Source organism: Physcomitrium patens, chromosome 7 (genome assembly GCF_059467195.1).
Source record: "Physcomitrium patens ecotype Gransden chromosome 7, ASM5946719v1, whole genome shotgun sequence".
NCBI classification, from domain to species: Eukaryota; Viridiplantae; Streptophyta; class Bryopsida; order Funariales; family Funariaceae; genus Physcomitrium; species Physcomitrium patens.
The window spans coordinates 5779751-5850444 of NC_143416.1; the positions used below are offsets into that span (position 1 = coordinate 5779751).

Consider the following 70694-nt stretch of genomic DNA (forward strand, 5'->3'; position numbering starts at 1 on the left):
AAGATCTTAAAATAATTTGTTCATGTGGTCCATAAAAGGAATTGGACTATGGGTGAGGCCAAAAAATAAAACCAATCACTCAAAATGTCTAGAGTGCATACAAAATGCCATCTTTTCTACATTCTCTTTTGTAATAGGTATCTGCCAATAGAGACTCTGAAGATCTAATTTATTAAAGATGGTTGCACCTTTAAGTTAGTCAAGAAGATCATCCATGCATGAAAGTGGATATGTATTCTTAATATTCTACTTATTGATGCCTCAATAGTCAATGCAAAGGTAAAGTCCATCATCTTTTTGGTTGCAATGAGTATAAGTGCTTTCCATGGTAATGTATTTTTTTGAATGAGGCTTTTTTCTTAGAGTTCATTTAATATCTTTTGCGGCTCTTTAAGTTCTTTTGGTATTAGGTAATAAATTGGTCGACTTGTTGTTTGGCTCTAGATAATAGTTCTAGTTGAAAGGAGGTATTTTGATCAAGAAGCATGTCACTAGATAGGTTGGTTGAGAAAACATCTCGATAATTCGATATGATCCTTGTAAGGCATCAAATTCTATTGGCATTGATTACTATACCATAGTATTAGATAGCAGCATAGAACTTTGTCTTATAGATCATACTCCATGATTTTTGAAATCTACACCATCAATTTCGATTACAAACCTTTCGAAGGAGCTTGAAGCTAGCTCTTCGACCCCAAAATTTTGATCTCCAAATGCCTCTTTTTTTATCCTCTCCACCGTTTTAACTTCATGTGGTCCCCTTTTTCTCCTGTCCTAGACTCCAAATTGGAACAACCAACGATGCATCTCTGGAATTCATGTTTCTAAGAGGATCTTTTCACAGAACGGCATAGAGAATGGAACAGCTTGAAATATAACCAAAGCCTTCATATTTGGGACCTCATTGGGTTGCCCAACCAAATCAGATCTCATATTAGATAAGAGGCCCATACCAGGACCTGAATTAGATATCCCCATAATTGGGTCAAATTGACCCTTTACATCAAACTCACCTAAATATTGAATTGGTCCTTTCTCCTTTTTCTAACTCTTGATAAGAACAGCTCGGACTCGTTCCACCTAATTTATTGTTGAATCTTTAGGACCTTGATATATCTCCTCAATTTTTCCTTGGCTTTGGATTTGCTGATCCCGTTTATTGAAATTAGATGGAGCATTACATTGCTGATACGTATGCCTCGTCTACTTACAGTTCCTAAATACTGGCATGTAATCATTGCTAGTTTTGGCATTGGAACATTCACTGTCATAATGACCAACCTGGTCTGCAACAAAAACGATGAAGTAATCTTCCTACATCCCATCATGCATATTGGGTGTCTCCACCAGTATATACCTACTAGGCTTGTTCCATGTAGGGTTGAAAAATGATCCTGATTGTTCCGTTGGTACTGAGGGTACTTGATTCGATGATGCCGATGGAATGACATTAATTGACCTTGAATATTCGCACTCGAATTAGCCACTGTTTCTAAAATCTAAGATGACTAAATATTAATAATATCTTTTTCATTTATATTTTTACTATATAGTCGTGTTACAACATGACATCTACCCTCTCTGAACCTATGCATCCTCTGGTATGCACCAAATAACCTAGTTGTTGTTTGATTCATAATATGTTCTCAAAATCTTCATCCAAATCCTCTTCATCATTATTGCTATCCATATACAATTCATCACTCTGTTGAGAAATATCTATATCTTCACCAAGGTCTTCTACATTTATTTTTGTATATCTTTATTTAAATATTTTTACTCGCTTCCTTGTAATTGGTATTTTTAATCTTGTTCCATCTAACTCCCGCAATAAGTAAGTTGCATTATCATGAATAATTGTTATCACATATGGACCAAACCATCGTTTAGAAAACTTTCTTAAAGCACTATGTTGATTCTCCAAGCTACTATCATAGACCAAAATCCAATCACCTTCTTCAATTGCTTTAGGCCTCAATCGATGCTGCTTATCAAATCGTGCCTTATTTTATAACCTCGTTCTTTTTAACCTTTCTAATGTTATTTGCACATCTTCTGATCTTTCCTCTAATTGTTGAATTCTAATAGTTAAAAGTTCTTCTCTTGTTAATCCATCTTCCCATGGTAGTACACTCTAAGTAGGTACTTTTTTTTCAATTGGCATAATTGGTTTTTGACTTGTCATAAGCTCAATAGGCATATATCCCATTATCGAGCTATAAGTTGTTTGATCAACCTATAATGCAAATGACAAAAGTCACAGCCATTCTCTAACCTTCTGATTACAAGCTTTAACTAATGCTTTCACAATCAATGGGTGACCACGTTCACTTTTTGCATTTCCTTCAGGATTATAAGCAGTAGTCAATGATAGTTTAATTCCACATCTTTTAAAGAATTCACGAGCTTCTTTTGCATTTTATTCTCCATGATTTGCAATGATTTTTCTTACACATCTATAGCGGCAAATACCATCTTCAAGCAAAAATCTACAAATTCCTTCCGTAGATTTTGTTCTCAATGCTCTTTCTTCTACTTGATTTGATAAATCTTCACGAGATAAGACCAAATATCTCATTTGCCATAACCCAATTGGCATAATAATCAAATCAACAACCCATTTAAAATGAATAGCTAGAGGATATATAGGATGAAGACCATCTCGATGTCATATATTAGAATACGCTTGACAAATTTTACATGACTCTACAAATAAGAGCACATCTTGATACATATTCTTCCACCAATATGGTTCCTTAAGTTTAGCAAAAATAGCCCAAATTCCTCTATGTCCTGCCCATAAACTATCATGAAATCCTTTTAATAATTTTTTTTCTCTTCCTTATTGCCTATCACTCTTTGTGGCATTCCAATTCCTTTCTTTGGTCTCTTCCATAAGAATCTTTCTTGAAGTAAAAATCCATATGTTTTTTTTCTTATTTCTTTAAATTTTTTTGTAGACCAATTTTCTTGTTTAATGAAGGTATTCAAGTAGTGACTAATATCTAATAATTTTCTTTCATAAAATTCTTCAAAAAATAGCTTGTCTTCTTTCTTAAGATTTGATACTGAATAGAATTTTGATCCAACATCATCAATGTCTTCAACCATTTCGTCTTCTCTTTCATATCTTGCTCAAGATAGTATATCTGCTACTAAATTATCTTTTCCAATAACATGCTTAAATTTCGGATTTAATGACTTAATATAAGCAATCCATCTTAACATTCTAATATTCGACGTTGAACAATTAGTAGTCATCCCAAGTAATAGAAAGCAATCTGTTTCAATTACTACTACTACACCAATCAAATAATCCCTTTTAGCTTTCATAGCCAAAGCAACTCCCAAAAGTTCTATTTTGACTTACAAATATACACGTTGACGAGTACTTAAAACTTTAGGTCCAAATCGAACTGCAAATCTATTTCCACTTGAATCATCTTGACCCACAATCCATCCAATAGCAATAGGTAGAGTATCCACAGTAAGAATTACTTGTCTATTACAGTCATAATCAATTTTTCTTAAAATTGGAGGTATCACCAATAGCACCTTTAGCTTCTGCATTGTTTCAGTATGTTTTCTTTTCAATTTAAATCGATAATTCTTACGCAATAATTCATACAATGGATTTGCTACATGAGCATAATGAGGAATCTATATATAATAAAATACACAAGCTCCTAAAAATCTACATACTTCCGTTAAAGAATCACATGAATCCTTCATCGTTCCTATTACATCAACTTTGCTTGGATCTAGCTTTCTTCCATAAAATCCACGCAAATATCCAACAATAAGACCTTCCTATACTCCAAATATAGATTTTGCTCCTAAATGTGTAAGACGAACCTCTTCAAATTGAGTTAAAATCTTTTCACAATCTTGTATATGATCAACAACATATTTGTGACACCCCTTCTCATCTAAAGTTTCATCTTTTTTTCTTTTTTTACATCCTTTGATAGGAACATCATCTAAAAAAGACATAGTTTTTTCAATAATGAAGTCTCTTAATACCTTATTCATCCCATTCATCATATGTGCAATTGAATTAGTAGCACCCTGAGGGAGAGTACACATTTTAAGTAATCCAAGTGGCATTCTTATTGTTATAAGATCTCTACTCCCATGCGCAAGTTGAAATTGATCATAAACCGAATATAAATAACTCATTGAATAAATTATCCTTTCTACAAACACTTCTGCAAACTCATCTACTAGATGTCCTATACCTGTATTTTTTATAGTTATTGCATTCATTGGCTGCATATCTTCAATAAAATATAATGATCCATTTTTCTTAGGCATTATAAACCAACGACTAGAATATGGAACAAAAGAAGGTTCCAAAACTTTCATTCGTATCTTTTCTTTCAATAATTCCACCAATTTAGATAAATGTGCCCTCGACATGAAAATTGGCCTTAAGTTCCAAAGCACATGAGGTACTGTAAAGATAATCATAGGAACAACAATATTAGGATCTTTACATCCTATTTCACGAGATCCAAAGGCAAATGATTTACCTTATTTTGCAAGCATTTTTTTTAAAATATTCAATTTTTGTTGGAAATAAAGAACCATCACATCCAATCTTCAATTCTTCAAAAGTCTCCTTTGTAAATTAATATCTAATCTTCTTTGGATCTCTTAAACTGTCTTCTTTTGATACTTCTTTCATTTTTTCCTTAAAATCTTCTGGTAAAGGTCTGTCAACACGTTTTACATTTTTATCTACTGTTTTATATTTTGTCTCTAAAATAACTTTTGGTGCTTGAAAAGATTCAAATATAGTATAAACCTCCTTCAAATGAATTTTCACAATCTTATCATTATCCGCTAATCCAATAGATACAATTAATTCCAAAGAATCCTCCAATCCATTTTTTTCATAAATACCTAAAATCCTCTCATCATCTTCTAATGTCCCTAACTTGAGTAATTTTCTTTCAATACTATATAATCTTTTTCTTTCTTTTCTTTTAAAATCATCAACTTTCTTATACATAATATTTCCATTTTCAAAAATATCAATAAAACTTGCATTAAAGGCACCTACATCTCGTGAGAGTACCTCATCTTTTGTACCTCCATAATCCCACTTTATAGTGGTATTTCTCCAAAATCCTTAAATCCTTCAACAACCCTTGGCAATGGTTTCTCCTTCAACCTATCTCGATTTCGTTCATAATTAGGAGGTACTGTTAGAAATTGTACAGCTTTTCTTTCATCTTCACTATGTACCCTTGCATAAGTAGAACCATCGTCAAGTACTTTTGTTTCCATCCGTGTTGCCATAATATAAGGTTGTCCTAAAAACAATGGATAAGATGTTGTATCTTGAACAAAGAAATGTTGTTCTGTCGCAACATCTCATATCCAAATTTTGACATCTAGACAAGCTCCTTATAATTTGCCTCATGTATTATTATCTGTTCATATTGCCCATCCATGTTCCATATCAATTGGTCATTTTTTCTTCTTATAAAGATCCTTAGACATAAGATTTATTTCAGAACCATGGTTGATTAAAGCAACAATTGATTCTTCTATATCTCCTACTTTCACCAATGCTTCAGTAGTTATCCTTGTCCAATACTTTCAAGTATAATGGCTTGAAGCTTCCATTTTCTTATTACTATAATTTTCAAAACATACTCATTGATTATACCCATTCTTTTCATTTGTTAATTTTTTGTAACCATTATCAACCTTTTCTTTATCTTTATATAATTTTGCATCAATAGCATGACTCATTTCAGCTTTGTCCATTAATTGCTTCTTTTGCTTAATATTGCCAATGATAAAATTATGAAACTCCTTCTTTGCAATTTCCAAAATCTCTTTCAATGTGAATTCCACCTTAACATTTAATATACGTTCTTCCAACACCTCTTTTAAATTTGTTGCCGCTTCAATATCAGAAAGTAGCTTATAAGCAATTGATTTATCCTTATCTTTTATTTCCTTTGTTTTTTCTTCCAATACTGCTAAAGTATCCTTAATAGGCAATTCTTGTGAAGCCGCCTCATGAGTCTTGTCTCCTCAAGTTTGCCTCTTAGAAGAATTTCCTTCTGTTGTATCATCAAAATTTTCTCGTCTCTTTTCTTACATCAAAGCTTCATGTTGGCTCTTAACAATATATGCATGAACTGAAAGAGACTCAATAGGATCTTTCCAACCTATTGCACCTCGTATTATAGCTGTAGTCCTCAATAATACTTTTCTAGGTATTTTTCTTTTTTGCATTGTAGAAATGGTAGAAGCCCAAAATTCACTAGTTTCTATACTTCCACCAAAGTCATCATCTACTCTAGCACCATAACTTGCATTGTCTCGTGTTGCTATTCCATATTCTATTAAATAATCTTGAATCAATGCTCTCATATATCCTTTGTCAAAATTGGTTTGAAAGAGATCCTCTATATCCTTTAATGCAATCTTTCCATCTTTTCAGTAAATAATTCCTTGTTGCACCATATTATTAAATTTATTGCAATCCTTCCTAGTATGTGAAACGTCATCATACTAGATACTTTTTTGTACATACCCTTGTTTTGAAACATTCTTCAAATTGTTTGTAGAAGTATTTTCTTCAAATCTTGCTAATTTGATTTGAAGATCTTGCATTCCACGTATAATTTCTTCAATCTCCATCTCTCCTTTCTTTAATAAAGATGTTGAAGGTTGAACAGAAGGCATTGTTGGTCATATTGTAGGTATTGGAATTTTAGGTACTTGTATTGCTTTTGGAATATTACTCCTATCCTTCCTCTTTTCTCTTTTTGCAAGCAAATCCACTGCATTTTCAATATTTTTCTACTTTGTTGTCAATCCTTCATCTTCTTTTTTGTCTTCAAGAAGCAACTCCAATTTCCCTCGTAATTCTCCATGAGCAGCTTGAAGAAATAATTCAACCTTCTTCGGCTCTAATGTCAATTTTTCTATCTTTGATAATTGAGAATATTGCCTTTCAAATTCCCTTAGTAGCTCTATTTCTTGTAAATTCTTACTAGGCCGCTCAATCTATTCTAAAAATAGTTTCTTAGTAAGACAATCAATATCATCCAAGAAATATTCATCTTTTGATGCATGTGAAAAAATCTCCCAAGAATTTTCATAATGCTCCATAATTGATGTAATATGCTCTTTTATTTCTGGTATCGTGGCAAGTCCAAATAATTCAACCATCTTCTTTTCAGAAATCCGATTTAATTCTATTTTCCAAATATAACATCTTAAATACTTTGAAATATCCCTTCCATCAAATTGATCAATTTTATTGACCACTACTTGCAATGCTTTGGTTGCTAAAGCTTCTTTGCGATCATTGCTTTGCTGTTACTATATCGATAATGATAAGGCTTGAAACATACTAGCAATGGATGGATCCATGTACATACCTTGTCCTTTAGAAGAAACTCCACCAGAAGCTCCACTTGAAGCTCCATCCAAAGCTCTTTTAAAATTTTTATTCTCGTTCTCCATAAAATAAAAATAAAAATAAACGAATTCCAATACCTCCCACCTCAAGCTTTCACATCAGATTCACCACTTGTGTCGTATTACGTGCTATCTTACTTGAGAATGCACTAGACATCTGGCTGCGGAAGATAAATTGATAATTTATAAATATTCAAGTAGTTTAGTGGTATTCAACCATCTAAATATAAACTATTTCGAATTTCAATGTAAAAACTTAATCCCAATACAAAGTGCTTAGAAATACTATTTCTAATAACTTCAAGATATTATAAGTACAAATCCTTTTGTTATTTGTTAGTTTTATTTTTTTATTTTATTTTTTATTTTTTCTTATTTTTTATTTTTTTATTTTTAAACCCTAATCCTAGACAGCAAGCTTCGACAAGCTATAATTCTCAATCTAATCGTCCAATTGTTGTAAAACTTCTACCACTTGTATCTTTGCAAGTCTTCTAAATGCTCAAGAAGTTTCAATCCAATCTAACTTATAGATTGCGAGAAAACGCCATAAATCCACACTAATGTCCCTTGACCGCCGCTTAGAAAGTTGATGACTAACCTTGACTTACAATTTCTCCTTCTCCTATTGTTAATTCTCATTCAAACCTTGTGTGTAGCTCCGCCTTTAAGTCCTCGACTTACCACGTCAAAATTCACCTTATTCCAGCTGATAGATCTCTAGATATTATAGAAATCTTAAACAACTTCAATATGCCAACTTCTTAAACCTATTTATACTAATGATTAAATATCCTCTATTCGCACCATTAGATTAATATAAATTTTTGCATGCGCTTGGCATACTCAACCATCTATACATCTATAAAATTTCAACCGAAGATACTTTTTCAATTTTATAAAACAAACAATAGTACTAGCCTTAACTTTATTGCAAAAAATATCCAATTTATCAATATAAATACTGACTTTAAGCAACAATTGCAAAGTCCTTCCAAACCCTATGAAACCAAGTCCTATACCTTTCAAAGGAGCTTAAAACTAGCTCTCCGACTCCAAAATTCCGATCTCCAAATGCCCTCTTCTTTTTCCTCTCTTTTCCTTTAACTTCGTGAGATCCCCTATTCTTTTGCCTTGGACTCGGAATTGGAACAGCTTGAAATGGAATCTAAGCCTCTGTAATCAGGACCTCATTAGATTGCCTAACCGAGTCAGGTCTCATACTGGATAAGAGACCTGTAATAAGACCTAGATTGGACGTCCCCGTAATTGGGTTAAATTGGTCCTTTGCATCAGGCTCACTCAAATATTGAATTGGTCATTTTCTCTTTTGTCGACTCCTGATAAAAATGGCTTGGACATATTCCATCCAATTTATTGGAGTACCTTGAGGACCTCAATTTATCTCCTCAATTTTTCCTTAGCTTTGGATATGTTGATCCCGGTTATTGAAATTGAACGGAGTATTATATTGCTGATAAGTATGCCCCAACTGTTTGCAATTTCTACGCATTGGCATGTAATTGTCAGTGGCTCTGAGATTGGAACATTCATTAGAATAATGATCAAATTGTCTGCAACAGAAACAACGAAGTGGTCTTCTTGCACCCCCATGAGGCATGTTGGATGTCTCCACCGGTATATACCTACTAGGCTTGTTCCATGTAGGGTTAGAAAATGTTCTTGGTTGTCCCGTTGGTATGGAGGGTACTTGATTCGATGACATCGGTAGAGCATACTATTGATGTCATATACGGTGGTATAGCTTGCAATGGGGTGACATTAACTAGCTCCTTAATATTGGCATTGGAATTGGCCACTGTTCCTAACATCCAAGATGACTAAATATTAATAAAATCTTTTTCATTTATATTTTCATCACATAGTCATATTACAACACGACAACGAGAGCTCCAAACTTATTTGTGAAGAAGAAAGATGGATCATTGCGAATGTGTGTTGATTATCGAGGATTCAACAAGATCACCATCAAGAATAGGTACCCTCTACCTTTGATATTTGGACTTCTCGATCAATTGAATCAAGCTAAGTTCTACACAAAAATAGATCTACAAAGAGCATATAATCTAGTACGTATTAAAGAAGGAGATGAATGGAAGACTATATTTGAAATTAAGTATGGATATTTTGAATACAATGTCATGCCTTTTGGACTTACAAATACATCGGCAGCTTTTCAACATCTAATAAATGATATTTTTTGAGAATTTTTGGACAATTTTGTTGTCTGTTATTTAGACAACGTCTTGATCTATTCTAAGAACACAGATGAATATGAACTTCATATTCGTCATGTCTTACAAAAACTAAGAGATGCATGAATCTATGCCAAAATAAAAAAGTATCTATTCCACACTACTCAAGTCGACTTCTTAGGATATATCATTTCAAATGTTGGACCTGTGATGGATCCTAAGAAAGTTTAAACTATTATAGATTGAAAGATTCTAAAAATGGTAAAAAATATCTAATATTTTTTAGGCTTTGCCAGATATTATTAGATCTTTATTAAAGACTTTTCTTGATTTATAGCCCCACTTACACGTTTGACTTACAAAGACAAAATTGAGTAGAGCAGAGAAGTTGAAGCATCTTTTGAAGCTTTGAAGTTAGCTTTATTTTTGCACCAATCTTGTATCACGTCAACTTTTTAAGGCATTTTTTATAGAAATAATACAGTACCTAAAGCAAAGCTACCATATCACAAATGGAAATAGATGATAAACTTCATCCAATAGCTTTTCATTCTAAAAAATTTTCAATAGCCAAGATTAACTATGAAATCCACAACAAAGAGTTTTTTGCAATTGTGGATTTATTTCAAGAATGGCGTCATTATTTAGGACGCACTTCCAATCCAATCACCATATATACAGACCACAAGAATCTTGAGTACTTCATGTCAACACATATTTTGAATCATTATCAAGCTCATAGGAACATGTTTTTATCAAGATTTGATTTCAAGATCACATATGGATTCGGAAACCAATAAGGTTTGTCAGATGCCCTTTCTAGACGTTTTGATCTTGTACCAAAAGAAGGAGATGCATCTTTTGATCAACAAAGAATGATTCTCTTGAAGCCACAGTATTTCCATCTTCAAGTAATGAAATCAACATTAACTGTTGATTCGACCCTTGTAAAACAAATCCAATCAAGTATATCTTCTGATCTTCTTATTCACAATATTAAGAATTCTTCTTCTAAGTCCCAAGTTACTTCTAAGTTTGAATTCAAAAATAATCTACTCTATTTTGAAGGTTGATTATATGTTCCAAAAAGAAAAACACGATAGTTTGTTCTTCAAGTACGTCATGACTTTCTAGCAACGTGACATTTTGAATACAACAAAACTTTAGAGCTTATATCTAGAGATTTTTGGTGGCCACAAATGTAGATGGATTTGAAAGACTTTGTTCAATCATGCAACATTTGTTCAAGATCAAAAACTCTTCATCATCGACCTTATAGACTTCTTCAACCATTACTTATTTTAGAACAACCATGGTCTTTTGTTTCTATAGATTTTATCACGGATCTTTCAATCTCACGTTCTTATGATTCTATATTCGTGATAGTAGATTGTTTTACCAAGATGGCATATTTTCTACTATGTACAAAATCTATTATAGATAAAGAAATAACTAAACTCTTTCTTGACAACATCTATCGCTATCATGGATTATCCAAGGATATTATATCCAAAAAGGGAACTTAGTTTGTATCAAGATTTTAGCAGATTCTTTTCAAGATTCTAGAAGTGGATATAAAACTATCTTCAGCATTCCATCTTCAAGTTGATGGATAAACTGAGCATGTTAAACAAGTTTTGCAACAATATTTAAGATGTACCATCAATTATCAATAAGATGATTGGACAACTCTTTTGCTATTGGTAGAGTTTGCTTATAATAATACAATACATTCTTCTACAAAATATACACCTTTTTTTGCCAATTATGGTTGTCATCCATGACTTGATACTTTTGACTTTTCAAAAGCTGATAATCCTATGGCAAAAGATTTGGCAAATCATTTGTTTTAGCTACATACAACAATGAAGGTGCAATTAAAAGAAGCTGAAGAACAACAAAAGATCAATGCGGATGCGTATCAAAAAGAACAACCACCATTCCATATCGGTGAAAAGGTATGATTACTTTGTCACAATATCAAGACTATTCATCCTTGTTACAAGTTGGACTATCATAGGCTTAAATTATTTTCTATTTCTCTACAAATCAATCCAATTGCATATTATTTATACCTACCAGAGTCAATGAAATACATCCAATATTCTATGTGTCTCTTCTTGAACCATACAAGATAGTGGACATACCAAGAAAAAGACAAGTGCCACCTCTTCCTATAGAAGTGGACAACAGTGAAGAATTTGAAGTAGAAAAAGTCTTAGACTCAAGGCGGCACCAAAATAAGTTAGAATATCTTATTTATTGACACAGATACAATATGAGTGAATGAACATAGGACCTAGCAAAGAATCTTGTAAATGCAGTAAAGAAAGTGGAGGATTTTCATTGACAACATCCATCAAAATCAAGATGAAGACCTTCCTTATAAAAGAAACAAGATCTAGGTAAGATAACATTCTACTTTCAATCCTTGTTTTAAGCTTCTTTGTATTTGTGATGTGGAAGAAATGAACAACCAACAATCAATTGATTCAACTCAAGAGCCTTCATTTGCTGACCTATTGGATGAGACATTGCAATTGTCACAACTTTTAAGATGATGCAATTGAGATGAAGATCCTCAAGAATGGCATGTTCTCCCTCGAATAGATGGCGAGATATAATGCATTTGGTATCACGACCTTAGAAGAAACTTCTGATATTTGGTAATTTTATTAGAGGTAGGAACAACTCCTAATGGTGTTCTAAATGTTTTATTTGAAGGAAGTTATGAAGGCCTCAACAATGACCAAATAAGAAGGTGGTCTTTCTTCTTAGTATGGGATACTATCAATGGTTGAGAGGTCCTATCAACCATCTTCAAAGAAAACAAAGATTTGAATATGTGGTGGATACAATTTGTCACATTATAGATTTTTTTCAACATATGATGAATGCTCTTCATGGAACTTGTCCTCAAAAGAGGGAAATAATGTCACAGACATTCACATGTAAGCCAATAATTATCTATATAAATAAGTAGAAGTAGATAGAAGTAAGTAAAAATAAGTTAATTCTATAATATCTTCTAAAAAGCTTTTTAGAAGCTTCATAGACGTTTCTTTGACTTTATAGGTGTCTATTGTTGACTTTTAGGTTAAAAACTTGGTCAACAAATTAACCATGTGTTGTATATGTTGGTAGCTTGAAGAACAAGCTAACTATATGACAAGCATATAAAAAAACTTATCTTATAAGTCAAGGCATGTGTCCTACAAAGTCAACACATATTGGAAGTCCTATAAAATATTGCCACGTAGCCTCTAGTTAGATAGTATATATAGAAACAAGAGTGAAGCCCTCTTCACTTTTTTCAACTCCTTTTTTGCTTCTAGTCTAGTTTCAAGAGTCTCAAGTTTTTTTGTCTTTTGGCAATAAGCCATTTTAGTTTCTTTTTAATATATGTACTTCCTTATTTCTATTTTGTCACTTTTTCTTTGATACGGATTTCATTGATTTATCCATCATCTTTTAGTTCATGACTTTGATATACAGTACAAGAGAGACCTTCAAAACAAAATATTTTTAAATTCAAACATATATTAATTGTTGTTGAACTAATAAGCTTCTATTTGTTTTAACTAAAGTTTGTTAATTATTTAAGTTATAAGTCACTGCTCACTAAATTAATAATTACCTTTCATATTATGAATGATTCTACAACTTTAATGTTTTGCACATAATTTCAAACTTTAATACATAGTATCAATTTTTATAAGTAAAAATAAACACTATAACTATAGAAGGTGCTTACAAAGGATGAAGAAGAAGCAAAGATTAAATAATAGAAGAATGAGAAGAAAAAAGAATACAATGGTAGAGACTTAACTATGTAGTGGATTTCAATATGAATGTTGAGACAAACAAGCATCTAAATAGAATAGAAGTTGCTACAATTGAGAACAAAGTTGACATTTAAGAGTTTGGCAAATTGCTACATGAATTTCTGAAGAATCAAAGAAAAAAAGACAATGGTAGGGACCTAATAAGTGATCTAATTTACTCACCTCCATCCAAAACAAAGTTTATTAAATATTGGTGACAAACGATTTGTGAAGATGTTAATCAAGTATTTAGTGGAGTAATAACTTAGGTTAGTAAAAATGTCACTTTGAGATTAAATCAAGAGTAGTTATTGCACGAATTGCAATAATTATATTTGATTCATCAGATGAAGAGTAAGATAGATGAAGACCAAGATGGATAAAGATCCAATTAAAGTAGAGCTTAGGATTAGGATTGCACTTAGGATTTTGAAGGGGGATTTTAAGGACTTTCAATCTTCTTTTCTTTCAAACTCTTTTATGTATTGTTAGTATTGTTTATATTGTTATTATTATTAGAGGGTTGTAAAAGTATGTAGGAAGTTAGAGGTAGGAATGTAAGAGCCAAAAAGGGCTTAGGAGGCCAATTTAGGACTAGTGTATACCACTTATATTAATAGATATTTAGAATTGCAATCCTTAGTGTTAAAGGAGGCAATACCCTATATTGTCAAATTTTGTATTATATAGGTAATTTTAAGTTAAATTAATAGATTGGTTTTGTAGATTAAGTGATTGTATATCCAAATTAGTGTCAGATCTAAGTAAAAAGATTAGATCTAGTTGTAGATCTAGATTTTAGAGGTTCAAGATGATGGATAGATATTAAGGCCAACGACAATGTCTATGACAATAACTCAATTTTTTGAAGGTTTGAAAGGCTGGTGGCTCTTACCATCCTTCACAAAAATATAAAAACCTCATGTTCAAGACAAATGTAAAAAACTTGGATAACAATGGCTACAATAGAAGGCAAATTCTTTGGTCCCTTAATCTTACTACAATTGGGAGCATATGAGATGTTGAAAAGAAAGGGTTGTTGAAAAGAAAAGCCTTGAGAAGGATGAAGACATGGAGGCTTTGCTAGTCAACGAGAGGATAATGTACATGCTTTTTTTACCATTGGGATGAGCACATAATTTCAGCCTACTTATGAACAGTCAGTAATTAAATTAATCAAGATTTTAAGAGTTGCACTAGTATTATTTCAGCAACTTCATTTTGTAGGACTTTGTAGGACTTTGTGTTTGTGCATGAAAAGCAATTCTAGATTCACAATGGTTTTGGTTATTATGAAGCAATTCAATCATGCTTGATCACCTAAACGTCTGTAATTGAAATTGGAGTTATAGGGTTGTGATGGCAATCAAGAGGAAAACGACGGATTTGTGCAAACAGCCACTCAAAATAAGAAAACAGTATAACGCAAGGTAATGGTGTAATTGATAGTTGAAATGGGAGGAAGTTTTATAATGTGCAACAATTCGAATGGCATGCCTAGATATTCTAGGCCTTTTATAGCTAACTGCTTCTTCAGAATTGTGATGTTTTACCCAGCTGATTCGTCAGCTTATGATGAATCACGTCCCAGTAGCACATTTTATGCAGCAAGTTGAGTAATTTAGCTCAAGTGGCGAATCCGCACAAGAGACTACTGCAAAAGCTGAATGTAGATTATGGTTTCACAGGAACACATATTTAGATGTACAAAACCCGTACACAAGAGTTAGAACATAGTTCTTTCAATGGGAGCTGAAAAGCACCACCTGTAACGTCAAACCTATTTCCAACACAAATCTCAAGGCAAGGGGAGACTATCTTCACTGAAAGGTACTGGGGAATTGAACACATGGAGCGGCGAAAAAAGAACTTCCAGACGAAGGTTTATGTGATAGTTGAGACACTTTGGCAAAGCTCGTCAGGATATGAAAAAATATAAGCGAGACTTCTCAATTACCATCAAATAGCTGCTGTATATGTATCATATAACTGTTAGATTGTGCGTTAACACACAGAAGCCTCAGTAGTTTTAGGTTCTACCATACATCCAACATGCTGATTCAAGAACTTAGCTTGAAAGAGGGCAACGTGAGCTTCTCATTGTAAACTTTGAGGGAAAGGGTCTTTACAATGAACGCACCTTCTCTAGTGGCAATCAGCTTTGATTTCTTCATCTTTCTTAGGTTGCTACCTAATTACCACTACACCAGAGAGAAATTCTAAAAGATTATGACTTTTAAGTCTCTTCTCCCCTTTAGCAGATACAGCTTTAAAAAATAAGAATGCTCCATTCACTTCTCCTTCTTTGCACAATTATTTTATCTCAAGACTGCGACTTATTCTTCCTCATCATTTCAACAAAGTCAAAGAAAGCTGCACACAAATGATAGAACAAAGTCAGAATGAAGTGAAATCCTGAAGAGCATCAACACACAGCCTGCAGTGCACTTGTCGAAAGTTCCATGAAATCAAGTACGTATTTTACATCACTTAAGATCAAACAAGAGACACTGGGTTTGTCATCAAACATCAGCATAAAGTAAATCTAATTCTTCATGTAGAAAGTTCGAAGTAAACGTATATGGTAGTGAAAACACAAATAATAAAACCTACAGGTATAATGTTCAGCAATAAAATGTTGCCGCAATGAATATCCATTTATAAATGAATCATAAATACAGTAATGAGTTAGGTGTACCTTGGTCAGAATCATGAGGGCCAGGGGAAGCCTCAGGATGATACTGAATGCTCATCGCTTTCATAGCAGGGAATACAAGGCCAGCACAAGTCCCATCATTCAGGTTAATATGTGTGACTTCCACACCCTCAGGAAGTGTGTCGGGATCTACAGCATAATTGTGATTCTGCGCACAAACGAAGTCGTTAAATAATGATCGAGTTAACTTCTAAACAATTAAACGAAAGCATGGATTCAATCGATAGACAAATATTGTGCTTATGTATATCACGGCATGTGTCCTAAGTTTCAGCATTTGAACCTGAACTCTGAAGGCTCACAAAAGTTTACCCCTCAACTAGACCATCCAAATCCGTGTCATTCTGCACAGAACTTTATGTCATGTAATCTAGCACAAAGTCAGCATGTATTTGCAGAAGTCAAAAGATGAACTTGAATCATGACTATGACCTGGGCACTGATTTCCACGCGGCCGGTGGGCAAGTGGCGAACTGGATGATTTCCACCGTGATGACCAAATTTCATCTTGAATGTCGTACCTCCAAGTGCCTGGCCTAGTAACTGGTGACCCATGCAAATTCCAAAGACTGGGACTTTGCCTACCAAGTCCTGCACACTTTTGACAGCATAGGGAACAGCGGAAGGGTCACCGGGTCCATTGCTAAAAAGGATTCCATCCGGATTGAGATCCAACACTTTTGAGGCTGGATATGTGGATGGGACAACAGTTATTTTGCACCCATACGAAGTTAGCCTCCTCAGAATATTTTGCTTTACTCCAAAATCGTATGCCACCACCTGAACCAGATTCACAAGTATCAAGAGAGGAAAACTAGTTGGCGGATAATGCTTGATGAATCTGAAGATGTAGCCATATACCCAGAAAGCATGACAAGAGAGGAAATATATGGTGACTCATTGTGTCAAAACACAATTGGCATGACACTTCCAAGAACTTACATGGAACTTCGTATCGTCTGCATCCGGAACATTTGGACTAAACTCCCACTCGCTATCGGTTTTATCTTTCCATTCGTAAGGTTCGGTGCAGCTTGCATCAGAAATTAAGTCCTTTCCTATAACAACCCCACAAACGATGTAAAAAATAAGACACAACACTGATGAATACAAATCTCATTGGAACGAGATAGCATCCCACCAATGAACCATAGTTGGGGATCGCCGAATAGGTAAGTATGTTGAAACGTTTGACAAACCTCCAAGTACTTGCAGATTGCTCTTCCAAAGCCCATTCCACTCGTCAAACAAAGCCTCATAAAGTCGACACTTCTAAACCAAAACATACACCAAAAAAAATCTAGAGACTCAGAACAACCATGCTGAACACCAAAAACGTCTCAATGTCGATCAGATTTAAATTGAACGGTCACTGATGCTACCAAGCACAATGATTTCAAGAGCATACAATGTTATTAAGTCTCCATGAGGTTCAAAGGACAGCATATTTACCCTTGAAAACGATTTAACCATGCTTTGACTTGCAAGAAGTGAACAAGATGTATCAGTCTGCAGTTTCCAAAGTATGATTCCTTACCTACTATCTTCCAGGTTTTAGCCATCTCCATTAGTTCGTCGTCAGTCTTGGATTTGTCTGTAGTGAGCACACCTATCAAACTACCCTCCTCCCGCAAACGCCTAGTGATGGCCCGAGTGTCAATATCAGCTACAATCACCTCCGCAGGAATAACCACCTTAGGATAGAATACGGGTAGCACTGCTATGCAGTGTATGCATACGATGTATACGATGTATATGGGTAAACATATATTGAGTTTATATATCAATTCCATCTACGGAAGCGGCAAACAAGACAAATTCAAGGTCGACAGAGAAAGAGATGATCGTGCCTAACTGCAACTAGAAATCACCACACTGCAGTTGTTACACTTGAAGCAAGCCAGAAGATCACTATGGCCTCAGGGAACTTACAGATTCCCATAACATTTCTTTTCCTAAGGTATTCAGGAAGCTCTTCTGAAGACCGCCAATTTGATACTCTGAAGTCCAGGTAGTTTCATCATGAGAAGAGTAATCCATAACGAAATTAGAAATCGAGCCAATAACAACACCCTTAGATGAGAAGCAAATGAAGGATGAAGAGCCAACTGTTATAATTACTAGCTTTAGGTTCCTTATCCGAGCTGCTAAAATATGCCTCCTACTTACATCGGATGCATACTAACGTAAACACACTTTCGACAATTTTATCAAATACTTAACCTCGTCATACATAGTACTCTCCACTGTGATCAACAGATTATAAGAGTGCCTTTCATGTTCTACTTTAATCAGCTTAATAAGCTCGTCACCCCAAAAGAGTATTCAATCATTCTTATTAAATGCTAGTTAATTGCACGAATAGCTGACATGTGATCTTATTCTTATTATTTTATATTACTAATTTTAGAGTTGTAAGGTATATCATTTGTGAAGCACACAGCTTTAAAATATAGAGATAAGACTTGCTGGACCTAAAGCACACGAGCACCAAATACTTCAAACCGAAAGCATAAAGAGAAAAGATACGGACATGTTACTAAGGCTGCGAATGATCAATCCGCCCGTGAAGCACTGGCCAGACTCCTCATCATCTGTAAACGAAAAGTTGAGTAAGTCTTAAGAATAGACGTGACTTGCACAGCTAATTCCATCACACGATTCGACAAAACAATTTCTTGTCAAGACTACAAAAGCTGGGACAAGCTGACGCCACATCAGTAAAGCGCACAAAAATTGAGCACAAATACGACGTTCATTAAAAAGGCTTCAAAATTGGTACCAAGATTGATCCCAGTGTTGCCGATATGGGGTTGAGTCATGAGTACGAATTGGCCAGAGTAACTTGGGTCCGTCAAAATTTCCTGGTAACTGACGGAAGCAGAAGATACAAGAATTAGACTTCTCAAACACTGTCATTCTCCACTCATTCATACTTTTGAGACAACGCTGGCTTTAGATCAAACATTATTTTTTACAACGGGAACTATGAGTGGAATTACCCGGTCAAAGAAGTGTTGAAAACCACTTCACCAACTTGGGTACCAGTAGCTCCAAAGGACTTCCCACGCCAAATTGACCCATCCTCTAGCACTAGCCGACAGTCGGACGTCTTCCAGGGTCGAGCAGCTGCCAAACAAAAACAGAATTCACGCCCTTCAGATATTCGTGTCATATTTACTTGAGTTCCCGGATCAGTAATACATGAATCCAAGACCAGGCTCAAACCCAGTTTTTTTCATCAGACTATGAGATGATTCATCATTGCATTATAATCTTCGTTATAAGATCGGGAATTTCGGAATTAGAGTTCAAAAATTATAAAACCCAGCGGCCAGTCTACGGTAGTACCCGATTGATTCGGTCAATTCACTTCAGAACTGTAATAGAAGAACTTCTCCTAATGAATCTAATGCTGTGCAAAATAATCATTGAATCCTGCATCTTTGCCCTTACCAAAATTAGAGTTACCGATACCCTTGATATCACCATTCACAAACCACTCAATCCCCTTAAACCCTAAACCCTAAAATTTCAAGTCTTCAAAATCATCGGAAATAAACCCCAAGTGCAAGGCTAAAACCATAGTGAAAGCATTAATCATTCAATCTAAGAGACCGAAAACTATTCCTGAGCGAAATGAGATGCGAGAGTGGTTCAATACCAGTCGCCGCCGTCCCGTCCACTGCGGTGGCAGCATCACACCTGACAAGCACGGAGCTCGCTCGGGTACCCGCCTTCACACTCGCAGGGGCCACTGCCGCCACTTGCAACCGGCCTCGAAAACCAGACGAGGAGGAAGACAGATGAAAAGACTTCAAATGAGCTGCAGCAATCCCTCCGCCGCTGCGTTGGCATAGCAACCCAGTCGTAGGCTGCGCCTGGGGTTGCACACCCACTTGCATACCCAGAGCCATGGCAAATGCAAAACTTCGTCAAATCTCCCCCGCAACCCTGCTCTGCGAAATCCCTCCCCAAATTCCCGAAACCCACAACCCTCAACAACTCAAAATGCAAACAAACCAGCATCCAAAGCGACTAGTGACTTGTGGGGAGCGTGCGGTGCGTGTCAGGGTGGGTGATGAATGAGCAGAAATCAGGGCTACCACGACCTCACACAGAGGAGATGCAGGAAAACAACAATGTGGGGAGATTCCTACCGGCAATTCGAATTCCTCAGTGCGAAATTTCTGGCTTGCTTGCTTGCTCGCTGATCTCAATGATTCTTCGGGTTTGTCTGCGCCGCATCCCTCGCCTGGCCGTTCTCCTTCCTCCTCCTCCACTAGGAGCACGAAGTTCCCCAAGCAGAGCTCCCGCCACATTTAGCGGCGCTTGAGGCTGGCGTCCGTTAAATTAGTAGAGGGTTCTTTTTAGGGTTTTAGACACCGACTGGGGAGTCTTGCAATGAGGAAGCCATGGACCGATGAAAGCATGATATGGGTTCTTTTTACCGGATGGTCTTTTGTTTTGTCAACCAATTTTATGGATGTGTTGGAAATACAGTTTGATGGTAATCATCTTCATTCTATGATTGTTTTTCCCCTTAATCCATCTTTTAACCAAAATGTCTGCATTTGGGATTGAAGCTTGTGGACAATGTTTTGTTTTGGAAAATAAGATAGAAGATGGCTTAGACTATAGTGTACATCCATGCAGTTGGCCACAAAAAAGATCAAATATTTAAAATGTAAAATATAATTTCATGTAATGGCCATGCAAGGCAGCACTGTTTTTCACAATCTCCATTAGGAGCTTCTAAGCTCAAAGATGGTTTTTGAGCTCTTGTTTGTCCCATTGGTTTATCCCCTAAGATATTTTATATAAGAGATGTTGTGTGTTTTTTTACTACTTCCTTGTTTTTATGTGTCCATGTGAAAAAAAAAATTAATTTTATCAATAGATAAAACACTGTTATTGGGTGTTATGCTTCTTCAAATGACTATTGCAATACTTTAAAATCATCAAGTATTGCTAAAAGTTCTATAACATAAATCTTGCAATTAGTTTTATTTTGTAGCAAAATGCTTTTGAAAGCATTTTACAAAACTTGATGGCTTTGCCATATTGTAAAAATTCCAATGTCAATAGAAAATTAGAGGTTGTTTGATCTTTTTTATTTAAATGTGTTCAGAAATTTGTTGATGTAAAAAGATCATACAAAATTATTTTCAACCTAATTATTTAATATCATTTTTCTTCTTCTTAGTTAACTTCATTAATTAGGTATAATTTTTTTAAGAATTGGTTATAAAGTCTTTGTAGAAATCTGCCAATTCAACAAAACATTATACATTCTTAATAAATTGGATTTTTTTATTTATTTTTTATTTTTTTAAGTTACTCAATAGTTTAATCTTTTATGTTTTTATTTTATTTTATATTTTTGATCTAATAACATAATTAAATGTAAATATTCATTGTTTTTTAATTATGTTTATTCTTCTTTTTGTGGTTGTTTTTCTTCTTTTTTTCCTCTATAGATAGAATAAAATTATAATAATATTTATTATTATTATTATTTATATTATTATTATTTATATATACACACATTTCAAATATATGACCAAAAATTTGTAAAGTATTAATAAAAAATATATATATAATTTTATTTTAGAAGTTATGAAGGCACTTTGAATAGAGAATGTTTCTGTCTAAATGACTTGAAATAAAAAATGACTTTCATATTTTATAAATAAATATTGGTTTATGTTGGTCCTCTTTTTAATCTTAAATTGATTTTAACTGGCTCTCTAATTAATTTTTGTAAAGATTTGATTTGTTTTAAAGTTTTCAATAGTTTTCAAAATGAATACAAATTAGAATTAAAATTAAAAATATTAATATTAATAAAAATAAATAGTGCCTTCTTTATTAGAACCTATTTTTTAAAGATCTGAAAATATATTTTCACTTGTTAAAATTGAAATATTTATAGAATACCACTTTGTAAAGTTGTATGCACATCAAACATGCTTGCAAGATAATATTACAACTGTTGATATGGTTAAAAAAAAATAAAGAAAAAATGCATGATATTTGCTTAAATAATGGTCTTTTAATTGAGTTATTAATTTTTAAAAGAATGCATAATTATCATTTGTACTTGTTTAAGATTTAATACTAGATAAATTTCTGACATAAAAATAACATACTAGAATTTCTTTTGAGTTCCAACTACAGCTCAAAATCCTCTAATCAAACCCTCAAATGTTCTAACAATTTATTTTTTAAAAAGAAGGATTGTATAAAAGTACTTTTGATTGTTGTGGCTTCAACAAACTATAAATCAAAAAACTTCTAATTGTGACCATGATTGGTAGAACATAAAAACGGTGAAAGGTCAAAAGAGTATGAAAACATCCTACAGTCAAACTCCAATACCAAAAGACAACTAGATTGCTCAGATTCAATCACATTCAGAAGACCAGGGTTCATAAAATGAAGACCCAAATATTCTATCATTTGAGTCTAGATGAGGCTCTGTGAGGTGGGGTTTGGAAATGGTGGATTCAACGTGGTTGGAATCACAACGTCGACTGCAACCTCACTTTCAAAAAAACATGAATCAAAGCTCAACTTGTGTGTCTACAAATCACACGATCAGCAGAGCTCATGAGTTTCAAAGACCATGTTAAAACCACACTAACCACATTTCCACAACGTCACAGATCGCCAACTTCGCTGCAATTACCGTGTTGCGACATGTTTTGCTAGATGTTGGTTGTGATAAAATCTCGCCCTGGAGATCAACAATGGCAACACGAACAAGTGTGTGATCAACACTCCGATTGCAGTTCTTCTGCGGTTTAGTTTGGTGGTTCGCACTCAGTGCGCTTTTGTCCTTGCCTCGCATGATCTCAGTTAACCAAAATCGTCAATTAACGGACATGAGACGATGTTTGCGAGTGTGGTCATGGTGAGCGTCAGACAAGTCAGAGCCTCTGCATGGCACCGTCTAGATCAGCCACCACACATGGAAACATAATTCCGTGGTACCCTCTTCTTGACCTGCTTCATGTGTTGCAACGTGAGCTAGTCGATCATCATCATCAACGAAGGAGGTCTCTCGCTTACTCGTACACATCATCAGGTGTATAAAGCTCACCTGTTGCAGAAGTATAATCTACTGCAGTGTCTCTACTCTGTTTTCGTCTTCACGGAAATGGCGTCCACCGGATCCTCCAGGAGTATTTATCTCGCTTTCCTAGCGCTCCTCCTTTGTCAAGCTCTTATTCCTCCAGCCCTTGCTGACAGATCTCTTGCTGAAGGCCAGCATCCTGTGGAAGAGCCTACGAGCGTTGCAGTAAGTTCTAACTTTGTGAGGTTCACTCCAATGCCATATGACAAGCCAGTGATATGATCTTTTGGTGATAGTGTTGGTGACGTTTTTGCGTTTGACTGTCAGGATTTGATCACTAGGAAACTAGGGACGTTCCGGAGATGGTACGGAGGAGGAGGGTGTGACCGGTGCGGTGGAGGATACAACAACGGCCCAGGCTATGGATGGGGAAATGGACCAGGGTATGGCAATGGGCCTTATCATCGGGGAGGAGGAGGAGGTGGTGGTGGGGGTGGAGGCGGCGGGGGTGGTGGCGGTGGCGGTGGCGGTGGTGGCCGCAAACTGTGATCGATCTTCGTTATCCGACAAGAGGGTCCATCTAGTATGGATCACACATAGCAGGCGAAAACAGTGGATATCAGTACGTATCATGAGTCCCGCATGCTGACATTCAGGGACTGCAAGGCACAAATGCAATGAAACTTCCATGGAAGCGACGTCTGTGGAAAGAGAATCTATACGTGCGGTGGTCTGGTGTGAATATCGTCTTGTCTAGCCTCAGGCTGTCGATGGGTTCACTGAACGCAGACCTGGAATTGGTTGAAGTCACATATTTAGTGAAAAGTCGCCCCCAAGTTAATAATATGATGCAATATAATGGTTTCCATCTTATATTTCCCGGTTGGAATAAAAAAAGTTTTTTCTTCTGTAATTGGGCTACTAGATGAGATCGCCAATGTCCCACTCCCTCACCATCAAATAACAAATTGGATGTTATTTCGATCAGTTTATGGTTGGTTGTGAAAAGGTCAATGCTGAGTATCATGCGATTCCTTGAAACCTCAGCTCACCACCATAACCACAAGCTCGGCAAATTCAACAACTCATGAAAATCTGTATCGCCAACAACAAAATCCATAACAAGCCCTTCAGAACTAGTAAATAAAAATCGAAACGAGGAATCTAAATGGAATGCAGTTGTCGCATGCGCTGCACATCACCAGAAAAAAACACGTTCTGTACACCCAGCACCGGTACACTCACCCTCACACATTTATCACCCCCATTTCATTCAATCTGAACCAGAACTTCACGTGCTTGCTGCTTTCAGTACAGAGGCGAGAAAAATCTTCCCATCCTTGTTGCAGGATGAAAACTCTTCACAATAGAAAAAGAATAAATACATGTAAAGCAGGGATTTGCCAACTGCATTGAGTTCTACTCACATCGGTGCCGCTTCAGTGCGCCACACTTTACACAATCTTAGAGCGTATAAAATCATTTCTTTCTCAGATGGGTGCCTGCAAATTAAACTTATCAGTATGGCTTGCTCTGGATTCCGCACTGTGAGATGATTCACGGTGACAAGGTGTAGTGACCGGGAGTTGTAATTTTTTGAACAAAATGACTGTTTTTGTTTTTATTTTTGTTTTCTTTGTTTTCTTTTTTAAAAAAAAATATATATATATATATATATATATATATATTGAGGTTCTTGATTAATAATCTGCTTCAATAGCTTTGATGTAAGGAAAAAAAAAAAAAAAAAAAAAAAAAACTGTGGGAGAAAAATGAAATATTGGAGTTTGGTTTCTGGTGAAGTAGGGTGAAGAATATTTTTCTGCTAAAGACGTGTGTGCTTTAATACATTTTATGAAGTAAATGTTTTAAAATAAATAAATGAGAAAATAAATAATTTCATAGCAAATCTTATATTTTAAATATTGTCACAGCAGACATCTTTCATAGTCCAAACCAATAAATAAATAAATGAAAGCTACGTTGCTACATTAAATTTATTTATTTCATGGAAAGTAGTATGAATAATAAATGGTTAACAGTTGAATTTGTCTTTAGACTTTATTCAAGTTCAGTGACTTAGATAATTTTAAAAACAAATCATGTTATGGTTATGTCTATTACAAAGGCTTTTGTACTTACTTCTGCTTCATATTTGTTATAGAGCTTTTAGATTCAAAACTACATTTGTGGATATGAAGCAAGTACAACAACCAGAAATTTCATAATAATTTATAAACTAGTAGGCTTATTTACCATTTATGAACATTAAAGCGAAATGTATTTATTTAAAAGAATTAGATAATAGAATGTAACACACTAGTTTATATAATATAAAACTTTCAATAAACACTAGATTACAAGACTTATTCAATTAAATGATAACTCCAGTAAAAACATCACCTTACAATAATACATATTCACAAATTTTATATATATATATATATATATATATATATATAGGTATATTATTATTATTATTATTTTGTGGATGTCAACAGTGTATCAAATAAATCAGAAACTTTTGTAACATTTGAAGCAATATTTTAATTCTATGTAAAACAATTTTAAATCCATCAAGATACAAAAAAAAAACTGATTATAAATATTTTTCATGTTAGAATTGCAGTTAAAACTAAATTTTTATCCAATATCTGATATAGTATTATTATTATTATTATTATCATCATAGTCATGCAATAAGGATATAAGTTAGAAATCTGCAAGTAATTCTAGTTTATTGTCTTTGATTCTTCAAAGCCTTAGCTGCACAATAACTTACACCTTTCAGACACTGCATCAATGCTTTTAAACATTTTTTTTTGGCGTGTGTGTGTGTCTTTGTTTGTGCCCGCCGTTGTGCATTGGTTGGATAGAGTTTCTCTTGGTTTGTAAATTTTAAGGTGTGTATAATGCTTTGTAACCGATATATTGATAGAGCGGAATGGCATCAGATTTAGATAATTGATGGACTTTCGTAGGTGTGTATATTTCAATCAGAGTCGAGGGATCATCTTGATTTAGAGTGGTACTCCTTGTAAGTACATTTGTCAACATACACTGTTTTCAGGTCTCAGAAGCTCGTGGTGGGATATCCGAATCATGTAAAAAATCTCAGAGGGGCGGGGAAGGTGATGATATCCTTTGGGGAACGAGATCAACGCAGTTCTTTCAAATAGATATAAAACAAGCTTGCATACGGACTTGTTGCGATTACCACAAAAACCAGAAGATCAAGATTTGGAGAGATATTTGCAACTGTTCTCGTAGTTGTGGTGTTGCTCAACACAGGTGGTTTGAAAGTAGCTGAGAGATTAAATTTGGTCCTAAGTGGTTCAAAGATGGCGACCAATGTCACAAACAGTTCGGCAGCCACGGCCATGACCTTCTCAATGTGCACAGCATGAACCTGCGACGCATGCACTAACAAGAATGCGCAATGGTTTTGCTAAGCCTGCGACACGCAAATGCACTCTGCGAACGCTCTGTCTCGTCGACACGAACAAATTCATCTTTCTGCCCATGGCATGAGGACGCCATCTAACGCCGAGGGATTCCAGGTTCCAGAGGAGGGAGAGTGCGGTGCCCATATCATGAAGAAGCGACACCCACATTCTGAACAGGTTCTGGCCAAAATTGTGTTTGCATAAACCACCACTAGAAGACAGTGGAGATTATTATAGCACACTACCTCTCAGCTCAGTTCTCCGTCATACATTCATTGAGTTCATCATGCCTCCAATATCAATATTCAAGCATACTGATTTTAAAAAGATGTACAGAGCTAAAACCCACGTTTCCAAATGTTTCGCTTCCAAGAAGTTTTTCCTTCCGCCATTTTGTTGAGGTCCTAGATACAGGTGATTCAACTGCCGAGAGCTAACTTCTCAAATTTATGGTGGTGGTTGGAGACCTGGTGGTGGTAATGGTAATGGACATGGCCGAGGAGCCGGCAACAGAGGAGGGGGTAGTGGAGGAGGCCACCGAAATCACCATCTGAAGGATTTTTATCTCCAACTCGTGCTTTTCTTCGCGATTGTCAATGCATTTCGACTTGCGACTTAGCAAGCGTAAAACATTTCTATCTCATCAAGACAACGTACAATTGAAGTGGATTTGTGAAAGCTTGTCCCTGAAGAATTGGCAACTCTTTTCACGTCCACGGAGCGGTCGACCATGAGCAGAGGTATGCACTGCGGAGCCTTAAGCAGGATAATAATGTAATAGATGTGTCTGAAGTTGTGTCCACTTGGCAAGCTGTATTGCAAATAAGATTTGATGTCCTCAACACAGCAGCAACACATTTTTAAAGTTACGGATGGGGCAGCACCGAAAAAGAACTTAAAAACTCAAAAATCACAAAACTTAAAAATTAAAGACTCAAGGCAAACAAGATGTTAGTGTCATTCTAAGTTTCCAACACAAACGGTCGTGGCTGTGTCTAAATTGCTGCATTCATGTGCAACTGGAAATAGAGATAAAATTTTATACTTGTTTCAATACTGCTATTTACTTTGCAATTTTAATCTTGCACACAGCCTGCGTATCACATGTGAATGGTTGAGCATTGATGTTAATGCATTGCCCATTAATGTGCCATATAATGTAGCTGAATATATTTTAGCTATTTGTTGGGTGATTACTCAAAGACTTTGGTACATTGGTAATTGTTCAAAAAACTGTGTAGAAAATATCATACTATTTTCACTTAAAATATCTTTTACAAACTCAATTTTTTAATATTCTTAAAATAGCATATTTATTTTTTATATAACTATTCTTAAAATATAATATATATATTTTTATTATTAGTTTAAAATATTTTATTTAAATTTCAAAAATACAAAATATACATATATAATGTTAAGGTTTTAGCAAAATTGACGGTATGAGTTATGTTTATTGTGCATCTCCTCTTTAAAGAGTGTCTTAATCTTAAGCCACTACATGGACATTTCAAAATGATAACTAGAAACAAATTTCTTGAGTGATAGTGCATATGAGAATAAATAGCTTGTATTTTCTTTTAGTCTAAAATACTAAGAACTAATGTATTTGAAGGTGTGAACTAACAATAATAAATACCAACAAGAAAAAAAAATAAAGTTGTAAAATAAGAACCAATTACTCCAAACCTTTAGAAAGTTATAATTTTCTATTGCTTTATAAAAATTAAGGGAGATAAATTTTTAATGGTATTTCTATTATGTGTAGGTGTCTATAAAGTTGGTACATATTTACTTCAAAACAATGTTAAGAAATGCACAAGCATTTTTCTCAAAAGTAAAGACAACCCAAATCAGAAATCAATGATATATTTCAACATTATGGCAAATATATTTAATGTCTTTAGGAAACCTTCAAGGAGTCTTGCAAATACTTTTTGGTTTGCATTGCAAGATGGTCAATCCTACAACATTGTTTTAAATTTACTTATTCTTAAAGTTCAACAAAAAGTCTTAAATCCTAATTCTTCTTTCAATTAACTTAAAATATTTTGATAAGGAATTATTAGAACAACATGATATTATATCTAAACAATTTTGTGACTTAATTCAAAAATGTGAAATGTTAAAGCCTTGTGTAATATCATATTTGTGGTAATATTATTTACAAAATGCCAAAAAGCATATTTTTTTTTAGTAACCACACATCATTTTGCAAACTTACAAATTATGTTGAGAAATCAAAGGTGTTAAATGTAAAAAATGGAAAATTAAACTGAAATGACCAACCCAATAAACATTGGCACTTGGAGGGAGTCAAGACAGGAGCAATACTTAAAACAATTGCACTTCGAAGGCTTAAGCCCTAAATTAATCCTAAATTAAGCTGCGTCGTCTTCACTTTCTACGCCAAGTTGCTTCCATTTCTTACTCCCCTTTGCTTCCATGAAGAATTTAAAGCGCTTCATGTTTCCAAGGGCCTCATCGTGACCCTGTCGACGTCACAACGGCCCCATCCCCTCTTCACGCACAGCTCCATAGCCGGAGGTTTCGAGTTTTCTGCCTCGAGGCCACTGCAACGCGGTTCTAAGAACCCGCGGATTTGTGATTGCCGGGGTGTTGTCACCATGTTAATTTCATGGCAACGTGTAGAGGCTCGCCTGCAGTCACTTGCGATTTGGCGTTACACTTAATCAAGAATCGGATTGTCTTCGTTGCGGTGTCGATCGTCTCCACCGTTGCCGAACTTGTAATGGCTGAGCTGATGCCACATGAAATAGCCACCCTAGGAAAGCCTCTCAGATCGACATTTATTCCAGTGGTATCACCAATTCTTTTGAGAATTTGGGCTATACAACTGAATTTTTCGCCATCTGTGACACCGTGTGATGCCTGAAACCTCCCGTCTTCGCCATGTGTGGGTGATGCATGAGGTGAAGTGGCTCTTTTTTTCGCGGTAGGTATCTGATGGAATCACGCTCGGCTCCCCTCTGCAACCGTTATGCTCAAATGGTTGGTTACACAGTTCCCGGATTGAGCAATTGAAGGATGTCTTTTCAGCTTTACATCACTCACTCCATCCTATTAAAATTTCCTAGTCCGAAGCAAGGCATGCACAGCACTGTAACCAAATATTTCGGAAGACTGAAATATCGTCCCAGCAAATACAAAGATTTTGTGATTGTGCTCGGTCAGGTGAAAGCATCAGAAGGAAATGAACTCTGCATCATGCAGAACCAGGTGTATGTCACGTCGAGGAGTAGGTATCTGATGAGCTGCGCATTGAACAGATTATTCGTTCCTTGGATGGATCCTCGAAGTGTTCTGGAGCATACTTACTTTAGGCCGTTGACTTATGTTGCGGAAGGCCTTTGTACACATTGCCTTGAGATTATCGTAATTGAGTTCGCGATGGGTACTTTGTGCTTGTTGCTTAGGATCTTCAGATTATAGGAGCGGGTGTGCATCGCCTGGATAGTGGGGTTTGAGTAAGAGGGCTGTCTGTTAAGAAGCGGTCGAGTGGAGAGTAATGGCTGCCGAGACGGACAACGTGACGGTGGCGGAGGTTCGAACAGAGTTGGGAGCCGTGGGACTCGCGGATGATGCTGGGCAGAACCTGGTGCTGGACCAAGCCACATTCTTCCGATGTGTGGAGAATGGCAACCTTTCCGTGCTATCTGCTTTGCTCAATAATCGGAAGGTGGACGTTAACGCCTACAATGACGAGGTAATCAATAATCCCGCTGCAGATGCTCTATGCCGAATCTCTACGCACACAGCAGCTCGTACTAATCCACAATCTGTTCAACGCCAAATTTGATTCTTCCTCCCCTCACGATAGATTATAGGAGGGATCACGGATGGGGTTCCGCAAGTTCAAACTTCAATGAGCACAGAATGTTTTCATTGATCGAAATTTTACAAGGCTACGGAGAGTCTCACTAGTACCCTGTCTTTAGCAGTGACATCCCTGCATTTAGCAGTGTACAAGTACGAGGAGGCACGGAACCTTGACATAATTAAGTTCCTACTCGCGCACGGCGCCAACATTTCTCTCAAAGCAGCCGTGCTGCCATCTGCACATAAGATCTCGATCACCCTTCGTGACCAAGCTGGCTCAACCGGCAATGTCGTAGAGACCAAGAAGATCGCCCTGGACCAGAAGACTCCTCTTCTTGTGGCCCTGGAACTGAAATCTACTCTCTACCTCAGGGGTACCTCCATTTCGTGCCTTCCTGTCCTTCAATGTGTATTTTTTGCAGCCAGTTTCTAAGCAAGGGCTTCACAAAAATTCCTCAGTTGCTCACGATTTAGGGTTTGCAATCATCTCAGCTCCGTCGTCATAGCCGTACGACATGGCTTTTGTTTCCTTATGCGGTCCTTTTGCCCTGTGCGTCAGGTTGGGACTACCGCCATTGGGACGAGGTGCTGAAATTATTGGCCGAGGCAACCATTGTGCACCACAGAAACAATGTGGAAATTAAAGCTGAACGGCAACCTTCTGCAATGATTCAGAAGAATTGGGCGGCGGTCTTTGCGAGTGAAAAGCACGAGACAATCGAAGTGTGGGCAGAGGACAAGAGCATTACCGTTCTAAAGCTCCTTCTCGCTGGTGCATCGAAGGTTGACAGATTCTCTTTTTGTGCTGAATTTTTAAGGGTTTTCTAAATCCGTAACTGAATCTGATTTGAAACGATTAACAGTCGGCAAAGCTTGTTCTTGACGGTGTTGTGCAGATTCTGAAGCTTAACATTGAGCATCCGGACGCGCATCACTCGAATAGGCTAGACATCAAGGAAGCATCGTTCAATGTTACAAATGCCATCGTGGAGTTTCTCTACACTGGCATGGTTGACACAGCGATTCTGGAGCAAAGAGGCCTTGATCTACTGTCTGCAGCTCACAAGGTTAGCGTCCTCATCTTTGTTTCCTTTCAGCTGGTTTTTGTTGGTACGTGCAAATCATTTATCAGACTCGCTTACATTTCTTTCGAAATAACATGCACTCGGCTCGGCTGATTGTTCCTGGAGTGTAGCTGTTGCGTTAGGCAAGATGTAGAGTATTGTGCTCTGATGATTATTCTTACATATGACAAGCGCTAATATTGAGCTTCAAAAGCAGTATGGAATCAAGAGCTTAAAGTGGGTTTGCGAGGATTCAGTTCAAGCTACAGAGAGTACGTGACACACTTTCTTCAAGGATCACTACAAAATATTATGATGAAACAATTCGAGTGAAGTTTGATCAAGCTGGCTTGCTTCTCTTTTTGGTTGAATATGCTAGGCAGATAGGCTAGTGGGGCCATAACTATTGAACTCCTAATACCTCTAGAGTCTGAAAACTTTGCATCGGTTGGTTGTGACTACTAGATAACTGGATCAAGCTTCTATCCGCCGCCATCGAGTGCGACTCCAACATGCTAACTTTTAAGTGTGCCGAGTCGATAAAAGGAGTCATGGATGAACGACATGAGAAACACATCGACATCAAGAAAAACTTCTCAGACATCAACGACGCCCCTCATCAGCTCTTCGGCCGCCATTAAACCCCCTGAACCACCTTGATCTTCATTCAAACCAGGAATAGTGTTGTTGAGTGTAAAGTCATTCACAAGTCACACGCGATCTTCTTCATTGCTGTAAAGAACCTACAGCTCCTTGTGTGTGTAGTTTCTTTACTGACACCATTTGTAAGTTGAGCGAACTTCTACTTCCTTTAGATTTTGTTTTCACGGAATTGAATTCCATGGATCAATTTTCTCACTGCTATTTTCCCACTCTTGTCCACTCACAGGAGTTGGGAATGTGTGAGCATAGATTACTGCCATAACCTAACAATTAAAGCTTTCAACACTCTGTGAATCATCTCATCTCATGCTTCCCTCACTCTCCCTGCCTTATTCGAAACATTGACCAAAAGCCCATGAACATATTCATCAGGCTCCAAACCATTCTCCTTCATTCCCCTGGACGTCCCCAACACGATGTCGAGTTGGTTAGAATAACCAACGTGGCGGATGAGGGCATTGTAAGCAAATCAGTCCAGCTCACATCTTGCCCGCTTCTTGAACACAAAATTTTGCTCAACCTCACGTACGCATGTATTGTGAGAACATACAGGATCCCTCTCTTTTAAAACAGATCAAAAATCTATTTAGCCGTGTTGGCACAGCCGTAAGTTGCGACAAATTTTCACAGTATGTTCGGTCGCAGAGGACAACGCTCCCCAATCATTTCCTATAACAGAATTCTCATGAATTCAACAATGTCCCAGACAACCAAGACAACTAGCATGGTGTTTAACGAAGCCGGACTGTATTAAAGTCCTTTCTGAGCCTCGGCCCGGTTAACCAGTTTCAATCCTGCATCTGCTTCTGCGGATCCTTCAAAACGCCATAAAACAGAACTAGTCTAGCCATAATAAAGCCTTCCCCCTCAAACGGAGCTCGATGTCCAGATTAACTTCTTAGCAACGATCAACGCGTTTTTTTCACGTTTCGAACAGGATCGGAATAGTGTCTTGAGCTGATGATTGAAATTTCAAGCCCGCTCAAGTGCGTTCCAATCGCGAATCAACACTCAAAGTAGGTAACTCGTGAGAGAAGCTCCGTAAATCGTGGAACTGAAAGCATATCTGAAGAGGATAAATTCTGAATGATGTAAGCACCGCACTTGATGTGAAGAAAGCTCAGAAAACGAAATGAGAAGAAAGTGCGTCATCTTCGACGTCGGGTACGCTAATCCAGAGAGTTTGGTTTGCAGTGCACATTCCTGCTCTTTCAACACCGAATCTTAGGTTTCCTTTCACCTGCGGCTGTAGGCTATGCTTGGCCATATCTAGTGCTCTAGCACCTGTCTCCACGCACTGAATTGACAGAGGCTCAATCATCTTCACCTTCCCAAAGGGTGCCATTTCACTTCCTCCAAACCCTAAAGTGAAAACACTGCAAAGAATTGCACACATTCGCGAACACATACGCGGAATTTTTAAGCGAAAAAAACGAGAGACGTAACTGGAGATGATGCACACCAAGCCAAGTGCGGCAACAACACGCGAACAACACGGAAGGATTTGAATTAGTCCCGCTCGAAGGACATATCGGAGGCTTACTCCAATCCTCAAACTCAGTCAAGCCCAGAGATCGACAATATTCCTCAAATAAGCATCAACGACCTCGCTCTTCACGGTGTGGGGTTTTGTGGAGGTTGTGTTGCTTCATCGAAGGCCAGCTTTGAAGAAAGCCGTTTCATTCATCCAATGAGGATGATTTCGAGGAACTGGTGAAGCAAGTGTGGCTCAAGCCTGTGCTCCAGGAGATTTTAGAAACTTCTGAAATTGTCAGTTGCGATTGCAATAGTGAGCGATTCGCTCTGTTTGTCAGATAATCAGCGCAGAACTTCAGATTTCGTGAAGGATATGATGCCTTCAAATTGTGGATCATTAGACTCTGTGTAGGTGGATGGCGTATCTGTAGGTGTGGAATGCTGGAGCAGTCTGATTTCGAACGCTCGGGTGGCATCAATTCTGTGTTCTGTTGCAGTTGATGCTGTGCTTGACGAAGTCAGATGAGTGCGCTCCGGTTTTGGATATAGTTTAGCGATAGGATTCCGTGTAGTGTAGTTGAGAGGAGGATGATGTCGATGATCGGAGATATGACGCTTAGATTGGGAGGCATGGCGCCTCTCATAATCTTTGCCTTGCTCTTTATCCTGCAGATTTTTCTGCGATTTTTGCCTTCTTCAGGTAATAAGAAGCGCATGCCGCCCCAGGAGGCTGAACTGGTTCGCCAGATCAAGCAGTTGAATCGAGAGGCAGATGCGCTGAACACGTAACTCAATCGATCCTACGCTCTTGTTTTAGGGCTTGTGTGTACTTCTCAGATTTTTTTTAGAGGATTTGGGTTAATTTATGTCTACGGGGTTCTGTGCAGGCCGGCAACTTTTGCCAAGTCTTCGAAGTTGCGACGTGCTGCCGTAGCGAAAGATAAAGAACTCGCGCTGTGTAGGTTTCGTCTGATGCAACAATTCTCCAGCTTGATTTATCATAACACTTCTTTCAGCGGTTTTGTGCTTTGCTATTCTCTGCACCTTTAGCATAAGTCATGTATAAGTAGACGAACTATAGTCTAGACAGAGGTGCTCTGGAATTATTTGAATTTGGATATCGGTTTCAGCAGCAAGATCAACTAGCGATGCTGTGGAGAGTTATCTTATTTAGATTTTTTGGTCCTTGCAGTGAGGCAGTCGACTGGTGGTACGGGATATGGTTGGCTTGTTAAGAAGCTTTCTGCGTCTTTGTTGATAAAGGTATCCTAATCGTTTATATCCCATCCTTTAGATCGAATTCCTTCTTCTGCACCTCAACATTTCTGCAAAGCTGATATTGAACATAGACGCCTAGGATGCAAATGTGCGCGTATTTGCAAAACTTTGTTTTCTGCCATGATGTGGCGTTAGGGTTTTTTATTGTCATTATTGATCACCACTAGGTGATGTACAGGTGATTTTGATCCTCGGAATAGGAGGGTGGTTCAGGCAGATACACGTGGCTTCTGTCCCAGCCTCTCTACTGCAGCCTTTCGGTAAGTGTTTAATATTGTGCAAATTGCTTACGACTGCTATCCTTTTGGGCAATAAGCGGACAAGCACATACAAATACACTGGTATTCTGGTGGACAAGTCGTTTTTGAAAAGTCCATGGTCTAGTACAACGGATAGTTGCGAAGGTGACTTAATTGTATTATTTGCATTGAAGCTAATGTTATCGAACTTGTACTTTAAAAAACAAGTGTAGAATAATGCAACCTTCTCCAAGACACTTATTGTCTGTCCATCTGACTCACAATTCCTTTTTTTTTTCCTTCTTTGTACGTAGGTGGAATGCTGGCTGCAAAGAGTGATAATTCAGAAATGATCAATGTAAGTCCCCTTGTCTGACCATAAAATGGTGGCTGATCGGTTTTGTAGAACTGATACGACTCTCCACCTTTTTACATGCCTAATCGAAAACATATCAACTCTTTAACCGCCCTAAATATTCCTGCAATAGAACTGAGGTTATTGGTCCGTTATACTAATTTTTCATATTGAACTGTGCGATTCATACAGGTGAGCATCATGCCATGGATGATTCTGAGCACAACCGTTGCCAGTTACTTGGTAAACATGGTATGGCATCAGCGACAAGGCCCACTTGAGAAGCTAAAAGCCAACTAACTGCGTGTCTGCAAGAACTTCCAGCGTGATCCAGCCTGCATTTGCTGCCTTAAGCATGATATGCTCAGCAATACAAGGCTTTTCTTGCCAGATGCTACTTATGGTGCTTGGAATTCATGCTCCTAGTTTCCCATTGGACATAAACACTTATAGAAAAAAATTTACAGGGAAATAGTAGGAAGGGAGGTTAGACAATAAATAGCTTGATCTGTTTTTTATTAGCATTTATTGTCCTGCCTTGGAAACCATTGCAGTATACATCCTCAGGAGTAGTGTGGTTAATAGGAGTTTTTCTCGTGTAGTTCAGCTGAAGGTGGGTATTGAGGACAATTTTGTGCAGCATGCAAATGAACTTCCTTGGAGACATAGGTCCGATCCTCGAAAGTCCATTTCCTTGGGATGTTTGTGAAACAGGTAATTTGGACGTCATGTATTTGCAAGTAAATGCGAATATGATATGACTTTTGTTTTTTGAAAGTAGTGTCAATCTTTAGCAATCTGTGGCATTCCAACTACACATTAATGAAACTCTGTAATTTTGTAATTTATGGTGATTTCGTTGGCACCATGGGCCTTGCCATGGTAATCCAATCAAACATTTCTAAATCTTATCATAAATTCCTAAAGAGTTAATATGCTTCTGATGAAGTACATCAGAAACTAATGATACAACTTTAATATAGTCTACAGAAATTGTAAAAATTCAACTTTTTTTCTATTAAAAATTTCATGAAGATAACGCTTCACATATCGTAAGTAATTGATGTTTTGTTTTTATTATAATCTACCAATAGTATCTGCTTGAGAAAAATACATTTTTTATTTTTTTTTTTTTTCATCTACAAATGGAAATAATGTTGAAATGCCTTCGAACATTACATTTTGCATTTCTCGACTTGTTCTTGAATTAATATACTCCATATTTTCTATGTTTGAATGACTTTTTTACTAATTCAAATTATTATTCTGTTTTTTTCTTCACATTAATGGATGTAACAATTACTACATCACTAAAACTTTTGAATATTATTGTTGTTATTATTATATTCTCTTTGGATAGTTATCCTTATTTACAGCTTGTGTTATATTCGATGTTCAGTACTTTATTTTGGTTACCATCCAAAATTATAATAGTTTTTTCTAAATTTAGAAACAAGTTTTTCATACACATGTGCTAAGGTGTGGTAACTAAACAACCTATATTATTTTGTTGTAATTTTTAGTTAAGTCTTAAAAGGACTAATGGCACATCCCTTATGTGCACTTTAATTATATTCATGTAAAAATAATGTTGAAATGCCTTTAAATATTATATGATTTTTGCAAATATTTATAAATATATATATATATATATATATATATATGAATAAAGTATCATCGAAGAATTTATTAAGCTGCTTGATTTTACATGCAATTGATTTGTTATTTTCAAGAAATGTTCTTCTAATAATCAAAATCACATACATTTACATGTATTGTAAAGGTCCTGTTGAAATTTGAAATTTTAACATTATCAGTAATTATAAATTTTAATTTAATATTCTCAAAAAATAGATTGCAAATAAATTTTCAATCATTAATTAATGTTTTTTATATAACAAATTAATCTCAAACTATTTATTTATATTTTAGGTTTTAAAATCATAATAATATATCAAACTGTACTTTTGCTAGCATTTCTTTTTCTTTTTCAAATAAAGTATTTTATAATCAAATTAGTAGGAAAAACTAACAAAAGTCCAAATACTTCTTAAATCCTTTATTATATCTTGTTAACTTGCTGAAAGATTTAAAAATTTATCATGAAAAAAAAAACCTTTTCTGTTTTTTGAGTTTATTTATTTATTTATTTATCTTATAATTATTTTTATTTTTTTAAATATATATATTACGACTTAGCTACCTACAAGTGCACCAAGAAAAGAAAAGAAAAATACGGATTCATATTAATCAAAAAAATTCATGCGTACTCTAAATTTGATAACCATACTTGAACTACAAGTTGGGCTACCAAAAACTCTAGCCAAACTTCCACCTCCAATTTTTCCCAATTATTAATCGGGTATTATATTTCCACAATAGTATTTAAACTAACAAAATTTGTAACGTTTTTTTTTTTTTTTTTTTTCCTGTAATGAAGGGTGGAACTTACAACAGGTCCGGGACCGATACCCGGCGAGGCCTAAACGCGAATACCCTGATTCCCTGATTCCCTCCCTCCGGAATATTTGAATCCCTGCCCCGATTCAGACGCTCGCACCCATTTTTGAATTTTTCACCTTCGCTCTCGTTCCCGGAACTGGACTTCTCCAGAAAGCCATCAACGTCACTCATTTGCAACCATTTTGTAGTGTGCTGCGGTGATATATTCGTTGGATCGTTTGTTGTCGTGTTCAAACGGTGCTTCCATTTATTTCTGTTCGAGCGGAAGCATGTTGTTGTTGTCGCTGTTGTTGGTGTGATTCAGAACGCAACGGTGTCGTCGTATCACGGTGATCTTGCGGAGGTGAGTGGTTATGGAAGTTGTGAGGTACGGCCATGGCGAGCGATGTAGGTTTTTGAGTTTCTTAGTGTCAATGTTGTCGTTAGTTGGAGTGTTACTGTGGAAGGTGGTTCAGGATAGAGTGATGGCAGAGTGATGCAGAGCTATGGAAGAGTGAGGGAGCCGCGGAGTTGGTTGATGAGTGATAGTGGATGTGAGGTCCTTTGGTTTGAGACGGGGGTGATATTGAGAAGGAATCAATGAGTCGGAGGGTGTCGGCAGCGGTGCCGACGAGAGTGGTGGGGAAGACGGCACGGTTGTCAAATGTCGGGCCAGCGTATGGAATTCCCGGGATTTCGAATGGAGGGAAGTCTGGGTTGCTGCAAAGGCGGGCTAGCTTTCACGGGGGGAAGAGCTCGCAGCCTCGAACTGATCCGAGGCCACTCAATGACCGGGCCTTCCAACAGGAATGCATTCGCAGCTTGACGGGGTATCTCTTGACCCACGGTTACAACGTTCCGATTTCGACGAAGCTTTTGGTGTCGCCTGCGAGTAAAGATGTGCTCAATATCGTGCAGTTTTTGTTTCAGAAGGTGGATCCGAACTTGAAGCTGTCCGGGAAAGTTGAGGAGGACGTTCCGGTCGTGTTTAAGAGGTTAGGATATCCGTTCCAGATTAGTAAAAGTGCTCTGTATGCCGCTGGGAGTCCACATACATGGCCAGGATTGCTTGCGGCCTTAGTGTGGCTTATTCAGCTTCTCTTGCACCAGGAGGCGACGGAATCGGTCGAAACGTTTGACGATGCAGGGGCGAGGTCTTTTCTTGAAAATCTTAGTCAGTCTTACCAGTGCTTCTTGGCGGGAGACGATGATGAGTGTGAGCGTCTGGACTATGCGTTTCGTCAGCAGTTTGAGGATTGTACTGCTGAGGTTATGGAGAAAGTAGCCAAACTGAGAGTGCCAGAAGTGGAGGAGCAGTTGCAGAAGCTGTCTACGGAAGTGTCTCCTCTCACAAGTTTGGAGTCAAAGAAGGCCGACTTCTTGAGCGACAAGCAGAAGTTCAATACAATCATTAGCAGTCTGCAGTGGCACAAGCAAGCCGCAGAGAAAAAACTGCAGGAGCGCAAGGAAGACCTTCTGGCGAAGAAAGCTGAGAAGAATGAAATTCAAGCAGACATTGAGGAGCTGCGCAATCGTATTGCTTCACAAGAAATCAATCTTGCAGATATTGAGCGCATGCAGAAAGAGAAAGACCTCCTCGATGCCAACATTCAGCCTATTGTGGCTAAAGATCAGCAGCTTCGCAAGGCAGCGTGGGAACATGAGCTTGCGACTACCAACAAGGAGAAGGATCTCGAGATCCTGTGTGGTGAGCATAACGACCGCTGTCAAAGGTTGAAACCTATTTTAGCAGACGGGCAACCACTTTCTGGAGCTCAGTTGCAAATAACGCTGCAACTGGACAGAACTCTGCCACAGGAAATTTTAGGGACTTCCGTCTCTGGTGGTTTGAAGCAGACTATTTTGGAGGTCATGGAGAGTTGCAAACGGTACACAAATCAAGAAAGAGAAGAAGCAATTACTTGTGAAAAGGAAGTGTATGCATGTGAAGCTGCACGTCAGGAGAAGCTGGACCTGCTCTCTCGAAATGTCGCCACCATCAAGAAATTGGAGGCTCTCTACAAGGCGAGCAAAGAGAAGTGGGATGCGGCTTATGTTGCAGTGGTGAATGAGAGAGAGGAGTTGGAGGCAAAAGTGATCGCGAAAGAAGTCGCTGCGAAGAGAACAGATGCAGACGCTGAGGAACTTGTCAAACAGTGGGAACAACGGTACGAGGCAGGTACCGCAAGCTGTGCCGATCAGCTGGCATCGGCCAAAAAGCAATGGATTGAGGTAGTAGACTATATTCTAAGCGCCAAGGAGCAGATCACCATGCTTTTGCAGAACCTCAAGACCAAAACGCATGTGGAGGCTGGTAAAGTGAAGCGGGACCTGTCAGAACTTGTGTCTACAATGGCAGCCCTGCAGGTGTGAATGCGTTCCTTGGGATTCCTCGTCGGACCAGTATACCTGAACGAGGTTGTATAAAAACCCACAGTGGTCCATACTCGCGGACCAATATACAATCTCTAGCTCCTTGATTTTTAGACTTAAATCATAGTTTGCTGGGTTACATTGTAAAGTCTGATATTCGTTAGGTCTCACCTTGCTTACTAATAAAAACATTCGAATGTTTTGTATGAGCCAAAGTTTTTGGTGACATCTCCACATGGCACGGCCTTAACAGCTGTAACGAACCTGTCTCGTACAGGGGTGAATCTCCCCCACCTCGGCAGTTAGTATAATGTCTTGATAATCTGCTCAATGTCTGACTACTGCATGTAAGCAGTTCTAACATAGGCCCTCCGTGGTTCTCACAATTGATGCTCTCCTCCTAGGAGAAAGTCTTAAGAGCACACGAAAATAGTAGTAACAAAGGAAAATTAATCCGTCTATTTGTTACGAAGTACAAGGAAGAAGAGAGGTAAAGCCAAAGCATTTCTTCGTAGGCAGTCGGCTATGAAAGTGAGTGAGGCTGTCTTGCCTACATAGATGCCTACAAATGAGTGGGACTTCGGTGCTTTCGAAAGTCTATGAACTCATCATTGCCCTAATTTGTCTCTCGTTGTTCATCCAAAAACCATTTGAGCTCCTGTCTTTTGCAGTTTTCTAGTACAGACATAAGTATATATATATGTGCATAGTTTGTATTATTGATTATGGAAATACTCCTTGTAAACCCCAACTCATTTTTAGTGGTGGGAAGGGTTTCCTTAATTTTTTTTTTTTTTTTTTAAATTATTTGGAGACATTAGGTCTAATATTTACACAAGATGTACTTATTATTGAAAACACTTGGTGGTTTATTGTACAATGAGATGCAAAATGAACTTATTTTGTTATTTTGATTTTAACGTTTATTTTGAAACTGGATAATTTAGTTTAAATGTAAGTATAAAATCTCAAAATAGTTTTTATTGTGTTTTTTTTCTATATGCATTTGTGAAAATTTATGTATTAAATTACACACATTAAACAAATATGTATAATACAATTTGCAAAACATAACATCTATGTTTTCTATTGTGGCACATATATACACACAATGTTGAAGTAAAAAAAATCACATATTTATTTTATTGTTAATTACATCAATTGCTAGGACTATTTCAGATAATTCATAAAAAATACATTTTATATATTTATACATTTATACATATATAGGAAAACATTAAATTATTGTAGACAAATCTTAAAAATTGACCCACTTTTGTTGTTGCCATCATATACAATGTCCTAACTACTGCACCTATTTACTCCATTCCAACGTTTCCTCTCTTCAATTAGACCACAAAAAAAAGTAAAAAAATTCAATTGTTCTCACTACTTATTGTGCACACATCAGGCACATAATGCAACTGTGAATGAGAAAAAGAACTCTAGAGATGCTAAATGAAGACGTTGGTGATGTAGGATGACCCCCTCTGGTAATTAAAAAGGTAGGTTAATTTATGACATACATAGATCAATTTAATGTTGCTCTCTTGCTTTCTCTTTCTCTCTCTATAAATATACACATCACATTATAAGTATTACATTTTAAAATAAAAATAAGTAATAATACTTATATTTATAAATTTTTAAAAACCTTTTATGCTTTGCTTAATTTAATTTTAAATAATAAATTTAAAAGTAAATAGGTATATATTATCATAATTATAATACCAAATGTTATAAAAATATCAAAGCCATTGCCAATTGTATTCAAGCTTATATAATATTATCACATACTTTATTAAAGTTCTTTATAAATTTTACTATTACTATAAGATTGAAATAGTGGTAGATCTTTCTAACAAGTTTCTATTTTATAAATTATTATTATTTATGAAATTCTAATAATGCTACTTAGTATGTTATAAAAATATTTTAAAATATGAAATTTTATTTTGTTTGATCTAAGTTCAAATGTGCATCAATAAAATATTATTTTTAGAAATTAATAATCATGGTGGCATTTAGAAATTTTTTTGTCTTCAATAGTTAAACAAACCAAGTAACAAAAATTTTAAAAATATTAAAATGATCAAAATCAAATAAATAAAATAATATTTATAAATTATAAATAATATAACAAGCAAGTACTTCTATTTCTAGTGGATTATTGAATAAATCTACTTTGGTTTTAGAACTCAAGATTTCAATAAGTAGATATAATACTTTATAGCAGTTAAAACAAAAAAACAAAAAAAAAAAAAAAAAAAAAAAAAAACTTGACTAATATTTACAAACATATTATTATATATATATTTCAAAAATATAAAAATACTAAATAATAAGCATTTATGTTAGTTATATCTTTATTTGATTGTTAAACAAACCAAATATTATTGTGTAATTTTAAAAACTCTTCTAAAAATATTTTAGACATGTGGTGGTACCAACAAAGGCTCTAGAAAATAAAATAAAAAAAAAACATATATGTATATTTTATTTAAATTGTAAGTGTATGTATTTGAATCTTGATTTGTAAGACAAAAAAAATAATATATGTGATTTTCAAAGTTTACTACCAATACTTTCTTCTATTACAAAATAATACATATCCTACACTAATTTTGATACTTGATCATTTTTAGCCATAATAACCAATATTTTGCAAATCTATACATTTATATTTATAACAGTATGCAACATAGTTGTATGTTACTCAATTTTGGAACTACATTTTTTTAAAACTATTAATGTTGTACAACTTTATATATTGTAATGCATTAATTTTCTTTTAATTATTTTTTTATTAGCATTAAATAGTAGAGCTAAAATATCTATTTTTATTTTTATTTTAAATATACGAAAAATTATAATTTTTTCTACTTCTTATTTATAAAAATAATAATTATTAAAAAAATAATATTTTTTTGATGACTATTTAAAACAAAATAAAATAAAATGGGTTTGCTAAAACTATAAGATAGAAAAAAAAGACCAAGGTTTTTATATAAACAAACATAACATAAAACTCAATTTATAAAGAAAAAGTTAATTCAATACATTAGAAATATTCTAATATTAAAAATATCATACTTATTATAATTATATTAAATCAAAACAACTAACATAATTCATATTTTTATGTTTAAGATATTAGGCAGAGTAGTGTATAACGGAGATAAGAAATATCCAAAACAAATAAATATGTTCAAAAACTTAGTGGATTGAATTTTTCTTTATTATTCTAATGGTTGATTGGAAAAATTGAAATTCTGAAACTAAATTATTTTTTATATTTAATAATGAAAATAAATTAGACAAAAAATTATCTATTATTTTAGATTTACATTTTTTACATTGAAATATATATATATTTCAAAAACATCTCAAAATCCATATTATTTTTGTCAAATTTAAAAAGATAAAATAAAATATTTTTCCATTTATTATTTATTTATTTATTTATATTTGAATGATTTTAGAAAAGATATAATATTATAATTCATTTTCTTCTGAAATATAATAATTTTGCCTGCTAAAATAATAATAATAATAATAATTATTATTATTATTATACTTACATATCCTAATATTGATGACTTGAAGCTAAATCACATTGCAAACACCTAAAAACCACTTTCCATGAACCCAAAATACTGCGATTGTTGTGCTAGAATCCTACAATGCATGGCTGATCTTCGAACAACCCTGTGCTCAAGAGTAGCTAGAAATTAGGGTTAAATGCAGTACTGCAGTGAGGAAGAAGCTGAAAAGCCCAGTCTTGCTATGAAAAACCATGACCATTAGCTTTCATTTGGGTGATGACCCAAGAGTAACGTTTCCTTGCCATTACAATCAGCTCCCTCATGGAGCAAAATTTTGATGTGTACCCAGACGAGTTTAATGTGTTGCATGAAACAACCTTTCCTTCAAACATGAAGAAATTTGCAGAACATTTGGAGCATTTGCAACAGGATTTGGTGGCCAACTCTAAGAGAAGTTTTGAGTAGAAACAAGCAAATTCTGGAACCTGGGTCCTGCACTTTCTGCTGATCCAGAGACTCTGTTTCCTGCAACAAAACAGCAGGTGCCTGGCGTGTGGGCTTTGTTTGATGCGAAGTACGTGGGTTGCAGAGGCTCAGGTCCTGCTTTTAGGACGTTTCCAATGCTGTAACCTTGTGGGAATAGCAAGAAGCGCTCAAACTTGGCCCTCTTCTCGGATAAAACTCTAGTTTTGACATTCTACTTGGTTTTGGTGTTGATGTTCAGGATGATGAGGAGGATGTGAGCTCTGTGGCAATTCACTAAGTCAGGGTGTTTTATTGAAGAGCTTCTAGTCAGTTTTCCTGTATCTTTCTCAGTTTGCTGTGCTTTTCAGAGTTGGGTTGAACAGGCAGGTCGGAGACTGTTTAAGAGAAGGGCTATGCTGTTGGCAGCGATGGCGGGCTGGTGGGGAGGGTTTACGATGCTGCTACTTTTGGTGTGTTCGGTGACCCAGTGCGTTGCGAGTGCTGGTAAACATTCAGACACTGTGGTTGTCTTATGCGGTAAATGAATGTAGCCAGGGTAGTAGGGAATAATACTTGAAGCTGTGAAACTGGAAAGTGGTTTTAAGAGTTTAGCCCTGTGCATCACCCTCGATCATTCCTGATTTTTTTCTTCTGTGAATGTCTCAATATCTTCAAGACTAGTCGCGTTTATCTTTCACGGAGACATGTAGTTAAGGAGTTTGTGAACTACTTGCTGTTTAACCGCGCACCGGCCAATAATGAGGTGACTGGGATTCCACCCGTGGTTTGTGAAACATATTTCCCGCAAATTTTACGTCTCCGTTGACATTATACTTCGCATTCCGGGTTTTTCTGTTCGATTCGAGTGTTGATCGTAGGCATGCATTGTAGGTTATACGCACTTAGTGATACTGAAGAATTTCTCAAATCCGTGTTTAGGGATGTTTGACTGGCCAGTCTTTTAATGGAGGGGGAGCTTCAACTCCATGGATATGCTTTTGAAAAACCTCTTGGTTGTAAAAATGACCAAGAACTTATGCCACGGTAGAGAATACTCAGAAATGACGAATCACTATCATTTCATACGTGAGGTTTCATGCTTTCGCTTAACGAAAAGTATGCACTAGATGACTTTGCTATTTAACGGTTCTCCGAATTTACCATTTTCAGGGACCAGAGCAAACTACCCACAAGCTCTGCAGGTCAGCCTCTCCAAAGAACTTCGTCTCAGGGCTCAACTTCAAGCTACTGGTGAGTTACCTCCTGAGATTGTGAACTTGGCTTTGTCTTCAATACCTTGATCTCGAGGTATACGAGGCAATCTCATAAGAGCTGCCATGTGATTCGCCCCACAGTCATTCAAACCGAAAGTGTAATTTAGTCTTCGACCAATCCCATGTAAAAAGTAGCTGTATTATTGTGATTTGGGTCATTGAAGCATGCTGCAGCTTTTTGTTAGAAACTTGAGAACACATAATAAGCGTTTGGAGATTCAATAAGGTATGAATGTTGACATGTTAGGATTCGATGAGTGTGTTGAACCAATGTCAATTCTCTGTATGCAAGTGAAGGAGTCCGGAGCTGCTTTTTTCACGTTTACTCTTGGCTTAATTAAAACATTGCACCGCTCGTTGTTTCAGACACGCTTGCCGCAGCTCCCCGGGCCGTTCCTCCGGTTACTCGGGTCACTCCACCTGAAGCTCCAAAAGTTTCTCCTGCTCCACCCACACCTGGTATATTTCATAGACCCATTTTTCACTACCTCGATCCTAAAATAACAAATCCTGTGAACCGCTGATAAAAAGCATCAATACCACTGTCCCAAATTCTAGAATTATCAATTTCTTAACACAGCAATAGAACAGCATTTGTTCTCTTCCGCAATTGGGACCCTTCTCTCTGTGTAGGTGAAGTTTTGATCAAGTTTAGATTTTTCTTCTCGTACTGAACAGCGCGGACGTACCTCATGTGGATCGGCATTGGAGTATTCTGCCTCATTATATTGTCTGTCGCCATTTTCTGCCTGTGCCGCAAGTTCGGACAGCGGAAGGTTCGGGGGACTCAGAAGTTGCCATATTTGCCAGGGTACCACTAAAATAGAAACCAGATTGTTAGACTCTAAACCTCACTTCACACAGGGTTATGAAATCTCATCTCAAGGAACTGTGACCAATTGTAAAAGGCTTGATCGAATTGTGGAATGGGCAATTAAAGGATCTCTCCCTCCTTCAAGGTTGGAAATATGCTGTGGAGGGAACGCTTCCATTCTCTCTCGAAAAAAGAAAAAAGAAAATGCTGCTTTGGTCTTTACCAGATCATCAGGGATCATGAGAATGAATATTGTTTTGAATAATTTCTGGTTACCAACATTTGAAAGGCTATTCATTCTCGTCCGAAAGGTCCAGCTCTGAGACTCCCTTGTGCACTGGCTGTGATCTCTGAGAAGTAACAGCATCACAAGTCCAAAACATCAACAAATCAATTGACCTGCTACAAGCTCGCAATCTACACTGTCGGTATCAAGGTGATTTTCTCCTACTACTTTTCACAGAATGACACATGCTCATGCACATGTGTTCAAATCACCAGGTAACCGAGAGCACCAAGATTCATGAAAACCTTTCTTTGAATTGGGGGAAACGTCACATGCATAGATCCAACTATTCAAATGCGCAGAGCTCACAAGAGAGTAGAGCAGGTCTTTCTGGTGGTGAATGAATCTGGCTCTTCATCAGCATGAAGCTCCTCAATTGCTCAGAGAAACTACCAATCACACTGACTGGTAATACTATCGTCCCCTACGACTCCTTCCTGATGTCAGAACACAAAGCAATGACAGATGTTACAATGTACACAAAAAACACATTAGCTTGAAGCATTAGCCTGTTTGATAGCCTCAAAGCCCGGATTGACCCAGCGTTGGCGGACCAAGTGCATTCTGTATGACGAAGTGGCCATGCAAACGGTGCTGCAGCTCACCACCTTGGGTGGTGCTCAGATCCTTCGAAGCCATCCCTGCAACGCTCCTGACAAGATGCTGCTGAAGGTCAGATCACCGAAGCCGGGTGGGGCCCAAGTGGGAGAAGTGGGGTCATTGGAGGAGGAGAAGCAGCAAAGGTGGGTCTCCTTCCTTTCATTCTTGCAAAAATCCACCTGCAATTTCCCATTCCTGAGTAAAAAACAGAATGCCTCGGATTGTGTGTAAAAGCATTCGATTTTGTCCTGCTCTGGTGTATCATTTTCAGGGTGTCGATATTGAAGGAGTCGCATGGATTTGAGGGCGTTGTTGAGTCATGCAATGCAGCATCTTGGGGGCGGGGGGGGGGGGGGGGGGGGGTGGGGATCTGTATGAGAATAGCATATGAGGCAGTGTAAAAACAAACCTTTATATATATATATATATATATATATATATATATGTTTGTGTATGAGGAATGGTAGATAGATGAAGATCTATGCCCTGTTATTCGTCGTTGTGATATTGTTTTTTTCCATTGCTTTGTGGAACATGTGTTGATTTACCTTTTTATAGAAAAAATATTTCGCTTTAAAAGCTATTTCTTATGCGGAAATCTTTCATATTGATTTCAGGAATATATATATATATTTCATATATATATATATGAAATATATATATATATGAAATATATATATATGAAATATATATATATATATATATGAAATATATATATATATATATATGAAATATATATATATATATATATTATATTTTATATATTTATATAATATATATATTTATTTTATATATTTATTTTTTATATATATATATATATCTTAAAATTAAAATTTTCATGTTGAAACATTTGATTTTACTGTAATGTACCAATGGGAAGAATGGTATGTATTATAATGGAACGTTGTGGTACTAGAAGCTTGAAAGCAGATTACAAGTAATGCTGATTGAACCGTTAATATAAAATTAAAATATTCGAATTTATGGATTATTTTTTATGTTGAGGGGTTTTTTTATTCAGGTCGATTATAAAATTATCTTTTATATTATCTGTGGTTTACTCAGTATGTACAAATGAAATTGAAAGAAGACTGGAGAACATAATATAAAGAGAAGAATGGAACTACATTTCGTTCATTTATTTTAAAGATACTTCCATAACTATAATTTAACAAATTATAAATTTTTGGTTATTTTCTTATTTTTTGACATATGTTGAATAAATTATAACAAAAAGATGGTGACAAAACAATAATAACAATCCTATATCAATGAGTTTTTATGCATATATATATATATATGTATGTATGAAGAAAAAAATCCAAGAGATAGAAAGAACATCTTTATATATTATTTTATTTTGTTACAGTGGCTTGAAAAGTTGACAATAACAACAACTACAAAATCTATTGTGTACTCTTTGAGATAGAACTTTATTTCAACTAACATAGAATATAAAACTACCACATCAAAATTTATATGTATATATGTATATATATATATATATATATACTCTTATTTTATTAGTGGAAACCTCTATCATGGAGCACAAAAAAGCTATAACATTTTAATTTCCCAAATCAAAAATCAATCCAAGAAATGTTAATCTAAAAAATAAAAAAAATAAATAACAATAGAACCAATTATGTTTCCTGAATGTAACTGGCAAAGACAATTTATATTTACTTCAACATACATTTCCGGCAAATGAAAAGGCTTCTTTATCTCAGCCAATTAAAAGGCAATTTATCTAAACCAACAACGAGAAGATTTTATTTTATTTTATTTTTTTCTTAAATTATCTCTTTGTCTTACAACTAAGCTTTCTTTTGTATAGATACACTACAATTCAAAAAATATTATTGTGTACCCTCATAGTTAGAACTTTGAATTCAACCCAAATTAGAAAAAAAAGAGAGAAATAAACTACCACATCAAAACACAAGTATATAATCAAGTAGTTAGTTTTGTCTATCGCACATTTTAATGCAAAAGGTCCCTTCACCCCAACTACTCTCTCTCAAGTATTCTCCATTTCAGTTTCCTCATGTTGTACCCAAGTGTCGTGGCCCAGATCCCCAAAAATCCATAGTGGGGCCCACATAGCGGGTCCAAGATGCCACCCCGACCCGTCCTCCCACCCCCTTCATTCATCCCTCCCTCCCTCAAACACACCATTCATTCATTCATTCATTCAAGCTCCAGGAGTGGGTTCGTTCGTTCGGGCATTCGTCCGTCCGTCCGTCCCTCCGTCCGTCTGTTCGTCGGCTTCCGTCAGTGCGGCATCACGAACTTCTCCACCGGCGCCGAAGTCCTTGCGTGAGCATGGCAACGCAACTCTCCTTCCTCCCCATCACTCACTCACTCACTCTCCCTCCCTTTCAGAATGATCGATGGCGCAACGGAGCGACCTACTGAGCCTGATGAGCAGCAGAGATCAGACGGGGGAATCTAGTTAGAATGTAGTTTCACCAGGATCCAATTCTCTTCTCATTCTCCCTACCAGCAGAAGACCCAGCATCAATCCCGCTAATCCCTCCGCAAGGCATCTTTGAACGTGAAGATCTCGTGGGGTTTCATTAGTTCTATTCGGTTCCGCGGATGCTGTTGGGGATCCCTTCCTTCGCCCCCGAATTTCTTTGCCCATTGGCGGAGGTCAGCGCCGCACAATGCGCTGCAGCGACGCCATGACCGTCGAGATTCCGGTTATGGAAACGAGGCGACCTGAATTTCGATCGCGTCGTGAGTTGGTTGTCACCCAGTCACACTGCTCGATTCGCCTTTCAGCCCCCCTCCCTCTGGAACTTCGGGTGACATCAAAAGCGCCGCCCAGGCTTCTTAGATGTGTCACCCGATTAGCAATGAAAACAGCTGAGACCCTTACTTTGTTCCCTCTTTTTTTTTTTTTTTTTTTTTTTTGGGGAGGGGGGGTAAATATGGGTTTTCAAGTGGACTTTTGCATGTGGATTCTCCGCTGTGGGTTTTTCATCTCTGTTTAAATGGCTACCGAGAAAGTGTCAAACGTGTGGTGAACGGACAGAGAATCCGGACTATTCATGAGAATCGTTGAAATCCCCAAATCCATTGATCTGGGCCCGATGGCGGCGAAGTCATTCTGTTTTAATGCGATCGTAACGTGACGGGGAGGTGTTAGAAGGGACTCCTCCAGAGCGGCTTGTGTGCATTCCGTGCCCTTCTGGTGCATTTCCCAGTTGCTAATGATTTCTAGTTTGTGATTCGTACTTTTTACCAACCGGGTTAGTGAGTCTTGTTCCGTTTGTTCTGCAAGTGGTGTCCTCTCCTCCGGTTCTCGTCGCGGAGGTTTGTGGAATTGTGCATTGCTGAAAGTTCTGTTAATTTAGGCTCTGTCATGGCTGCTGCCATGACTACTGCGATGGCTGTGAACCAAGCCGTGGCTCTCAACAAGCAAGTGTTGCCTGTTTCGTCTTCCTCGTCTCTGCTGCGAGCGGATGCGAGTAGTTTCTTTGGAACCCAGAAGATGAATTTGTCGAAAGAATCGCAATCGTTGTCGCGCTCCTGCTCTTTTGTAAGATTTCTCTCACTTCTATTTTCGTTGACGTGAATTGGGCTAGTTGAGAAGGCTCTGTTATTTGCAAGATATAGGATCAGAGATGGGGATTGGACTTATGGAGTGTGTCGATTGAGTACCTGGGTGTGCAGGAGAAGAGCAGGGTTGTGGCTACCGCAGTGACGGAAACGGACGCTGAATACCCCTCCGAGAAGCCACTCACGCCACTTCTGGATACCATCAACTATCCCATCCACATGAAGAATCTCACCGTGCGAGTACGTTTTGCGATCTCATTCCCGGTCACTTCTTTAAGGACGTGCTTGAGTTGTGGTTTGTTTCTACTTTCCTTTTCGGTTTCTTTGGTCGTTTTTCACACCATTTAAAAATGACTCCCACGTAATGTTTGCAGGAGCTGAAACAACTCGTGGACGAATTGCGAGCCGAGACTATTCATACGGTTTCGAAGACAGGAGGACATTTGGGCTCGAGCTTGGGTGTTGTTGAACTCACAGTGGCTCTACACCATGTCTTTAATACCCCGGAGGACAAGATTTTGTGGGATGTTGGCCATCAGGTGTGTGATAGCTGCTTCTATCTTTGTACCGCCAGAACTAACAGGAATGTCGAGCATACAATGCTGCTCACATTTAGAATTCCGTGTATTTTTACTCAACCTCTTTTATTTTTATTTTTATTTTTTACAATTGTCGATGTAGTGCTTAAACAAGATTTCTCCCCCTGTAGATCCTCTCTCTCACTCACTCTCGATTCCTGCCATGAGATGTGGATGTTCACGATCTTTGTTAGTGGAGTACTAATAGCTCACTGTAGTTCCCCTGCACTTCATTCACGTTCCTCGGGACAAAAAGCTAATCTTCAGGACTTATACCAAACGGTTTGGAATGGGGCATTAGCTAAAAACAATAATCTCATACACACTTGAAATCTAAGTTATCCATTCATGTGGTTAGCGTTTAGTAAGATTGTCCAAACTCGTTCTAATGAGCGACTGTGTTCACTGGTCGTCACCAGACCTACCCACACAAGATCCTGACCGGGAGAAGGGGCAAGATGAGAACCCTGAGACAAACGGCTGGGATTTCAGGCTTCGTTAAGAGAGCAGAGAGCGAGTATGATCCGTTTGGAGCTGGTCACAGCTCCACCAGCATCTCTGCGGGCTTAGGAATGGCTGTTGGACGAGATTTAAAAGGCAGAACGAACAACGTTATTGCCGTGATCGGTGATGGAGCTATGACTGCCGGGCAAGCCTATGAGGCTATGAACAATGCCGGGTATCTTGATTGCAACATGATTGTCATTCTTAATGACAACAAGCAAGTATCTCTACCCACAGCCACTCTTGATGGCCCTGCCCCTCCTGTTGGTGCTTTGAGTAGTGCACTCAGCAAGCTCCAGTCAAGTAGGCCTCTTCGTGAGCTCCGTGAGGTTGCAAAGGTAGGCACATGAGACCGATGTGTTTGGTTTATTATATTCATCTGTGTTAAAAAAAAAAAATCGATACGTTTTTTTTTTTTTTTTTTTTTTTTTTTTGAATTGCTATAGGTCGATAGTTTGCATTACCTCATCTTGGGGTTATCATTGCAGGGGGTGACGAAGCAACTTGGAGGTTCGGCACATGTGTTGGCCGCTAAGGTTGATGAGTATGCACGTGGTATGATCAGTGGATCTGGGTCTACTCTCTTCGAGGAGCTTGGACTCTACTATATTGGCCCGGTCAACGGCCACAATCTCGAAGATTTGGTGACAATCCTTCGGGAAGTAAAGAACACAGCAACCACTGGACCTGTGTTGATTCACCTTGTAACTGAAAAGGGTCGAGGTTACCCCTACGCTGAAAGAGCAGCGGATAAGTACCATGGTAAGTCTTTACCGCCACCTTTTTTCGTGTCTAGATCAGCATAAATCAGCATAAAGTCTTTTAATTGAGAAAGATCTGTCCCAGTAGTCAAAATGGTAAGTTTATGCCAGTAGAAACGCGTCCTCTTCTTCCCGTGTACAGTTGATATCATGGAATTGAGAAAGATTTCATTTTGTCACTACCACTGTCCTCAAATTCGGTTGGTATTGGTCTGCAGGCGTTGTTAAGTTCGACCCAGCAACTGGCAAGCAACATAAAGTGAAGACTGCTACACAAGCCTATACCACATACTTCGCGGAGGCTTTGATAGCCGAGGCCGAGCTTGACAAGAGTATTGTTGGAATACATGCAGCTATGGGAGGTGGTACAGGAATGAACATGTTCGCAAAGCGGTTTCCAGAAAGATGTTTTGACGTGGGCATTGCGGAACAACACGCTGTGACTTTCGCCGCGGGACTAGCATGCGAAGGACTGAGGCCATTCTGTAGTATCTACTCTTCCTTTCTTCAACGAGGATATGATCAGGTTAGAGGACGTATGGCAATTGGTTTCATTTTCAATTATTATTCCATGTCGTCAGATTTAGTCAAACTAGTCTGAACACGTTACTTCCTCTTGTTAGGATGTTATTTCGATTCTCATCAAGATCTCTTTTGGATGAAGACTAATGTTGGGTTTATCAGTACTATGGAATTCCTTATAATTGTCCTCACATGTCGGTTTTCGAGTGCTTAATTTTTCATGCGACAATGTTCCCGCAGGTCGTACACGATGTAGATCTGCAGAAGTTGCCTGTCAGATTTGCAATGGATCGTGCCGGCCTTGTTGGAGCAGATGGGCCAACACACTGTGGAGCGTTTGACGTGACCTATATGGCCTGTTTGCCCAACATGGTAGTAATGGCTCCTGCTGATGAAGCCGAGCTTTTCAACATGGTAGCAACTGCTGCTGTGATTGATGATAGCCCCAGCTGTTTCAGGTATCCCAGAGGTAACGGAATCGGGGTCCAACTGCCTGCAAACAATAAGGGCACTCCAATTGAGGTATGTGTCATTCATTCAAAACACCACACAATCAATTCTGAGGCGGATAGTCTGTCTTAGCACTTTCTTACACCACGTAGATATCATATTTTCGTCTCTGCATATCATACCAAATTTGGATTTCTGACGAGATATGCATCTGTTGACCGCAGGTTGGCAAAGGAAGAATTCTGCTGGAAGGCACAGATGTGGCTCTGTTGGGATATGGCACTATGGTCCAAAACTGCCTGGCTGCTCACTCTCTACTTGCCGACGTGGGAATCTCAGCTACTGTAGCTGATGGTCGATTCTGCAAACCCCTTGATCGGGGTCTGATTCGTCAATTGGCCGAAAATCATCAAGTGCTTATCACTGTGGAGGAGGGCGCTGTTGGAGGCTTTGGATCTCATGTTGCGCAATTTATGGCGTTAGATGGGCTTCTCGATGGAAAGCTGAAAGTAAGTGTTCTGTCCTCTTCTGCTGTATTGCGATTCTTCTACAACACTTACGTTTCCTTTTTTCTAACGTTACAAAACAGTCTTTGCGATTGCGTTGAAGGTTTGTGACACAGTCCAAGGTGAGTGCTGGTGATAGTTTCTCCCGGCATGCATTTCTATCCAACTTTGAACTCTGCTTCTCATCTCTCTCCTGATCCATTCTGTGAACAGTGGAGACCGCTTGTACTTCCCGACCGTTACATCGAACACGGAGCACCGAATGACCAGTTTGCCGAAGCAGGTCTAACTGCTGGCCACATCGCAGCCACAGCCTTGAATGTTCTAGGGAAGACAAGACAAGCTCTGCAAATCATGTCATTAGCTCCTCGCAGCTGAAAATTCATCACGTTCTGAATTTGTTGGGGGTGATGGCCCCAGTTACAAGCCTTCTTCTCAATTAGTGCACTCGCTTCACAGTCCTCCATCTGATCAAAATGTTTAGAAACTGTATGTAATATACTTGTATTGGCATTCTCTGGTCAATTATGCCATGCCTGTAATTTGCTTACATTGGTCAGCAGGCTTTAGTTCAGGTCCCACACGGTTACATTGTAGGGTCTGCCATGCCAAATTTGGATCGACCCAGCAGGTGCTAAGCTTGCTCATTGAGAGGAAAAATCCCTCTACATTCAACTGCATTTAATGTAACCACCCCCCAATTTTTATAATTTTTGTAAATCGCTTGTTTCTGTAATGTCTGTTCTGCTAGCTATTTATGCAGTGCTTGTATTTTGGCTCATAAATGTTCTGCACTACACAAATCTCTTGATCTGGATTCTGTATTGTTTAGGTGTGATTTGTAGGATGATGGAAGCATTCATTACAAGTACAGCATGTAGTAACATAGAAGATAATGCATATATTTGTAATACTATTTGTAGCTATATTTTCATTGTACACTGTTACTTTTACTTCTTAATGGGGTTTCAATCTCTCAGAACTTAAACCCTGGGAGAGAAAATTTGTCATATTTTGAATCAATAATTTAATTATTTGATACACTGTAAGGAATCGATGGTGGTGAAGGAATTGTAGTGCAGAAAACATGGAATGAAGGTGATTATCTTCTGAAAAACATTAAAATTATACTTTTAAAAAATATAGATATGACCATTTTTTTAAAAAATAATTAATAATAACTTATCGATAGATACTTGATTTTGACAAGTAACATTGTAAAAATTGATCCAACAATAAAAATTATAATTTAAGTGTTAGTTTTTTAGAAACTCATAAATTGTATGATGAATGGTTTTGAACATGTAAAATGACTCACTAAAAGTTAATGCAAAATAAAATTCTAAAACGTAAAAAATCATTATATATTTTTGTTTTAAAAATTTAACAACATTCACAATAAGTATATGTTAATTAAGATAAATCATATTACCAGGTCTGAATTATGCAAAATTTAACTTATGATATTAATGCATCACAAATTAATCAACCAAAATTTATTTGATTCATTGATATCTAAATTATTAGAAGCATTTGTTATTCAAAATTCTATTTCGTTTTGAAGAATTTAGTATTTCATTTACTTCAAAATCCGAACATACTTGGATATGTAAAGAGTTTTGTTATTGTCAAAAACTTTTGTTCCATAAGTTTTTTTTAGAATTTATTTTAGTCTTGTGAAATATATATATATATATATATATATATATATATACACATGTATTTAAGATGCCTCAAATAGGACTAATAATATAGATTTTTTTATTAAAATTTTATAAATTTATTTTTTATTTTTTTATTATAAATATAAAAATATTAGACATGTTTGAATTACATACAAAGCACAAAAAATTAGCACAAATTCATTTATAAAAAAATTCTTTAAAATCATAGAGTACTTTAAAATAAAATCATTCATTTAATTATATAATATGATATATTTATTTTATATTTCAAAATTTTATGCATAAAATAATATTAATTATGATAATATATAATTTATTTATTTGTTTATAAAATTATAAACTAAGCTTTAAAATATTTTAAAATATTTTTATGAAAGTTATATTTTAAAGCTAATTTAATAATCTAACTTATATTTTTATAAAAATCTTTTGAGAGAATTTATTATTTTATTTCTAAAATAATTCATAATAAATAAATAAATATGGATGTTTATATATATATATATATATATATATATATATTTATATATTTATACATATATATTCTTAAATAAAGATTATAATTGAATCTTTGCAATTGCAATTGACTTATTTTTAAAGATATTTTATCAATCTTAATTCCAATTAAATATATTTTTAAATAATTTATTTTAAAATCATATATGATAATAATAATACTAATAATCTAAAGACATTAATTTATTAAAAAAATAAAAAATATGTATGTATATATATATATATATATATATATATATATATATGTTAGTACTTGCAAATGCAAGATTCCTTTGAAAATCTTAACAATGAGACTAAGATGCTCAAAAGAGGCACAAGTTTGTTTTATAATGATTAATTATACTAAGTCAATTGTATCAAAATTAAATTTTTATTCCTTTTTTTTCCACTTAAATAGAAATTTTTATTATTTTTGTTGATTAGATAGAATTTATTTTATTATAGCCTTCTATCTTAATTTATTTTCTTTCCTCTAATTATTTTCCTACTCATTGTTGTAGTGCTTCATAATATTTTAGGTATGCAAACTTTTGCCTAAAGATTTTATTATCTGATTTATTACCTCTCTTAGATTGCACCCTCGTTATAGAAGTAGTCTTAATATCAAGGATTGATCTCATAGGTTGTTTTCTAATCTACATGTTTATTTTAACTTTGTTTCACTCAAAGGAGCAATCTTGACTTATTCTTAATTCACCTTACTAGGTCAATTGGTTATGGTAATCATTAGGCTACTTCTTAGTTGCTATCTTTACCTACCTTCATTTGACTTGGACTTCTTTCAATCATCTTCATTGCCTTGTCAAAGCCTTTTGTCTAGACTTGATGATAAAATGTTAGATGGACATTAAAACATCTTCAAAACTTTAAAAATATTGATGTACACTCCCACCATTTGGAGTAAGTTATACAATGCATCTATATTCAATCTTATTACTACATTTATAATATCCCTTAAAGCTTAAACTTTTAAGTTGCAATGGGAATCAATTTAAATTATTGAAAAAAAAATTCTTGTCACAATTTTAGCAATTCTTCATGATTACACTCAAATTACATAGTAATATTGCATCTGCTAGACTATCTATTCTTCCTTCAATACTTTACATCTCTTGTATCTCTTACCCTCATTTGTTCTTTAAAATCTATTGTTAATTCTACTTCTAATATAACCTTTAAAACATCTCCTATCCATTGGTGGTCATAAGATTCTGTCACGGACATACATATAATTACCTATATGAATAGATAAAAGTATGTAAAAGTAGGTTAATTGTGTAATATCTTCTAGAGAAGCTTCTTAGAAGCTTCATAGATGCTGCTTTGACTTTATAGGAGTCTATAGTTGACTTTTAGGTTAGAAACTTGGTCAACAAGTTAGCCATGTGCCACGCATGTTGGAAGCTTAAAGAACAAGCTAACTACGTGGTCCATCCATAGAAAACTTGCCTTGCAAGCAAAGGCATGTGGCCTAGAAAGTCAACATATATTGGAGGTCTTATAGAACATCGCCACGTGGCTTCTAGTTAGATAGTATATATAGAGGCAAGAGTGAAGCCCTCTTCACTCTTGTCAACTCCTTTCTTGCTTCTAGTCTAGTTTCAAGGGTCTCTAGTTTTCTTGTATTTTGGCAATAGCCATTCCAGTTTCTTTCTTAATATACATATTTCTATTTTGTCCTATTTCTTTTTGAAAAAAGTCTCACTTACTCTTTAGCTTTCATCGAGTTCTTGTCCCTGACAGATTGACAAGAGTACACTTACAATATCAGAGCTTTGTCTTTTCTTGATTAAGAGTGGATTACCCCTTTTTCTTGATAAGACATAAGCGCATTAGAAGTTGCGGATTACCCTCTTTTAAACTGATATTGTTCTTAGTATTTTCTTTGTTATCAATTCCTCTCTTCTATTTGTTTTGAGCGTTGTTAGACATCTTCTCTTTTCTAAGTGCTACTATGGCAGAGCTTGTTGAAATGAAGAGTGCAATGGCACAGATGCAAGAACAATTGAGGGAGTTAATGCTTGCGATGCATCAACTCAATTTACCACCACAAGGAGCAACAAGAATGGTAGGAAGTGAAGATATAGAGATGATTGGGGCTGCTTCAACATCTGCACCAAACCATGTCCCTTCTCCCAGAATGGAACACCCTTCGAGTGTTAGAGAACCGAGAGTTGCCTTGCCCGAGAAGTTTGATGGTACCAGATCCAAGTTTCGAGGATTCATCAATCAGGTCTAACTAGTGATTGAACTTCAACCCCAGAGCTATCCAACTCCAAGGTCACAAGTAAGATTCATTGGTACACTTCTTTCAGGTTCAGCATTGTCATGGTTTTCATCTTTTCTTGAACGACGAGATCCAATATTAGATAATCCGGAGGCTTTTTTGGCGGAGTTTCGATCCATGTTTGGAGAACATGATGCAATTCGTGTTGCAACCAACAAGATCCGTATTTTGCGACAAGGCAATCGATCAGTAACATTATATGCTTCGCAATTTCGACAACTTGCAACTGATATCAAGTGGGATGATGCCGCACTTGTGAGTCAATTTCTCTATGGATTACAATATGAGGTAAAGAAATTGATGCTTAATTTACCTGATCCTCAAACATTGAGTCAAGCAATTGACTTTGCTGTGAAGTGCGACAATCGACTTTTTGAATTTCGATCCGAGAGTCGCACAAGTGGGCCTCAACGTTACTACAATTCAATGGCGACACCGACGTCTCCTCAACACATACCTTCGGAAGTAGAGGATATGCAAATTGATGCGGTACGTTTCAAACCTCTTACTGAGCAAGAAAAGTCTCGTCGTCGACAAGAAGGATTGTGCTTATATTGTGGAGAACCTAAGCACACTGCTCAACATTGTCCAAAGAAGCGACGTAACTACAAAATGAGGAGTACGGCTGTCAAAGAAGACAGTATGTCGGAAAACGAGTACGTCCAGCTACAATAGGGACCGTGCGGCTGGAATCTTGTACAACTTCTAATAAAGGTCCTATCCTCTCCTCAAAACCATCTCCTTGTTTTATAATAGATGTGCGTTTAGGACCTAATAATTACAAAGCCTCTGCCTTGGTAGATTCAGGAGCCTCATCTTGTTTTTTAGATGAAGAATTTGCTAGATGTCATAGAATATCATTAATACAAAAAACTAAACCTGTACACGTAGAAGTCATAGATGGTCGTCCGTTGTCTTCTGGAGATGTAACTCACGAAACACTTCCTGTAGATGTAGTAATAAATGGTCATAGTAGTTGCGTAATTTTTAATATAATTAGATCTCCCTCTAGTCCAGTAATTTTAGGCTTATCATGGTTAGAAAAGTATAATCCTCGAATAGATTGGATTTCTCGTAAACTTGATTTTCCTCAGAGCATTAGTAACAGTTCTATTAACCAAGTAAAAAACCATGAGTCTAGTATAGTAAAACTCACACCTATAGGTGCAAAAGCATTTATACACGCAGCAAAAGAAGGATCAACTTTTGCTATTTATGCTGCACCTATTTCTGAAAGCGTAAAGACTTCAATTGGCATTCCAAGTCAATATCAGGATTATCAAGACGTTTTTGAGAAAAAGAATGCAGATATTCTTCCTGAGCATCGCCCATACGATTGTTCAATCGATCTCAAGGAAGGAACTCAGCCACCATTTGGACCAATTTACAGTTTATCACAAGATGAGTTGGCTGAACTCAAGACATATATTGACGAGAATTTAGCGAAGAATTTCATACGCCATTCAAAATCTCCAGCAGGAGCTCCAATTTTATTCGTAAAGAAAAAAGATGGATCTTTACGAATGTGTGTTGACTATCGAGGACTCAACAAGATCACCATCAAGAACAGGTATCCATTACCTTTGATATCAGGACTCCTTGACCAGTTAAATCAAGCTAAGATCTATACAAAAATAGATCTAAGAGGAGCATATAATCTAGTACGGATCAAAGAAGGAGATGAATGGAAGACTGCGTTTCGAACCAGGTACGGGTATTTTGAATATAATGTCATGCCTTTTGGACTCACGAATGCACCAGCTGCTTTTCAACATCTCATGAATGATGTATTTCGTGAATTCTTAGACAATTTTGTCGTCTGCTACCTAGACGATATCCTGATTTATTCTAAGAATGTTGAAGAACATGAAATACATGTTCGTCAAGTATTACAAAAACTCAGAGATGCAAGATTGTACGCCAAGATGGAAAAGTGTGTATTTCACACTACTCAAGTTGACTTTTTAGGATACATCATTTCAAATGATGGTCTTATGATGGATTCTAAGAAAGTCCAAACAATCATGGATTGGAAGATTCCAAAGACTGTAAGAGATGTCCAATGTTTCTTGGGATTTGCCAATTACTATCGGATCTTCATCAAAGACTTCTCACGAGTTGCAGCTCCACTTACACGCTTGACTAGTAAAGATAAATTCCAATGGAATCAAGAAGCGAAAGCAGCATTTGAAGCCTTGAAGACATCGTTTGTCTCTGCACCAGTCTTATATCGTGTTGATTTTTCCAAGGCATTTTTTATGGAAACAGACGCATCAGATTTTGCCTTGGGTGCAGTTTTATCACAAATGGGAACAGATGACAAACTTCATCCGATAGCTTTTCATTCAAGAAAATTCTCAGCAGCCGAGATCAATTATGAGATCCACGATAAAGAACTTCTTGCAATCGTGGATTCCTTTCAAGAATGGCGTCATTATCTAGAAGGTGCTTCTAGTCCAGTCACTGTGTATACAGATCACAAGAACCTCGAGTATTTCATGTCAGCACGCGTGTTGAATCGTCGTCAAGCTCGTTGGAGTATGTCTTTGTCAAGATTCGACTTCATTATCACTTATCGGCCAGGAAAACAACAAGGTCTGTCCGATGCCCTGTCTAGATGTTCTTATTTTGCACCAAAAGAAGGAGATGTAGCTTTTGAGCAACAAAGAACGGTCCTTTTGAAACCGGAGCAATTTCATCTCCGAGCAGTAAAATCAACATTGACTGTTGATTCAACTTTTCTCAAGCAAATCCAGTCCAGTATGTCCTCAGACCCTCTTGTTCATGATATCGAGAATAATTCTTCCAAGTCTCATGATTCTTCTAAGTTTGAGTTCAAGAATAATCTATTATATTTTGAAGGACGCCTATATGTTCCAGAAGGAAAAGCACGTTTGCGTGTTCTTCAAGCACGTCATGACTTTCCAGCAGCATGGCACTTTGGATATAATAAGACTCTGGAACTCATATCAAGAGATTTTTGGTGGCCACAAATGTGGAAGTCAGTCAAAGACTTTGTACAATCATGTGATATTTGTTCAAGATCAAAAATTCCTCGACATCGACCTTACGGACTTCTTCAGCCATTACCTATACCAGAACAACCATGGTCTTCTGTTTCTATGGATTTCATCACAGATCTTCCAAACTCAAGATCTTATGATTCTATATTTGTGATAGTAGATCGTTTCACCAAGATGGCACATTTTATGCCATGTACAAAATCTATCACAGGTGAAGAAACAGCTAAGCTTTTCATTGATAATATCTATCGCTATCATGGATTACCTGAAGATATCATATCGGATAGGGGAACTCAATTTGTGTCGAGATTCTGGAGGACTCTTTTCAAGATTTTAAAAGTGGACATATAGCTATCTTCAGCTTTCCATCCTCAAACTGATGGACAAATAGAGCGCGTAAACCAAGTCTTGGAACAGTATTTAAGGTGTACCATCAACTACCAACAAGATGATTGGACAAACCTTCTGCCATTGGCAGAGTTTGCTTATAATAATACGGTACATTCCTCCACGCAACAAACACCTTTCTTTGCCAATTATGGCTATCATCCACGACTTGATACTTTTGATTTTTCAAAAGTTGATAATCCTGCAGCAGAAGATATGGCAAATCGGTTGTCAGAGTTACATGCAATAATGAAGGCGCAGTTGAAGAAAGCTCAAGAACGACAAAAGATAAATGCAGATGTATATCGTAAAGAGCAACCACAACTCAACGTGGGTGATAAGGTATGGCTACTTCGTCGCAATATCAAGACCACTCGACCTTGTGACAAATTGGACTATCGTAGGCTTGGCCCCTTTTCTGTTTCTGAACAGATCAATCCAATTGCATATCGGTTACATCTACCGGAGTCAATGAAGATCCATCCTGTATTCCACGTGTCTCTTCTTGAACCATATAAGACAGTGGATATACAAGGAAGAAGACAAATGCCACCGCCTCCTATAGAAGTAGATAATAATGAAGAATTTGAGGTGGAAGAGATATTAGACTCAAGGCGGCGCCGAAATAAGCTGGAATATCTTGTTCATTGGTGCGGATATGATATTAGTGAGCGCACATGGGAGCCATCCAGGAATCTAGCAAATGCATCAGCTAAAGTCAAAGTTTTTCATCAACGACATCCATCAAAACCAAGATGAAAACCTCTCTTATAAAAGAGACAAGATTGAGGCAAGATAACATTCAATTTCCTATCCTTGTTTGTAACTTCTTTGCATTTTTTGACGCTAATTAGATGGAGAGCCAACAACCAGCGGATTCAACTCAAGAACCTTCGTTTGCTGACTTACCGGATGAGACATTGCGATTGTCACAACCTTCAAGACGACACAACCGAAATGAAGACCCTCAAGAACGACATGTTCTTCCTCGAATAGATGGTGAGATACAACGCGTTTGGTATCACGACCTTGGAAGAGATTCTCGATGTTTGGTGATATTATTGGAGATAGGAACGACTCCTGATGGTGTTTCAAATGTATTATTTGAAGGAAGTTATGAAGGCCTCAACAGTGATCAAATAACAGGGTGGTCTTCTCGCCCTGGAATGGGACACTATCGATAGCTAAGAGGACCCATCAGCTATCTTCGAAGAGAACAAAGATCAGAGTATGTAGCAAATACAATTCGCCGCATATTAGATTTTCTCAATATATAATCACCGCTCCTCGTAGAACTCGTCCCTAGAAGGGGGGGTAATGTCACGGACATACATATAATTACCTATATGAATAGATAAAAGTATGTAAAAGTAGGTTAATTGTGTAATATCTTCTAGAGAAGCTTCTTAGAAGCTTCATAGACGCTGCTTTGACTTTATAGGAGTCTATAGTTGACTTTTAGGTTAGAAACTTGGTCAACAAGTTAGCCATGTGCCACGCATGTTGGAAGCTTAAAGAACAAGCTAACTACGTGGTCCATCCATAGAAAACTTGCCTTGCAAGCAAAGGCATGTAGCCTAGAAAGTCAACATATATTGGAGGTCTTATAGAACATCGCCACGTGGCTTCTAGTTAGATAGTATATATAGAGGCAAGAGTGAAGCCCTCTTCACTCTTGTCAACTCCTTTCTTGCTTCTAGTCTAGTTTCAAGGGTCTCTAGTTTTCTTGTATTTTGGCAATAGCCATTCCAGTTTCTTTCTTAATATACATATTTCTATTTTGTCCTATTTCTTTTTGAGAAAAGTCTCACTTACTCTTTAGCTTTCATCGAGTTCTTGTCCCTGACAGATTCATACCACAACTATCAATTCTTTTTCATAAATGCTTTCTATTACTTTACAAAAATTCTCACTTCCTATGTATTTCAATTTAGAGACCTCAAAAATATAATAAAGATTTAGAAAGGTGACTCCTTTAATTATACTTACTACTACACAACTCTTTAGTGTTTCTTCTTTTAATTATTCTAAATGATCTCTACTAATGGAAGGTATTTCATATTCCTCCCTTGAATTTTATTCTCTTCAACAACTATAAATCATTTCCAAATTAGATAGCAACAAGCATAATTTGTACTACACACTCCTTTTATTGAATTGATATATTATAATTGATACTATTACATAGCCTCAAGGTTACTACTTATAGACAAGCTATTGAATTTGACAAGGATGGAAAGCACCTAATGCTTCACCTCTTCTTTGAAAACCTACCATTCACCATAGTTCAATTGCCAAAAACCAATATTCTTTGAAATGATATATGTTTCAATTTAATATTTATTATGTTATTACTTCAATGGAATGGGTATACAATAACTTCTTTTATCTTTCAAAGACATATAAGTCAATTTATACTTTGTCAAGTTTGGACAAAAATAGTAAACCCAACTAGTGAAAAAATAAGAATCCATATTATTGATCTACTATGACCACTATATCATATTATCTACAATACCTACTCTACTAATGTCAAAATTCTTAAAATTTATATTATTTATTTTTTACATAAATTATAGAGTCTTTTATTACCATTGATAAGAATTATTAAAGACTATTAATTCTTGACTTAGCACCACTTGTAACATAAATATTAATTATGCTAATTTTTAAATGGCTCATTTATACTAAATTTTAAACTATTAATTTTTATTAATTTTTAAATTACATATGTTTTATCCTTTTGTACATCCTAAATTTTCTTGTCTTTTGTCCTTCTTTTACTTCTCTAAGACTAAAAGATGTGTCATTAATAATTTGATGTAGTGGTCTTATAATATTTCAAGTTGGATAAGAATCCAACTTAATAGTCTTGTGATCTTTTATATTAGAAATATTAATCTTGATATGGGTGAGATTCTTCATCCTTGGCATGCTACTAAGTCAATTTATTTATATTGTAAATATCATCAAATTGTTGTCCAAAGGCAAAGAAAGAACTCACCTTTCTTCTTTCTTTTTTGCATCTAATACTATTCTTTTTTGTGAGTTGAGGTCTCAAAATATGGAGTTTGAAGGTCAATGAGTGTTTTTAAGATCTTCATCAATTTTTCAATTAGATTAGAGTGAAAATTATTTTTATAGACAATAGACTTGATTTTCAATATTGTTGTGAAATTTGAGAGCAATTCAATGGTTTAAGAAGGAAATATTTGCACAAGAATTTCAGCATTAAGGTTGAAGTAGGAGACTATCAACATCCAATTGGATTATCTTATATTTCTCTCAATTTATAAGTGCAATCAATTTCATCTTTTTTATACTTGTTTCTAACTATTTTATTAAGAAGAGTTCAAAATTTGAGTTAATAACAACGATTTGATTATTAATTGTTGAGGTTTTAATTTGCTTTAGGATTTGTTAAGAATTTGTTTAAGATTTAGAGTTTGACCAGGATTTTCTTAGGATTTGATTTAAGATTTGTGTAGGATTTAGGATTTCATTAGGATTTCAATGAAGATTTGATTTAGGATTTGATTAAGGTTTAATTAGGGTTTTAATTAGAATTTGATCTAGGATTTGATTTAAGATTTGTTTAAGGTTCAATTAGGATTTCAATTAGAATTTGATCTAGGATTTGATTAAAATTCATTAGAATTTTAGTTAGGATTAAATTAAGATTTTATTAGGATTTATTTAAGTTTTTTATTTTTAATATTTCTTTAGGATTTTCTGTTGTTTTTAAAATGTATATATTTCCAATATTTTTTTAAGATTATTATTATTTCTTTAAAGGTTCATTTTATATTTCTTTAAGATTTTTTTTTTTTTTTTTTTTTTTTTTTTTGAGATTAGTTTAGGACTTCTTTGTATTTCTATTATAACTTTTTTTAAATTTATTTTGAATTGATCAAAGTTTGATTAGGATTATTAAGATTTATTTAAAGTTTATTTAAGATTCTATTAGACTTGATAGGATTATTGTTGTATTTTTACTTACCTTTTATACCTAAGTGTCCAATGTATTTTCAAGCAAGAACACATGTAATATAACAACTTAATATAATAATGTGGAATACCAAATGGATCTTTATAGACTTTGATAGATATAATCATAAAGTGACGAGATTGATTTATTCACAAATAGGAAATAGTCTAAGCTTACAATAGTCCAACTTGCTATAAAGACAAGTAGTCTTGATATTACAACAAAATAACCATATCTTTTCACCTATTATGAATTGTGATTATTCCTTGTGATAAGCATCTACATTGATCTTTTTTTGTTCTTGAGCTTTCTTTAACTCCACATTCATTGTTGTATGTAGTTTTAATAAACAATTTGTCAAATCTTTTGTTGCAAGACTATCAATTTTTGAAAAGTCAAAAGTATCAAGTTGTAGATGATAACTATAATTGACAAAGAAAGATATTTTTTGTATAGAAGAATGTATCAAATTATCATATGCAAACTTTGCCAATAGTAAAAGAGTTGTTAAATTATCTTGATGATAGTTGATAGTACACATCAAATACTGCTCCAAAACTTGATTCGCCTATTTCATTTGTCCATCAATTTGAGGATAAAAGGCCAAAGATAATTTTATATATACATTTAGAATCTTAAAAAGAATTCTCTAAAATCTTGATATAAATTAAATTTTCTTATTTAATAGAATATCCTAAAATAATCCATGATAGCTATAGAAATTATTAAGAAAAAGCTTAATTGTTTCTTTACCTATAGTAGATTTCGCACATGGTACAAAATAGGCCATTGTCAAGAACAAAGACTCGATGAGGGAAAATATACACCAAAAGGCTATCTCGATATAATAAGTCAAAATATAAACAAATAGGTATATTAAAAGAAAACTGGAATGGCTATTGCCACAAGACAAGAAACTAAAGACTCTTGAACCTGGACTAGAAGCAAGAAAGGAGTTGACAAGAGTGAAGAAGCCTTCACTCTTGTCTCTATATATACTATCTAACTAGGGGCTACGTGGCGACGTTCTATAGGACCTCCAATATGTGTTGACTTTGTAGGACACATGCCTTGACTTACAAGGCAAGTTTTTCTACGTGTGGGCCACATAGTTAGCTTGATCTTCAAGCTAACAACATGTGTGGCACATGGCCAACTTGTTGACCACTTTTCTAATCCAAAAAGTCAATTAAAGACACCTATGAAGTCAAAGCAGAGTCTAGGAAGTTTCTAGGAAGCTTCTATATTAAATATTATAGAATTAACTTACTTTTATCTACTTTTACTTACTTCTACCTATTTCTATATGTAATTATTAGCTTACATGATTATGGCCGTGACATTACCCCCCCTTCTAGAGACGAGTTCCACGAGGAGCGATCATCATATGTTGAGGAAATCTATGATGCGACGAATTGTATTCGCCACATACTCTGATCTCTGTTCTCTTTGAAGATGATTGATAGGGCCTCTCAACCATCGGTAGTGTCCCATACTAGGGCGGGAAGACCACCCAGTTATTTGATCATTGTTGAGGCCTTCATAACTTCCTTCGAATAGAATATTTGGAACACCATCAAGAGTTGTTCCTACCTCTAGCAAAATCACCAAACATCGAGAGTCCCTTCCCAAATCGTGATACCAAACGTGTTGTATCTCACCATCTGTTCGAGGAAGAACATGTCGTTCTTGAAGATCTTCATCTCGATTGCGTCGTCTTGAAGGTTGTGACAATCGTAATGTCTCGTCCGGCAGGTCAGCAAACGAAGGTTCTTAAGTTGAATCCGCTGGTTGTTGGCTCTCCATCTAATTAGCGTCACAAATGCAAAGAAGTTACAAACAAGGATAGGAAATTGAATGTTATCTTGCCTCAATCTTGTCTCTTTTATAAGAGAGATTTTCATCTTGGTTTTGATGGATGTCGTTGATGAAAAACTTTGACTTTAGCTGATGCATTTGCTAGATTCCTGGATGGCTCCCATGTGCGCTCACTAATATCATATCCGCGCCAATGAACAAGATATTCCAGCTTATTTTGGCGCCGCCTTGAGTCTAATATCTCTTCCACCTCAAATTCTTCATTATTATCTACTTCTATAGGAGGCGGTGGCATTTGTCTTTTTCCTTGTATATCCACAGTCTTATATGGTTCAAGAAGAGACACGTGGAATACAGGATGGATCTTCATTGACTCCGGTAGGTGTAACCGATATACAACTGGGTTGATCTGTTCAGAAACAGAAAAGGGGCCAAGCCTACGATAGTCCAACTTATCACAAGGTCGAGTAGTCTTGATATTGCGACGAAGTAGCCATACCTTATCACCCACGTTGATTTGTGGTTGCTCCTTACGATATAGATCTGCGTTTATCTTTTGTCGTTCTTGAGCTTCCTTCAATTGCGTCTTCATTATTGCATGTAACTCTGATAATCGATTTGCCATATCTTCTGCTGCAGGATTATCAACTTTTGAAAAATCAAAAGTATCAAGTCGTCGATGATAGCCATAGTTGGCAAAGAAAGGTGTTTGTTGCGTGGAAGAATGTACCGTATTATTATAAGCAAACTCTGCCAATGGCAGAAGGGTTGTCCAATCATCTTGTTGGTAGTTGATAGTACACCTTAAATATTGCTCCAAGACTTGGTTTACGTGCTCTGTTTGTCCATCTGTTTGAGGATGGAAAGCTGAAGATAGCTTTATGTCCACTTTTAAAATCTTGAAAAGGATCCTCCAAAATCTTGACACAAATTGAGTTCCCCTATCCGATATGATATCTTTAGGTAATCCATGATAGCGATAGATATTATCAATGAAAAGCTTAGCTGTTTCTTCACCTATGATAGATTTTATACATGGCACAAAATGTGCCATCTTGGTGAAACGATCTACTATCACAAATATAGAATCATAAGATCTTGAGCTTGGAAGATCTGTGATGAAATCCATAGAAACAGAAGACCATGGTTGTTCTGGTATAGGTAATGGCTGAAGAAGTCCGTAAGGTCGATGTCGAGGAATTTTTGATCTTGAACAAATATCACATGATTGTACAAAGTCTTTGACTGACTTCCACATTTGTGGCCACCAAAAATCTCTTGATATGAGTTCCAAAGTCTTATTATATCCAAAGTGCCTTGCTGCTAGAAAGTCATGACATGCTTGAAGAACACGTAAACGTGCTTCTCCTTCTGGAACATATAGGCGTCCTTCAAAATATAATAGATTATTCTTGAACTTGAACTTAGAAGGATCATGAGACTTGGAAGAATTATCCTCGATATCATGAACAAGAGGGTCTGAGGACATACTGGACTGGATTTGCTTGAGAAAAGTTAAATCAACAGTCAATGTTGATTTCATTGCTCGGAGATGAAATTGCTCCGGTTTCAAGAGGACCGTTCTTTGTTGCTCAAAAGCTGCATCTCCTTCTTTTGGTGCAAAATAAGAACGTCTAGATAGGGCATCGGATAAACCTTGTTGTTTTCCTGGCCGATAAGTGATAATGAAGTCGAATCTTGACAAAGACATACTCCAACGAGCTTGACGACGATTCAACACGCGTGTTGACATGAAATACTCGAGGTTCTTGTGATCTGTATACACAGTGACTGGACTAGAAGCGCCTTTTAGATAATGACGCCATTCTTGAAAGGAATCCACGATCACAAAAAGTTCTTTATCGTGGATCTCATAATTGATCTCGGCTGCTGAGAATTTTCTTGAATGAAAAGCTATCGGATGAAGTTTGTCATTTGTTCCCATTTGTGATAAAATTGTACCCAAGGCAAAATCTGATGCATCTGTTTCTATAAAAAATGCCTTGGAAAAATCAACACGATATAAGACTGGTGCAGAGACAAACGATGTCTTCAAGGCTTCAAATGCTGCTTTCGCTTCTTGATTCCATTGGAATTTATCTTTACTAGTCAAGCATTGAAGTGGAGCTGCAACTCGTGAGAAATCTTTGATGAAGATCCGATAGTAATTGGCAAATCCCAAGAAACATTGGACATCTCTTACTGTCCTTGGAATCTTCCAATCCATGATTGTTTGGACTTTCTTAGAATCCATCATGAGACCATCATTTGAAATGATATATCCTAAAAAGTCAACTTGAGTAGTGTGAAATACACACTTTTCCATCTTGGCGTACAATCCTGCATCTCTAAGTTTTTGTAATACTTGACGAACATGTATTTCATGTTCTTCGACGTTCTTAGAATAGATCAGGATATCGTCTAGATAGTAGACGACAAAATTGTCTAAGAATTCACAAAATACATCATTCATGAGATGTTGAAAAGCAGCTGGTGCATTCGTGAGTCCAAAGGGCATGACATTATATTCGAAATGTCCATACCTGGTTCGAAACGCAGTCTTCCATTCATCTCCTTCTTTGATCCGTACTAGATTATATGCTCATCTTAAATCTATTTTTGTATAGATCTTAGCTTGATTCAACTGGTCAAGGAG

At 36.3% G+C, this 70694-nt stretch overlaps 7 protein-coding genes and 2 long non-coding RNA genes across 13 annotated transcripts; 8 read left to right on the top strand and 1 right to left on the bottom strand.

The window, feature by feature from the left end:
• Window positions 1-15560: 15560 nt before the first annotated feature.
• On the bottom strand, window positions 15561-20601 carry LOC112285193 (carbamoyl phosphate synthase small chain, chloroplastic). The gene is made up of 11 exons (XM_024525827.3): window positions 20369-20601; window positions 19873-20167; window positions 19211-19337; window positions 18991-19079; window positions 18742-18802; window positions 18141-18208; window positions 17746-17874; window positions 17151-17266; window positions 16641-16988; window positions 16191-16356; window positions 15561-15865 (listed from the first exon to the last, which is right to left on the bottom strand). The coding sequence occupies exons 2-11, from the start codon at window positions 20123-20125 to the stop codon at window positions 15816-15818; spliced, it is 1407 nt and encodes a 468-aa protein (XP_024381595.1). The 5' UTR covers window positions 20126-20167; window positions 20369-20601; the 3' UTR covers window positions 15561-15815.
• Window positions 20602-23299: 2698 nt separating this feature from the next.
• LOC112284548 (uncharacterized) lies at window positions 23300-24199 on the top strand. The gene is made up of 2 exons (XM_024524432.3): window positions 23300-23511; window positions 23614-24199. The coding sequence occupies exons 1-2, from the start codon at window positions 23371-23373 to the stop codon at window positions 23833-23835; spliced, it is 363 nt and encodes a 120-aa protein (XP_024380200.1). The 5' UTR covers window positions 23300-23370; the 3' UTR covers window positions 23836-24199.
• Window positions 24200-30114: 5915 nt separating this feature from the next.
• Window positions 30115-30832, top strand: LOC149988529 (uncharacterized). 2 transcript variants are annotated; one of them, XR_016504135.1, is made up of 2 exons: window positions 30115-30459; window positions 30695-30832. It is a non-coding gene; the product is annotated as an uncharacterized LOC149988529 (long non-coding RNA). The 2 variants fall into 2 exon arrangements; XR_016504134.1 differs by having other exon boundaries at window positions 30692-30823.
• On the top strand, window positions 30652-32584 carry LOC112285167 (uncharacterized). The gene is made up of 5 exons (XM_024525775.3): window positions 30652-30946; window positions 31132-31355; window positions 31469-31639; window positions 31854-31908; window positions 32102-32584. The coding sequence occupies exons 2-5, from the start codon at window positions 31239-31241 to the stop codon at window positions 32275-32277; spliced, it is 519 nt and encodes a 172-aa protein (XP_024381543.1). The 5' UTR covers window positions 30652-30946; window positions 31132-31238; the 3' UTR covers window positions 32278-32584.
• Window positions 32585-33971: 1387 nt separating this feature from the next.
• Window positions 33972-36424, top strand: LOC112285166 (protein GET1). Its single transcript, XM_024525774.3, has 6 exons — window positions 33972-34560; window positions 34663-34733; window positions 34968-35038; window positions 35232-35313; window positions 35607-35650; window positions 35840-36424. The coding sequence occupies exons 1-6, from the start codon at window positions 34364-34366 to the stop codon at window positions 35945-35947; spliced, it is 573 nt and encodes a 190-aa protein (XP_024381542.1). The 5' UTR covers window positions 33972-34363; the 3' UTR covers window positions 35948-36424.
• A 1761-nt stretch (window positions 36425-38185) lies between these two features.
• Window positions 38186-40677, top strand: LOC112284256 (uncharacterized). Its single transcript, XM_024523920.3, has one exon. The coding sequence runs from the start codon at window positions 38690-38692 to the stop codon at window positions 40460-40462; it is 1773 nt and encodes a 590-aa protein (XP_024379688.1). The 5' UTR covers window positions 38186-38689; the 3' UTR covers window positions 40463-40677.
• A 3580-nt stretch (window positions 40678-44257) lies between these two features.
• Window positions 44258-46786, top strand: LOC112284505 (uncharacterized). 4 transcript variants are annotated; one of them, XM_024524358.2, is made up of 6 exons: window positions 44558-44976; window positions 45149-45235; window positions 45412-45516; window positions 45643-45723; window positions 46113-46205; window positions 46425-46786. In XM_024524358.2, the coding sequence occupies exons 3-6, from the start codon at window positions 45459-45461 to the stop codon at window positions 46565-46567; spliced, it is 375 nt and encodes a 124-aa protein (XP_024380126.1). In that variant the 5' UTR covers window positions 44558-44976; window positions 45149-45235; window positions 45412-45458; the 3' UTR covers window positions 46568-46786. The 4 variants fall into 4 exon arrangements, with proteins under 4 accessions (XP_024380125.1, XP_024380126.1, XP_024380127.1 ...); XM_024524359.2 differs by having other exon boundaries at window positions 45154-45235; XM_024524357.3 differs by lacking the exons at window positions 45149-45235; window positions 45412-45516 and adding an exon at window positions 44258-44549 and having other exon boundaries at window positions 44732-44976.
• Window positions 46787-46885: 99 nt separating this feature from the next.
• LOC149988530 (uncharacterized) lies at window positions 46886-49901 on the top strand. Its single transcript, XR_016504330.1, has 3 exons — window positions 46886-47589; window positions 47718-47786; window positions 49832-49901. It is a non-coding gene; the product is annotated as an uncharacterized LOC149988530 (long non-coding RNA).
• Window positions 49842-55070, top strand: LOC112284415 (putative 1-deoxy-D-xylulose-5-phosphate synthase, chloroplastic). The gene is made up of 9 exons (XM_024524182.3): window positions 49842-50993; window positions 51128-51253; window positions 51388-51552; window positions 52011-52433; window positions 52584-52857; window positions 53075-53382; window positions 53619-53900; window positions 54053-54337; window positions 54548-55070. Exons 1-9 carry the CDS (start codon window positions 50817-50819, stop codon window positions 54710-54712), a joined length of 2205 nt encoding a protein of 734 aa, XP_024379950.1. The 5' UTR covers window positions 49842-50816; the 3' UTR covers window positions 54713-55070.
• Window positions 55071-70694: the final 15624 nt, after the last annotated feature.

Excerpts from the sequence above, each read along its gene's own strand:
- LOC112284256 (XM_024523920.3), top strand. The coding sequence starts at position 38,690 with ATGAGTCGGAGGGTGTCGGCAGCGGTGCCGACGAGAGTGGTGGGGAAG.
- LOC112285167 (XM_024525775.3), top strand. The coding sequence starts at position 31,239 with ATGATTCAGAAGAATTGGGCGGCGGTCTTTGCGAGTGAAAAGCACGAG. Across the intron at positions 31,356-31,468 it reads TTCTCGCTGGTGCATCGAAG|ATTCTGAAGCTTAACATTGA; the intron begins GTTGACAGATTC and ends GGTGTTGTGCAG. Across the intron at positions 31,640-31,853 it reads TACTGTCTGCAGCTCACAAG|TATGGAATCAAGAGCTTAAA; the intron begins GTTAGCGTCCTC and ends CTTCAAAAGCAG.
- LOC112285166 (XM_024525774.3), top strand. The coding sequence starts at position 34,364 with ATGATGTCGATGATCGGAGATATGACGCTTAGATTGGGAGGCATGGCG. Across the intron at positions 34,734-34,967 it reads AGATAAAGAACTCGCGCTGT|TGAGGCAGTCGACTGGTGGT; the intron begins GTAGGTTTCGTC and ends TGGTCCTTGCAG. Across the intron at positions 35,039-35,231 it reads CTGCGTCTTTGTTGATAAAG|GTGATTTTGATCCTCGGAAT; the intron begins GTATCCTAATCG and ends GGTGATGTACAG.
- LOC112285193 (XM_024525827.3), bottom strand. The coding sequence starts at position 20,125 with ATGGCTCTGGGTATGCAAGTGGGTGTGCAACCCCAGGCGCAGCCTACG. Across the intron at positions 19,338-19,872 it reads GGACGGGACGGCGGCGACTG|CTGCTCGACCCTGGAAGACG; the intron begins GTATTGAACCAC and ends TTTGTTTGGCAG. Across the intron at positions 19,080-19,210 it reads TTCAACACTTCTTTGACCGG|TTACCAGGAAATTTTGACGG; the intron begins GTAATTCCACTC and ends TGCTTCCGTCAG.
- LOC112284415 (XM_024524182.3), top strand. The coding sequence starts at position 50,817 with ATGGCTGCTGCCATGACTACTGCGATGGCTGTGAACCAAGCCGTGGCT. Across the intron at positions 50,994-51,127 it reads TGTCGCGCTCCTGCTCTTTT|GAGAAGAGCAGGGTTGTGGC; the intron begins GTAAGATTTCTC and ends CTGGGTGTGCAG. Across the intron at positions 52,434-52,583 it reads AGCTCCGTGAGGTTGCAAAG|GGGGTGACGAAGCAACTTGG; the intron begins GTAGGCACATGA and ends TTATCATTGCAG.
- LOC112284548 (XM_024524432.3), top strand. The coding sequence starts at position 23,371 with ATGGCGTCCACCGGATCCTCCAGGAGTATTTATCTCGCTTTCCTAGCG. Across the intron at positions 23,512-23,613 it reads AAGAGCCTACGAGCGTTGCA|GATTTGATCACTAGGAAACT; the intron begins GTAAGTTCTAAC and ends TTTGACTGTCAG.
- LOC112284505 (XM_024524357.3), top strand. The coding sequence starts at position 44,886 with ATGCTGTTGGCAGCGATGGCGGGCTGGTGGGGAGGGTTTACGATGCTG. Across the intron at positions 44,977-45,642 it reads CCAGTGCGTTGCGAGTGCTG|GGACCAGAGCAAACTACCCA; the intron begins GTAAACATTCAG and ends TACCATTTTCAG. Across the intron at positions 46,206-46,424 it reads TCCTGCTCCACCCACACCTG|CGCGGACGTACCTCATGTGG; the intron begins GTATATTTCATA and ends CGTACTGAACAG.